The sequence below is a fragment of the Beta vulgaris genome, chromosome 2 (genome assembly GCF_026745355.1).
Source record: "Beta vulgaris subsp. vulgaris cultivar EL10 chromosome 2, EL10.2, whole genome shotgun sequence".
Classification (NCBI taxonomy): Eukaryota; Viridiplantae; Streptophyta; class Magnoliopsida; order Caryophyllales; family Amaranthaceae; genus Beta; species Beta vulgaris.
In genome coordinates, this window is record NC_079203.1 from 14058047 (window position 1) to 14111131 (window position 53085).

A 53085-nucleotide genomic window follows, 5' to 3' on the forward strand; every position below is an offset into this window, starting at 1 on the left:
AACTAAGGAAGAATTAGTGGCATATGATTACTTTGCATTAGCCGACTACGACACCACCTATGATGACGGGAAGGTGGTTAGGACTAAAGAGCCTTCAACCTGGCTTCCCCATACAAAGTACATCCTGGGAGATAGACCTTTGTCGGCTCTCCTTCTATCTCCGGCTTATGAAAATGGTAAGTGGTGTTGTCGGATTGCTCCGTCTGACGACTGTTATTTGCTTCATGTACATATGTATTCCCTTTTCTTTTTTTTTTAAAACCCTTTTGGTTCATTTCTTTTGCAGGCCTTGATCACCTTGACCTTGACGCTCTCGGCGTTGACAGTGAGCATCGGCCGCTAACACATTTGCCTGCTCCTCCCTCATCCGACTACTTAACCATGCACAACTCCACCAACGGGCGTCGAGGAGGGAACCGCCACGGCCCTCAGAACCTTCGGAGGAGGGGTCGCGGCGCGTCCACCAGTGTTCGCGTCCCAATTGTTGTCGCTACTTCAAATGCCCCTGCATCCCCCGCTGTTCCTTTGCGGTCTTCTGCCACTCGGACCGTCAACAGAGGTGCTATAAACAGAAGGCGCACCAGGGAGCCAACCGTTGATGACTCTGCTGCCAACAAAAGGCAAGCAGTTGAAGAGCCTGGCGCCTCTGCTGCTAATGAGGTGGTGCAGGTGGAGGATCTGGACCCGAATACTTCTGAAGGTATTCAGGGAGAGGGTGGCCTTGATGCCGGCCTGGGTAATGCTGGCGGCACTTCGCTGCTTTCTCGGTCCACCTCTTCTCTTCGAGAGAAACTGAGGGAGCTGATTGCTACTCCCAGTTTCCTTTCGAATCTCTCTCCTGGCATCTTTTATCGGTTCCGGGAGTGGATCGAGAAGAAAGAGGTGCCGCTAAGCGACGCGGTTGCTGCTGCTTTCGCTCCCCAGACCGTCACTCCTGGTAAGGTCTATCAGCCTAATTGGGACGTCAGGAAGGACGAATCTTTGTACTCTGACATCCCTGAAATCGGTGGCATCCTTACCTACCGTATTCTTAAGGGTATGCAGCTACCCTTAGATCGTCCTTCAGGCTCCCTGAAGACTCCAGCTGCTAGGTTGGCCCATGATCAGCTAGTGGTATGACTTAACTTTCCTCTTCTTTCTTTTTTTTTTTTTTTTTTTTTTTTTTTTTGCAATATACTGACGTCCCTTATTTTCATTCGTAGGCCAACAATGCTGCTATCGAGCTGATAGAGCAATACTTGGAGTACCAAAGGCTGACGGACACCTACAAGGCTTCCCTAGAGACCTGCCAAGGACTGTTGAAGGAGGCTGAGGAGAAGGTGGCACCCTTAGAGGATGAGGTGCTGACTCTAAGGGATAGGGCGGCCTTGTTGGAGGAGGCTGAGGAGAACGTCAAAGCTTTGACCAAGGCTGTTGAAACTGCCAACTCTGAGAAGGAGATGACGGTTTTGGATGCTTCTGCTGCTGAAGCACGGGGTGCCGCGAAGGCGGTTGCTGAGTTTAAAGGGTCCGATGACTATGTGGCGGAGCTCCACAAACGGTATGATGGCGGCTGGGCAGCTGCCATGAGGTGCGTCTGCAAAACCGTTCCTGGTTTCGAGTGAAACGTGATTGAAGATGCTCATGCTACCGGTCAACATCTTTCGCCGTTTGAGGGGGATCCGAACTTCGCAGACGAGGACGCTATTGCCGACGTCGACCCTTGCGACTCTGAAGCCCCCCCTTCTTGAAGTTTTTGGCGGCCATCTCTTAGCTCCTCTTGTTCTTCAAACAGTTTTTAATTTCTTACCTTTCATCCTATAAAGACTTCTTCATATTTGTAATATTGTAATTTGCCTTTTGTTGGCGTTTTTGGACAATTGCTACATTTAATTTCGCTAAGTACTTTTTATTTGGACTAAAAGCCTTTTCTTTTAAATTGGCCGCCACAGTATATCTTTTTGTAGTTGGCCGCTAAGCCAGTAGCTTTTAATCTATGAAGTACTTTTGTTTATTTATGCAGCTTGTCGTATTTCCTGCTTTTATTTTTCCTTGTTATTTCGCGTTCATAATGTTCGTCGTATCTGGCTTTGATTATGTCTTCAACTTAGGTGTAGGGTTTATCATCCGACTGCTAATACACTTAGCCTGTTGTATGGCTTTGTTTGTGTGCTAGGTCTGTCATATGACCGTTAACGCACTTAGCCTGTTATATGGCTTTGTTTTGTGTGCTAGGTCTGTCATATGACCGTTAACGCACTTAGCCTGTTATATGGCTTTATTTTGTGTGCTAGGTCTGTCATATGACCGTTAATGCACTTAGCCTGTTATATGGCTTTATTTTGTGTGCTAGGTCTGTCATATGACCGTTAATGCACTTAGCCTGTTATATGGCTTTATTTTGTGTGCTAGGTCTGTCATATGACCGTTAATGCACTTAGCCTGTTATATGGCTTTAGTTTGTGTTCCTCTTCTTATTATTATATTTTTTTTTTTTACATAGATGCTAACAAAGGGTATGATGCAATAACAAATAAGAGAATTTATCGGGACGCTAATGTAGGTCATATTATTTACGTAATTCAATCAGAGGCTCTTGGCCCATTACAATCATTGCCTACACATAATATTTTTTGAGAACGTCTGCGTTCCAGCAGCTCTTGAGCTCTTTTCCGTCCATATCTTTAAGGATGAAGGAACGGGGCCTATCTTCTGAGCGATTACGTACGGGCCTTCCCAGTTCGCAGTTAGCTTCCCTTCAGCATGCGCTTTACCAGTGGCGGCTGTTCTCCTGAGGACGAGATCATTGACCTCCAGCTGCCTTTCCCAGACTCTCTTGTTGTAGGCTTTACTGATTCTGTCCTTATAAGCAGCTGCTCTCAACTCCGCCATGAGCCTTATCTCAGGTAGGAAATCCAGACTTTCCTTGAGAGCCTGTTCATTCGCGTCTAGATCCTGATATTTCACCCGGTATGAGGGAGACCCACCTCGACCGGCAGCACTGCTTCTGCTCCGAAAAGCCAGTTTGAAAGGATTTTCTCCCGTCGCTCTTCTCTATTGTTTTGTTCGACCATAGGACGGCAGGCACCATATCTGCCCACTTTCCCTTAAATTCATCCAGCTTCTTCTTTAGGGCGTTTAGGATTTGTTTATTCGCGGCCTCCGCTTGGCCATTGCTTTGGGGTGGCACACAGCTGAGTATGCGAATTTTACTCTGTACTCTGTCAGGAAAGCTTGTATTGGACGACAGTCGAACTGGACGCCATGGTCGAAAACAATAGCCATGGGATCCCAAATCTTGTCATTATTTCTGCCAAATGAATCTCTTGACTTGGTGGGCTTTAATTTGAACTGTCGGCTCCTTCTATCCATTTGTGAAGTAATCTATGCCCACTATCAAGAACTTCCTTCCCCGTTGCCTTTGTAAACGGCCCCAGGATATCCATCCCCACTGCGCAAAGGGATGGGACAAAATATGGGCTGCAGATCATTGCGGTCTGTTGATGACGGGAGCAAATCTTTGACACTTATCACATTTTTGACATAGCTCTGAGCATCCGCAGCATGGTTGGCCAGTAGAACCCAGCCCTTAGTGCCTTTAACGCTAAAGCTTTTCCGCCGATATGATTTCCGCAAATACCCTCATGTATTTCTTCCAGTATCTTCTTCGCTTCCCATGCCGTTGCGCATTTTAGTAGAGGCAGGCTAAATGACTTTCTGTATAGCTCATCCCTGTATATGATGTACCAGTTTGCCTGTCGCCTTAATTTCTTCGCGGCGAAGGGATTGCTTGGGAGTACCCCTGTCAGTTTGTACGCCACCAGCTCACTGAACCATTCCCCTGCTGGTTTACCACGTTGACGGTCACAATCATTTCTAAAATGCTTTTGTCTTTTTGCATGTCTATGGTGACTGTCCTTTCAACGTTGAATGAATTGGAGCTGGCTAGCTTAGAAAGAGCATCTGCTTTTGCGTTCTCCGCTCGCGGTATGGCCTGCACTTCGAAACGCCGAAGCTGAGCTATCAACTCTTTTGCCTTCTGCACATACTTCGCCATGTTTACTCCTCTAACTTCAAAGTCCCCTTTTAGCTGGCCGCTAACCAATTGAGAGTCAGTCTTTAGTAGTACTTGCTGGGCACCAGCCGCCAAGCACATTCTTAGACCAGCTATGGCTGCTTCATATTCCGCTTCATTGTTTGATGCTGGGAAACCGAATCTGATAGCGTACTGGAAAGTGTTACCTTCCGGCTTGTCATTACTATCCGGCTCCTGAGCCGCTATCAGCGCGGATCCATCTACTTCCAATAGCCAACTTTCTTTCTGCTCTATCTTCTTCTTCTTCGTACGAGGCCTCTACCATGAAATCCGCCAAGGCCTGAGCTTTATGGCGGTTCTGGGTTGTATGAATATCATACTCAGATAGTCTACGGCCCATTTCAGAGACGACCCGACTATCCATCTTCTGAAGAGCTTTTTCCAGTGGTTGATTTGTGAGCACCTGGATGGGATGACAATCGAAGTATGGCCTGAGTTTCCTGGCTGCTATGATGACTGCCAAGGCCATCTTTCTACCAACTGGTAACGGCTTTCTGGGCCGTTAAGGATATGACTTATAAAGTATATGGGGCACTGTCGTTTCTCCTTCTCCACAATAGTACGGCCGCGACCGTCTTTGGCGACGCTGAAACTACAACTGCAGTACGTCCCCTGTCTCGGTCTTGTGATTGTAGGTAATTTTTTCAAGTGCTCTTTCACAGCCGCGAAGGCTTTGCTCTGGTCTTCCCCCCATTCGAACTTTTTGTTTCCCCTCAACAGAGCGAAGAAAGGCAAGGCCTTGTCGGCTGACTTGGAGATAAACGGGTAAGGACGCCATTCTTCCAGTTAACCTTTGGATGTCTTTCACCCCCTTAGGTTCTGGCAAGGTCATGATTGCTTGAATCTTTTCCGGATTCGCATCTATTCCCTTTTGCTGACAAGAAAACCAAGAAACTTCCCTGTCTTCACTCGGAACACACATTTTTTAGGATTAAGCTTCATCTAGTACCTTCTCAGCGTTCTAAACGTTTCAGCCAAGTCTTCTAACTGCTCGCGGTCAGATTTACTTTTGACGATGGAGTCGTCAACATAAGCTTCTATGTTTCTGCCTCTCTGATCCGCAAACACTTTATCGACCAACTTCTGGTAAGTGGCTCCGGCATTACGAAGCCCAAAAGGCATCGCCTTATAATTGTAAACTCCACAGTCTGTTATAAATGCCGTCTTCTTTCTATCTGCTCCGAGTAAGCTGATTTGATGATATCCTGAGAATGCATCCATAAAACTGAGAGAGCATGACCGCTAGTAGATCTACTAACTGGTCTATCCTAGGCAAAGGATAGCATCTTTTGGGCAAGCCCTATTGAGATCCGTGAAGTCCACACACATTCTCCATTGGCCGTTAGCTTTCTTTACCATAACGACATTAGCCAACCATTCTGGGTAGTCACATGGCTCGATAAATCCTGCCGCCAACAATTTATCTACCTCCTCTTTTATGGCTTTATTCTTGTCGGCCGAAAAATTTCTTTTCTTCTGCTTGATGGGACGGACGGCACTATCCACGTTTAAGCGATGGACAATTACAGAAGGGTCTATCCCTGGCATCTCATCAGCGGAGAACGCGAAGACGTCTGCATTCTCTCTTAAGAGTGCCACCAAATTGATCCTACCTCCGGATCTATATCTGTCCCTACAGCCACCGTCCTCCCGGATCTTCCGCCAGCATTTCATGCTGAGTTTCCCCATCAGGCTTTGGCCTTGGCGTATCCTCTGGCCTGGCCTCTAACTCCTCCATTGATATTTCCATCATCTCCTTATCTTTCTCCATTTCTTTCTCTTCTTGCTCATTCATCGCGGCCCTTCTTTGAGCCCTTCTTTGCTTTCTCCCGGGGGATTTCTTCTTCCACTGGCATCCTCCTAGCTGGCTGTTTAGGGTTGTCAAATAGCATGATTTGCTGCCTCCTGGTTCCCCTCAGCTTAGCTGTCGTCCCTTCATTGTGTGACGTACAGCATTGTCAGATGATAAGTGGAAACGATCCTTGGACATCATGTATCAGAGGCGTCCCACTATGGCGTTGTAGGCCCAGGAACGTCTACCACCAGAAATTCAGTCATGACATCCCGGACTTCATTGCCGTCTCCTACCGGACCGGGAGGCTCACCAAACCCTCCGGAGTTACAGACGCCCCGGTGAACCAATTACAGGATATCGGACAGGCTTCAAGTATTCTCGTCCTATCATCAATTTTTCGAATGTTGAGAGATACAGGATGTTAGCTGAGCTTCCACCATCCACCAGGATCCTATGGACCAAACAGTTCGAAATTCTTAAAGTGACCACCAATGGGTCTCATGAGGGAAAACCACATGCTCCGCATCTTTCAGTGTAAAGTCATTGCCGGCATGGCTGGCGGATGCCTCCACTTCATGCTCTCATTGAAATTGACTTGGTGCCTGAATTCTTTCAGGCTGGCTTTGGCCCCATTCACACTACCTCCATGAATAGGTCCGCCACTGATGACTGAATTTCACTGATCCTTGATTGAACGTTCTTGTTGACTGGTTTACCAGATCTCCTTCTTTCGTCTGTGCTTTATATTGGCTGAAATAGCTCTTCTTAACAATCTTCGATTATCTTTAAGTGACGACAATCTTCCGTGACATGGCCGTGATCCCCATGGAAATACACCATTTGCTTTTATCACGATTTTGTGGAACATAGGCTTAGGACGCTGCCATTTGTCGCTATCCTTGTTCTTCAAAAAGATCTGACTTCTTGAGGTAGTCAGTTGGGTGTACGCGTCAAATCTGTCCTTGCGCTCACCTCTCCCGAACATCTCTTTCACGATCCCTACGATCGCGGTCATACCTCTCACCATCCCTTTCTCGTTCATCCCCTTTTTACCATATGCGACTCTTGTCGTCTATCATCTCGGGCGCGATCAGATTCACGGCCCTTATCTTTCTTTTGCTTATCCTCTTTCCTCTCAGATTCACGGTTACCCACAGCTTTGTCAAACTCCTCCCCTCTGATATAATCATTTGCTTTACCCAGGACGGGACCCAGAGTGGTGTAAGATTTACGACCCAGATAATTTCGAAATGGTGACCCCTCCTTGAGGCCAGTCATCAAGCTAGCACCGCTACATCTTGTGTAAACGTGGAATTGAAATGGCTTAAACATTAAAGCGACCGATATAGTCCCTTAAACTTTCGTTGGCCCCCTGCTTGACAGATAACAGTTCTCCCGTAGTACGCTCGCGGCGTCTATTACTGACAAAGTGAGTACTGAATGTGGACGACAACTGGGAGAAGCTAGAAATGCTACCTGGCTTTAGACTTTTGAACCATGTCTGGGCTATGCCTGTCAATGTGGACGGGAAGACCTTGCACCATATGGCGTCCACTCAGTGTAAAGGAACATGTGGCCTTCATAAGCAGCCACGTGGTCATCTGGATCCGAAGTGCCATCAATACTTGGAGGTTGGCATCTTGATTCTCGTCATTGGATGATTCAAAATATCCATAGTGAAGGGGAGAGCTTAGGCTTAATGAGTAGGTGACCCCCATCGAATAGTTACTAGCGCCTGAGGCACTGTACTCACGACGGGAGCCACCCTGGCCTCTTCCTCTGAATGATAATTCTTCTGTCTCCAAATGTCTTCTTCATAGTTTGACTGATCATCCTTTTTTCCATCTCTCGTCCACTAGGGTTCAAAGATCGCATTTTTCGAAGAGGGGTCGTCCGCGTTCCTACCGGCCGTGGCCAGTGGTCGCTTACGTGCACCGCCAGCAGGTTGATTGGGTGTGCTTTTTGGGGTTGGCAGTCAACATTTGAATGAAAGAAGCTACAGTTTGCAGCTGTTCAGGTGAGAATTGACTTAGCTGAGCTAAATTGAGAGGTACATTACTATTTGGGTCTGTCCCTCGGGAGATTGGTAGTTGAATTGTGGGTTTCCCATCGCCCCAGTGATGACTGGCTGCGACGAGGTCTGGCCGACATCCTTATCCTTGGATCCTTGATTTGTGTTGTTTACGTCACCCATGGTTGTTTCTTTGCTAAGGTTGGGAGGCCCCTCCTTCTAGCGCCAAATTGTTTCGGTTTGAAACAGTTAGCGTCCTCGCAAGAGTCCGCCAAGTCTAGAGAGCTCACGTCCTTGCTGGAAAACTGCACAGGATGCAAACGTAAACTACCCTCGGGGTGGTTTTGAGGAAACCCCTCCGACGCTCAAGTCAGATATTTGGACCACTAGGATGTAGAGAGAGAAACAAGAGAGAGAGAGATAAGCTATTTTCAGTGTGTAAGAGAATGTACCTGCAGAATAGTACCATTGGGGTATTTATAGAAGTACTATTCCTCTGACAGGACGTATAATCCTTTGACACGTGTAGGGCTATGACGCATTTGACAGGTGGGAAGATTCCCTCTATTTTGTCTTGTTAGGCGTCCGCCAACACTGTCGGTCCTAGGGGATGAACTGGCTCGAACGGTACTTTTAATGATTTTATCGTACTCGCGTCCATAATCTTATTCACGGCCATAGATGAGAAGGCCGCTAATGAACTTGGGTTATACCCATATAGTATGATGTCTGTAACAGGTCCTATCTCATATAATATGAGATTGATGGATGCAACCAATATTATATATGAAACTATTTGAATTTATGCATGATCTAAGAATGTACATTTTAATAGAAAATTAATGCATTGATTTTGGTCTACCCCGTATTAAAAAAAAAAAATCCAAGATATGCCACTGGCTTTACACAACACAACAATTCTAACTCCAACGTTGTTTGCTATTTTCAATGTAGCTCTGATAACTCTTATATATGCAATGATTCCCTAATGTATTTTTCCTCCATGCACTAACCTACGCTTACTCAGCGCTAGAGGTGGCAAATGGATCATACGGGCTGGCTCATATTCGGGTCAATTTTGTGTTTGGATTGAGTCGGGTGCGAGTTTGATGAGCTGGCTCAACATTAGGTCAATTCCAATCATGTCGGGTTCGTGCAGATCGGGTCAGTTCGAGTAAAGCCGGCTTTCTTTTCTGGCAAATAAAAGAATACATAAATTAATGTTTGTCAAAGATATTTCCTTATTATTTTCGGGTCATTATTTTCGGTTCACTTTGGATCGGGTTATTTCGGGTTTCATTCTATTTTGGGTCGTGGTTAGAGATGTCAATGGGGTGGGTCTGGGTCGGGTCCACTTGGACCCAGACCCAGACCAATTTATTTTTCATAGACCCAGACTCGTCCCAGATCCGTTGGGTCTAGATTTTTCAGACCCAGACCCAGATCCGATGGGTCTAGCGGGTCCATGGGTCCTAACTGGGTCCTTCTTAGTTTTAAATTTTCATCACATTTTTGAATATATATAATTAAAAATTTCCGCCCTAATATATATAGGTCCTCTATCCATGCTGAAAGCATTCTATAAATAAAATTTTAAGAATTAACTCATAAAATTTTAAAATATTACAACTTACAAAGTTACAAGTCTTAGATGGAGTTACAACACTAACGAATTCACAAAATCACAACTCATAAAACCTTAGAGCTTAGGTAAAAACAAATTTCTATTATGTAAATGGGTCTGCGAGGTCGGTCTGGGTCTAGCATATGTGGACCCAGACCCAAACCCGACCCATGCTCTTCTGGACCCAGACCCATTGGGTCTAAAATTTCTAGACCCAAACTCTTGTAATGGGTTGGGTCCTAGCGGGTCTGGATCAGGTCCAGGACCCATTACCATCTCTAATCGTGGTCACTTTTCAAGTGAAAAACGGGTTTCAAGTCGAGTATTTTGAATCGAATCAATAGGTACCAATCTATTCTAATTTGCTGGCTATACTTAGTACTAATTAAGGTCCTTTTCTGTACTTTTTTTGTTTGAAGTAGTTGACACTTCAGTCTTTTTCATGAGCTTGAACCATTACACTCACTCTTTTGACATGAACAATTGGATCTTTACATTATAGCGGTTCTTATTCCTTATCATCAAAGCAATATAAAAATAATCTTAAGAAATTGTTTCGGCAATCAATCTCATCAACCAAAAATATAAAATAAGTCTAAAGAAACTATTTCGGCAATCGAAAGTGCAGTTCTAGTTCGATATTAGTATCACTATTTTTTTACACTCTAACATATGATATATCCTCAAGATATTTGACCTTGCAGTATGTATGGATTACATCTCTATGTAATAATTTCACATCTTTATATATCTTCAAGAACTCTAAATTTATGACATTAAAAGAATACAAAGTAAATGATTATTCCACTTCTTTTTTAAGGTTATTTTGACCAAACAGACTCAGAAATTCATACTTCTTCTTTTTTAAAACATTTTGACTTCTCCATATTTCATATTATTAGCTTTTCTTCTACTTCATCCGTTTCTAAATAAGTATAACATTTACATAGTGTTTATTATTCACAATTTAAACTTTAATTAGCTTTGGTGACTTACATTTTAGGAAAAACATAGTCATGTGAGATCTTATTAGATTCGTCTGAATGTGAATTTTTTTAATATCAACTTTTTATAATTTTACTTATTGATAATTGAATATAATAATGGTTAAAATAATACATTGGCAAACGTGAAAACAAAAAGTGTTCACTAATTAAAAGGCATTTGTGTTTTGCATGATTTTAGTTTGGGGCTTATCATTTGGGTCTTTAAGTTTTGACACCAGAACTTGTTTCTTTTTCAGAAAACCCAAAAGTGAAAAAGAAAGTAATCTTTTTATTTTTTTAACAGTGAAAGAAAGCATATCTTAGAAAGAAACATTTCTCTAGTGCATTTCTCCTCCATGCCCTCAGCTTTGCTTACTCAGCACTCAGCACTCAGCACTCAGCACTCAGCACTCAGCACTCAGCACTCAGCAGTGTCACGGTATATCTGTTCTTTATTTTGTTTTAAGTTAACACTTGAAGTCTTTTTCATGGGCTTGAACTTACAATCACTTTTTGCACATGAAAATTTGGATGTTAATATTATATGTCTTCTTATTCCCTTATCATCAACGCAAAAAAAAAAAATATATATCTAAGGAAATATTTTGACCATAGGAAGTGTAGTTCTGATTTGATATTAGTACCACTTTCTTTTACACTCTAACATCCTTGCTTATATATGCATGAATTTTGATCTCATAGTTTGTATGAATTGTCTTCATACCATTTTATATCTTTATATCCTTAAAGAACTTTAATTCATTACATCAAGAATATAACTTTAAATTTGTGAGTACATCTTTATGCTATCCAACGTCTTTATGCGATTCGACATCTTTATATCTTTAAGATCTTAAGGAATATGTATATTGTCACCCCTTCTTTTAACAAGGAGATAATGACAACTAAGCAGTACAATAACCATTAGGGAAAATTAGATCCAATTTCCCCGGCGTAGAACAAGCCACATGCAAATCAGTACGACTTTGAAAAAGCATATGAACAATATATATTCATAGGAAAACTCCTTACATCCCCATGAAAGAAGTGGCATCTTCAAATCACTAACTACCTAGCTCTTCACCTCCAACTTTATATATATTACTTATATGGTTTTTAGGATTTGAACTTACGAGTTTTTGAAATAGTGTGTACTTACCTTGTGTCACTTTTAAGAGTATTTCCAATGACAAGCAACAACCTTATGTGACTTGTCTTAGCCACATCATATTTACAAGTTACAAGCTATACCATTTTTAAGCTATAATGTTCTCCAATAGCAAGCAATAACTCCATGTAGCTTGAAGGGTTTCACTTGTCAATCAACATTTATTACTTCACAATGTTTATCGATATTAGCCAAAGATATTACATAATCTAATAATAAAAATTATGGGGATTTTGGCACAATTCATAAATTATTAGTAAAAAAATTATGACATAAATATATTTTATTTGATGGAATCATGAAATCAAAGTAATAATATAAGATTCGTGAATCTGCTTTAATTTAACCTTAATAAAAGGAGCTTCAAGCTAAGAATAAATAATTAAGATATCTTCTAAAAAAAAAATTAATTAAGTACGAAAAAGTTTAAATTAACCTAAACAAGTGCAATGCTGTATTTTTTTGAATAATTTTTTGGATTTAATGCGAAAAAAGTTCTTCAAAAAATTAGTTCATGCTAATTGTTAAGTATAATAAAATTTTATTTTTTTCCCATTATATCAGAGGGTCCTGAATACTTTGTAGCAACAATATTTTGTAGGAGGGAGTACATATACTAGGGATGACAACCCAGTCTGGATTCGACTCTAGTCTGCTCCGATTCAAAGGAAAAAATTCGAGTAGACTCCGACAAAAAAAATAATCCGACTCCGACTCCGTTTAAAAAGTCCGACTCCGAGTTGGAGGAGGGTCCAAGTCAAATCTCATAAAATAATCCAAATCTGACTTCGACTTTGAGTCAATTAATACTTTTTTCTTATTTATGTTACTGTATTATTTATGTATAACTTGACCTTGACTTTCAGCCAATTGTACTATATAAGATTTGCCCATTGAAGAAACAATTGTTAAAAGTAATAATAATATTTAGATTATTTGTACTATATAATTTCCATATGATTATTAGAATAAATTGTAATGATTAGATTATTTTATGGATGGATGTTCGAATTTTAAGTTTGATGTTGGGACTTTAAGTCGGATGTTCGGATTTTATGTCGGATGTTCGGATTTTACGTCGGATTGCATTCAGAGTCATATTTTCGAATTATAAGTCGGGTCAGATTCGGATTTTCGGAGTCGGATTCGGATTTTCGGAGTCGGATTGCGATGTCGGACTCGGATTTAAAATCCGACTTCTTATAAGGTCAAAGTCGGATTATACATAATCCGATCCAAGTCCGACCGGTTGCTATCCCTAACTTATACTTTATTTTTTTTCTGGTGAGACATACGTATAATCTTAATCTTAACAGCAACGTTTTAGTACTAGATTGATATATATATATATATAGAGTAATCATGAAGTGCCAACATAAAAGGACTGGTTCTGCGGATTCAATAAAAAATTCATGATTTCACCTGAAATTGAAGATTACTAATTTGTAGGAGTGATTAATAATTTTATACCTACTACAAACATTATTACAAAGAAAGCAGTAAAACTCAGAACTCAAAAGTAGGAGTAATTAAATATGTATTGGCTAACGGATATATATACCTAACTCAACTATATACACAAATTACTACATGAAGAATATGGGTGATTGTGATTGGGTCAAAGCGTATGGACCACGATAGATTTAGGATTTTGAATTTGGAGGATCCTAACTAAACTAACAAAATAAATAATGATCATAATGACACATGAGAAGTTTAGTTTAAACAATAAGAAAACCAGCCTTTATATTATTTGAATCATGTATTAGACAAACCTTCGTATGTATTGACATTTCAATGTTATCTCCATCTTTAGTAAATTCAACTGATTGATTTTTACCCTAATCAATTATATATATGCTCCTAAAGTTTTTAAGAATTTGATATTGTAATTTGGTTAATGTAAGTAGAGAAAAATCCAAAATTTTACATGGTAAAATTATTTTTAAGTATTAAATATTGGTCATACTTAATAATGCAATAACGTATAAAGTTAAACAGTTGAATTTATTTGATATAAAAGGAGAATAATTGTTACATCAGGAAAAAAAAAAAAGGTTAAACTTAGAGCTAAAATTAAGAAAGATGGAGTCTATTCAAAATAATGAAATGAAGATCTAATATAGAAAATAAAAAATATTAAAGGAGAAAAGAAAAAGAAGTATAAAAAGTAAAATAAAAGAACAATAAATATTGGTCATACTTAATATAGCAATAACGTATAAAGTTTAATAGAAATAAGGGTATCATTTCCAAAATTTTGCCTAGACAAGATATGCTTTATTGCAAGATGGAAGACCCGTTGATATGATCTTTAACCCAATAGGCGTACTTACACGAATGGATGTAGGACATATATTTGAATGTTGGATCTGATTAGCGGAAAATTTATTTGAAAACGAAAGGATAATAATTGTTACATCAGAAAAAAAAATGGTTAAACTTAAAGCTTAATTTAGAGAGATGGAGTCTATCCAAGATAATGAAATGAAGATCTAATATAGAAAATAAAAAATAGTAAAAGAGAAGTGAAAGAAATATAAAAAGTAAAATAAATGAACAATAAATATTTGTCATACTCATACTTAATATAGCAATAACATATAAAGTTAAATAGTTGAATTTATTTGAAAGCGAAAGGAGAATAATTGTTACATCAGAAGAAAAAAAATGGTTAAACTTAGAGCTAAAATTTAGAGAAATGGGGTCTATTCAAAATAATGAAATGAAGGTCTATTATAAAAAAATAAAATATAGTAAAAGAGATAAGAGAAAGAAGTATAAAAAGTAAAATAAATGAAAAAAAGACATGAACGAAAGAAGAAAGAAACCAAAAAGAAAAGAAATTGGTATAAAAAAATTGGTTAAACTTATAGCTAAAATTAAGAGAAATTGGTTAAAAAGAAAAGGAATTGGTATAGTATATATGAAATTCGAACCCCGCTTCCGGGAATACTGGATGAGGTTGAGTTAGAAAGATTGCCATTGAACCAAATTTGCATTGCTTTAAATAATTGCACGGATAATAGTTTTAAGATTGCCCCAACTTTAAAAAAAAAGGAAAATCGGTTTTTGTGTGGGGCTTGTGCCATCTAGTACTCTTAGTAGGTCCGCTCCCAATATAGACCTATTGCATTATATGTTGCCCATGTTGTGGGATCCTCCATCTCTCTTCTTTTGGTCCCTAAATTTTCCATAATTCTTCTTCATCGCAATCACCACTATCAATTGTTCAGGTCAAGAGAGGCTTATTTGTCTTATAGTTTGACTGCTTTATCTGTTTTTGGTTTCATTGCTTGCTGCTTTGTCTGGTTTGTCCACTTCTGTAATGTTTTTGGTTCTAAACTAAAGCGAATTATTGGAACCCTAAAACATTTGACATGTAGATGCTTATTGTTTGATCACTTACAATTTATTGGAACCCCATTGCCTCTTATCACTTATTGGGCCTAACAGGTAAGTAGCATGTTGTAGTAGGTTATATTTTATGTAATTTCATTAAATCACGTGAAGGTGGATTAAGGGATTGTTTGTGCTTTCACTGTACTAATCACTAGCTTGCAAACAATATTTATATTAGGAGCACACTGTTCCCAATACACTTTATTTCTACTCTGCCATATCATGTAGACAATAGCAGCAACCTTAGCTAGGAAAACTTGCTTCTGGAATTTAGTTTTCCTGTTGTTCTGTATCCATCTGAGCAGATGTTGTAAATCATCTGTTTGTGCCGAGCATTTCATGCATCCCTTAAGATATCTTAAACAAGCTAAGGTGAAGGGACACGTGAAGAAGAGATGTTGATGGTCTTTTTTATGTTGAGCACACAATACACATGAATCATTATTCCTTATACTAGAGTGAGGGTAGTATTACCTAAAAAGATCACTAGAAAAGGTGGGGAATGGTTCTCTAGTCTGTAATTTTGAAGTATATGCACTTGTAGTAGTGTGAGTCTTGTGCTTAGTGTCTATCAAAGGGTGAGGGGGTCCAACCTAGTTGGTTTGCCTCCCCTTTGATTGGACTTGGTTGTAAATTATGGTTTATATATATATAATACTCTCACTTGCTTAGCAAAAAAACAAAAGAATTGTTTGTGTTTGAGTTCTCTAAAAGCTTCCCGTTTTTTATGCCGAGCCTAATAAGTGCACGATAAGACTATTAAGTAGTGAATGTGGTCCACTTGCCTGATGATATGATCAATAGATACCTTAAGCCCATAAAAAATAGTGTGTGGTACTACACACATTATCAATTGACGAGTTTGACTAGGCGTCCAACTGTTTGAGGCTTTTATGGATTCAAACAGTGGGGATAGAGTCATTCTACTTGCAAAAGACTCAAACAGGGGGAATAAAGTCATTCTACTTACAAAGAAAAGTTGAGGAAATGAAAGGTAACACACGCGCGAGTGAATCAACGGAGGGCCAATTTCCTCCTTTAACAATTTCTCTCTCCAAACTCAACTCTGGTATCGACAACGGCACCCACCAGGGGGAAAAAGTGATGGATTTTCTGATGCGACTGCCGTGGCCGTACATACCAGATTAAGTTGCCAATGTCTTCTAATTTTACTTTTTTAATTTGTTATTTTTTTTTTACATGTATACACTGAACTTAACAGAAAATTGCACGCAAATAAAAATAATTAGTATTGAAATGGAATTCTAATTTAATTAACTAATACTAAAAAGAAAAAGAATAAGAATTTTTTCATACTTTTTTATTATGTGTTTTTTTTTTCTTTGTGCAACGAAGTTATGATGATGATTAATGAGGGTGAGAATTTGGGAATTAACTTGTTTCTAATGCTATGAGAACTTTTTCTATTTATGATTGCTTTCTTTTTAACTTTTGTGTTGGATTCTAGTTATATTTGGTTGAACTTGGGCTCTGTTCCGAAGCCTTGTTGTTGTTGTTTTTTGATGGGAAAGTCTTGTTATGTGGCTTGTGATGGTTAAAGATATTTCCTATTTCGATTGAAAAAAAGTGGGAAAAATAATGGTAATAATCTAGTGTAAGTACGGAATAATCTAACTCTAATAATAAGGTTGCACATGCTGTAACCAGCTTTGGTATATATCCATGACTATGGTAGTAAATGTACTGATAGGATATGTAAGGTAAATAGCTAATTGTAGATGTCATACTCCATATTTTTCAGAGTAATTTTTTTATAAATAAGAAAATATAAAGAATAAAGTTGAAAGTATTTTAATATTATTTACAAAAAAATATAGTTTGGATAAGCCTACAATTGTAATTTAACTCTACAACCTACTTTTTGTACCTAATCATATTTTAATTCGTTTTTTTTCAAATGAATAAAGTAAGAAATAAAAATTTAATTTGGAAACAAATCCTATAAATTCAGGTTTTTCATGCTATAAAAAAGAAAATAAAGAAAATAAAAAAATAAATCCCTAACTTTAATCATTCGTTTTCCTCAAAGGTTTTCTCACTCATCCTCTTTTGTAATAGACTTGTTTTTAAAAAGATTTATTAAATGCTAATTATATAATTATTAACTTACTTATATTTTGAATATTCATATTTTATTTGATGATAAGAGTGAGTATTAATTTTTATCTTGTTTGTAATATATGTATCTAATTTTATAAAGTTCTTACTGATATTACTATAATATATTTTGGATTTTGTGTATAATTAATTGAATAGCGTTATGCTATACATGTTGACTATTCCTTTCTTGGGAATTAAATCCTAAAGGGATATTCCATTTGGTACCATTGAATTTTTGGCTTTTCCATTTGGTACCACTGTTATTTTAAACTTCCACTTGATACCACTCTAATTTAATATTAATCTTTATCATACCATTTTTTTAAGTAAATTGTTAGTTAATGGTTGAATAAGAATACGATTTTGTTTGAGTTTGCATGTTTCTATATGCAGTTGCAAAAATTTAATAAATTAAGATTTTAGGGTGTCGTTTTTAACCCTTAAAGCTCTATTTTTCAGTCAAAATTTTCATAAAAATGATCATAATATTCTATGTCTTTTTGTTGTCAAATATGACCTCAACTTTGACCTTAACGACTAAAACAATTACTAAAACCTTAACGCAAATTAAAAATGTAAATTGAAGTAAAACTCTAGCCTATTCTAACTTAAATTAGCACTTTACTTAGTTGAATGCTACAATAGAGAATAAATTCAAATTATAGTGGTACCATGTAGAATATCTAAAAAATAGTGGTACCAAATGAAAAAGCCAAAAGTACAATGGTACCAAATGAAATATCCCAATCCTAAAACTAAAAAGAACCCTATTGTCATCTCATTGTGGGTTCAATAAGGAAACAAATCCCCAACTCTCTCGTCATTTCTCACCCAAAACTAAACCCCTAACTCAAAACTAATTTTCTCTCTGTCCCGTAAATACCATAACCCCAAGATTTCTCTCTCTTATCGCGACCCTCTCTCCTCTCTTGTGCTTTTCGTCGCCGGAGCCTCGCCAGTGATGCGTGGTTCTGTTTTTCTGTTGTTGCCACTGAAGTAGTTGTTGTTGCTACTCCCTCCTTTCTTTCGCTCTCCTCACAATTCGATCCCCTCCCCTATTTGTCCCTCCTCGACGCTGCTCTCGCGTCACCCGCGCTGCCTTGCCGTCGCCAGTGCTACTTTTGTGTTGTTGTCGTTTTTGTTCCAGTGGATACTGTTGATGGTGGTGTTGCGGTTGTCATCGACGTCTCCTCCCCCGCCCAATCTCTCGCTCCCGTTGCTGCTCGTGCTGCAAAGCAACTGTTGGTGGTTGTCGCACCACTTGTTCTAAGCTCTCTTGGAGGTACTAGATCTCTCCTTGTTCTTTTCCAGCTATTTTACTCTCTAGGTTGTCCCTTCTGATTTCCAATATTCAAAAACAATTAGTCCCATAAAATAACGTGCTTCGACAAAAGTTTTTTTTTTTTTTTTTTGGGAACAAAGTCAAAACTAATTTAAGCGATGACTTTGCCTTTACTTTTCGTAAACACTATTCATTTAATTGTCTCATTAACCAATTTACCCTCTTCTTTGCTCAATAACAACAATTACCTCACCTTATAGTTTGACCTAACAAAAAGTCTTATGAATTTCCTTATGAAATAACATGAAGTTAACATCAACAAATCAAGTAATCAAGACAAACAATCTAGACATATATACATAAGTGAACAGACACATGGACCTAATAATATCTAGTCTTCCGAATTTTTATTTGATATACAAATTATGCAAGATTTGAAGTAAATCATATCAATTAATAATGCTAAAATTAGTTTGGGATTGACATCATATCACAAGCATAAATCATTGTTTAATACTAAGATCATGACTAGTAATCGATGCGTTGCGTTTGATCAACACAATTTCTAGGTTCACCTTTGATCAACATAAAGAAGAAAGCACATTGATTGATAATCACAAAAAAAGTGAGGCTATAATTATTAATAGAATTGTACTATTGATTTGGTCTATATAAGAAGTGTTAGATCCATCTCAGCATATTGTTCAAAATATCAACTTTGAATAGGAAATTAAAGATATTAATGTTTAAGTACATACATTGATAATTGTGCTTAGAGAAATGTTTGAAGTAATATAATATGAAATGGATCGGAGACATGGATGAATTGTTTATCTTTGGTATTATAGATTGAAAATATATGATAATGTATAGCCATATGATCCTAACATTAGATCTATCTGGCAGATTATTAGATCATATGGGCCATGACCACAATATAACATTACATGCTCCCATCAAGAAGAATAAAAGAGAAACCACGCGCAAACCAGCATTCCTTATTTATTCTTCTCTCTTTACCTCACTTTTGAGAAAAGCTATGGTATTGGTTGCCCATGCCAAAAATGGGACAATAATTCTTTCTCATTGTGGTGCATGATGTTGATGACTTTTACATAAAATTAAAGTGATATGGATTATCCAATAAATACATTGACAAGATTGCTAATTGTACTATAACTCAAGCTATGTTTGTTATCTACAATGCTCAAGTTTTTGTTTTTTTTCCTCTTTGCTTTTTTCTCTATGCCGACCTTATTAGTAGCACCAAGATTTTTTTTACCAGATCATGGAATCAAAGTAAGAATATAACATTTGTGATTTTGTGTCATATTCACCTTAAGAAAACAAGTAAGTACAATAAAAAATTTAAATAAATTAACATGGACAAGTGCAATACTCTTCCTTTAGTAATATTTTTGGTTTTTAATGTGAAAAAGTTACGTCAAAGTATATTGTTATCAAAACTTTTTTTGTGTAATTCATTATCAAAAAGTCCTTTTACATTTTGGTGGTCAATTTATTATTGTGTAGCAATTACTACATCTACATACTTCACGTGCTTCTCCTAGTGCTTTAAAAATCTTTGACCTTTTGTGCAAAAGGAAAGAACAAATGTTGTAGCAAATGAGGAAAGCCTTATTGCTTTCCAACTTTTCTCTTTGCTCTTTCTTCTACCCTCCTTCCCCTTCTTTATGATACCACTCATCAATCATATCCACCTGGCACCAACATTGTATCTTTTGGCTTCTATATATATCTAACTACATGTTCGATGATATACCCACGCACAAAACAAACTCCACTCTTCCTTTAAATTTCTCTCTAAATTTCTAACTTCATTCCTTTCTTTCTCCTAAACACAACTTCCTACATTTCTCTATCCTAACTATGTCATCATCTCTAAGAAATATTGTCTCACTTTCTCCTTACCTTGCAAATTTCGCCTACGTCATATTATCGTTGATTTCCTCTTTTATCTTAGCACACTCCATTAATATACAAGGCCAAACTCTTGTCTCATGGAAAAACACCTTAAACACCACAACAAATACATTTGACTCATGGAACCTTTCAAACCAAAATCCTTGCAATTGGTTTGGTATTCAGTGCAATAAAAATGGACAAGTTGTTGAGGTGATTTTGCAATCGATTGATTTGCATGGTCCATTGCCTTCCACTTTACAACCTCTCTAAAATCTTACCACCCTTATTTTATCATCCACAAATCTCACCGGAAACATTCCGAAGGAGTGGGGAGCCATTGAATCCTTAACTTTGATTAATATAAGTAACAATAAAGTTCTAGGAAATATCCCTAATGAACTTTGTATGTTAATCAACTTAGAGATTCTTTCACTTGACTCCAATCATATTGAAGGTTCCATACCTTTGTGCATTGGAAACCTTAAAAACCTTTTCTCTCTTACACTTAGAAATAATTTTCTGTCTGGCAAGATCCCAAAAAGCATCGGTGCTTTAAGCAAGCTTCAATTGTTTCAAGCTGGTGGCAATCAAAATCTCACGGGAGAACTCCCATTCGAGATTGACAATTGTACTAACTTGGTGATGCTCGGACTTGCTTCTACGAGCATTTCAGGTAGCCTGCCATCATCTATAGGATACCTGAAGAAAATTCAAACAATTAATATATATAATTCTCTACTTTCTGATTCACTTCCACAAGAGCTTGGAAATTGCACTGAGTTGCAATATTTACATGTAGAAAGTAACTTGATCTCAGGTTCAATTCCAAAGAGCCTAGGACGACTTAAAAATCTTCTACATATGTTCTTGTGGAATAATAGCCTTGTGGGTACTATTCCGGACGAATTTGGGAATTGCTCGAACCTCGAAATTTTAGACATGGCGAGAAACTTCCTCTCAGGAAGCATACCAAAAAGTCTGGGAAAACTTTCAAGTCTGGAAGTACTCTCATTAAGTGGGAATCATTTATTTGGAATTATACCTCATGAGCTCACTCATTGTAGAGCTCTCACTCAATTGAGTATAGACCATAATAGTCTCTCAGGTGAGGTCCTAAAAAGATTTGGCAACTTAAAGAGCTTGATTTTTTTCTACGGGGGAAAAAAAGCTATATGGGAATTTAGAAAGTCTTGGTGAATGTGAGAACCTGCAAGTGATTTCTATACCCATGAAGATATATGGAATGAGGAATCTCACCATGTTGACTTTAACATCAAAAAATTTATCAGGGTTTTTACATCTTGAAATTGGAAACCTAGAAAATTTGTCATACTTGGAGATAAATTATGATAAATTGAGTGGTGATATTCCAGAGGAACTAGGAAAATTGAAGAAGTTGTATTTCCTTGATTTAAGTGAGAATCACATCGGAGGGAGCATTTCAGCTATGTTGTCTAGTTGCTCAAGCCTAGGATATTTCAACACTCGTATGAATGTGATCACAAGTCCCATACCTAATGAGTTGCCGAGGAGACTACAGTCACTAGGGAAAAAAATAGAAGGGCTGCGCAAGAAGGGCTGTGCTTTTATAAAAAAGCGCAGCCCTACAAAACAGAAGGGCTGCGCTTTTTTAAAAAAGCGCAGCCCTACTAAGTGAAGGGCTGCGCTTTTTAAAAAAGCGCAACCCTTCTGACTTAGTAGGGCTGCGCTTTTTATAACTAGCGCAACCCTTTGTTCAACTTTTTTTTTTGATTATTGAAGCGCGCATGTACAGTAGTAACCCATATACTCCAACTCTATTTTTCCCACTTTCCTCTTAGAGAATTACGAGCGAAAAAATCGAGTGCACCACCACCACCTTGCGAGCCCTAATTTGAGTGCACCACCACCACCCACATTGCTCCACCACTTTGCGCGACCCACTGCTGCCACACCAGTGCTGCACGCCATTGGCCATCGCCACTGCTGCGCGCCACCACATTGCTCCACACTTTGCGCGACACCTAACCTTCTGCTCCACCACCTTGCGCCACCACCACTACCCTTCTCTTCTCTTCTTTTTTTCTCTTCACCATTTGAGTGGTTAATTAGGTATGAATTAATTTTGTTTTTAAGTTACTTTTGTTTTTTAATTGAATTAAATGGTTAATGTGCAATGTGGGTTTTGTCAATTGTAGGAAGAAGAGGCTAAGGAAGGCAAGTAAAGTTCCAAGTATCTATCTTTGTCGTTGGTGTTAAGAGGTAACTACTTTAACATGTAGACAAAGTTGATAATTTATTGAATGTATATGTATTTTTTATAATGTATATATATTATTTGTTGATATGAGATTGTATGAAAACGCAATGTGATTTAGCTATATATATGAAATAACTAGTTGTTTGAATCATCATCATATATGCCTAGATACCCGTTCAAGACTTACTCATTAGGAGTAAGTCTTGAATAGTCCCCGTTTGGGACTGTTCTTGGACGTTTGATCTCACTTAGGTGGTGAATGTGTGTCTTCTTTTCAATTCTGAGGAAAATCTTGGCTTATCGTTTCTCTACATTGTTCTCTGGGTACATATGTAGATAAGCAATTATCTACATTGTGTACTTGGAGAACTGTAGGGAAATGCTGCCGGATTTTCCTTAGAATTGAAAAGTTGGCATATATTCACTAGTGAGATTAGACGTCCAAGGATGGGTTAGGTTGGAGTGATAAGGACCTTTGACTGCATGCATACAATTGAACATGACTATCTTAGCTCGTTGTATACGTGTGTGATTTGAATATGTGAGTGTGTGTACTTTAATAATGATTGATGCATTATAATGAATGTTGTGTTTAATTATTAGAGGTGGTCTTCTTGAATGAGATGGATCGTACTTGGATGTATGGTAGTCGTGAATCGATTGAGTTTGTGAATGGGGTCTCGGAATTCTGTAGAAGTGCATTAGAATATCAAACATCCTCTGGAGCAGTCGACTTTTATTGTCCTTGTTTGGATTGTAGAAATGTGAGCAAGGTTAGTAGTATACATGTGGTTAGGGAGCATGTCTTTCGCCGTGGGTTTAGGCCTCAATACCACGTATGGTTTGGCATGGTGAGCAAGGGAGGTATATGGGAAGCTCTGGAGTAAAGAATGATGTATGTGAAGAAAAAAAAGGATGATGATGAGTTAGGGGATGAGAATTTGGATGATGAATTTGGAGATGAGATAGGGATCGGGTAGACGAGATGATACACGAGGTTGAAGATCAGTCGTGTAGACGACCTCGTATTTTTGAGTCTATGTCTCAGGCTGCTGAAAAGCCGTTGTATCCAGGTTGTACAAAGTACACCAAACTTTCCGCGGTGGTAACACTGTTCAACATTAAGTCGAACGCTGGTTGGACGGACTCTAGTTTCACATCGTTGTTGGAAGTTTTAGCTGAGATGCTCCCTGATGGAAATGAACTGCCAAAGTCGTACTATTATGCGAAGAAGCTGATGTGTCCTTTGGGTTTAGAGTACGAGCGGATACATGCTTGTCCTAACGATTGTGTGCTTTATCGTAATGAGTATGAGCATTTACATGAGTGTCCACGTTGTGGATTGTCGAGGTACAAGCGTGAAGGAGCTGGAGGTAGTGAAGGACCACCAGCCAAGGTGTTGTGGTATCTACCCATAATACCTAGATTTAAGCGCATGTTCTCAATTAAAGGAGATGCGAAGAATTTGAGGTGGCATGCAGATCGTAGGAAGAAAGACGGTCTGCTCAAGCATCCGGCTGATTCGCCTGAGTGGAAAACTATCGACAGGGTGCATAAGTCATTTGGTAATGAGGATAGGAATCTGAGGCTTGGATTATGTACGGATGGCATGAACCCTTTTGGCAATCTCAGCTCGCAGCATAGTACATGGCCAGTAGTTTTAGTGGTTTACAACTTGCCTCCTTGGTTGTGCATGAAACGCAAGTACATGATGTTGTCGCTTCTTATATCGGGGCCCAAACAACCTGGAAATGACATAGATGTATACCTTCAGCCGCTTGTTGAAGATTTACAGAAGATGTGGAACGAAGGAGTGTTAGTATTTGATGCGTATGCTAATAAGATGTTCACTCTGCGTGCCATGCTTTTTTGTACTATGAACGATTATCCAGCTTATGGGAACTTATCTGGGTATAAGACTAAAGGAAAACAACCTTGCCCGATTTGTTTAGATGACATGAAATCTACACACCTTAAGGGCTGCAAACATGTGTATATGCGCACACGAAGGCTCCTCAGCCGCGACCATCCCTATCGGTTTAAGAAGAAGGCATTCGATGGGACGGTTGAAGAAGAAGTTGCTCATAGACCATTAACTGGTACTGAAGTTTATAATCAGGTGAAGGGCATTGAAACAGTCTTTGGTAAACCTGCTAGTGAGGTTGATCGACCTACAGGATTATGGAAAAAACAGTCCATTTTTTGGAAACTCCCATATTGGAAAGATCTAAAGGTCAGACATTGTTTGGATGTCATGCACATAGAGAAGAATGTTTGTGAAGCTATTATCGCGACACTTATGAATATTCCGGGCAAGACAAAAGATGTTAAGGCGTCACGACTTTACTTGGAAAAAGAGGGATTCGACCAGAGTTGTGGGCTCAGAAAAGGGACGGAAGGAAGAAGAAAAGAGGGGAGGAAAGGGTTGATGATGAAATCAGAAAAGTAAAAAGGTGGAGGATTCGGAGAAGAATTATTTGCCACCAGCTTGCTACACGATGTCGCGTGCAGAGAAACGGATTTTTTGCGAGTCATTGTATGGCATTAAGGTCCCTACTGGCTACTCATCGAATATGAAGCGCTTTGTTACCTTAAATGGTGAGTTGAAGTTATCGAGTATGAAATCGCACGATTGTCATGTCATGATGCAAGTATTCTTACCGATTGCAATTCGTGGGATACTTCCAAAGCATGTGAGGCACACCATTACAGAACTGTGTTCATTTTTTCATTAATCTGCAGCAAAGTCCTAGACCCGTCGACCCTCGATTCCTTGCAGTCCAGAGTAGTTGAAACTCTATGCAAATTTGAGATGTATTTCCCCCCGCATTCTTTGACATTATGGTCCATCTCATTGTCCATCTAGTTCGAGAAATTAAGCTGTGTGGTCCAGTGTTTTTGAGGTGGTGCTATCCTTTTGAGAGATATATGGGAACTTTGAAGGATAAAGTTCGGAATCCTGCACAACCAGAAGGTAGTATAATTCAAGGGATTGTGGGTAAGAGATCAGTAATTTTGTGGCTGAGTATTTTGCTAGTGTTGATCCTGTTGGACTTCCGACATCCCGACACGAGGGCAGACTTGAGGGCAAGGGTACAATTGGTTCAAAATTGATCACACCTTCCTAGAAAAGCGTAAACAAGCTCACTTATTTGTATTGCATCACGTACCAGATGTCCATCCTTATTTAAGTGAACATATGGAGGAATTACGTGTTAGCAATCCTGGAAAAGGAGTGAGGGCATTGACGCAAATGCATAACAAGACTTTCATTGATTGGTTTCATAAACGAGTACTCAATGATTTGGATGAAAGTGTTCCTGAAACAGTCAAGTGGTTAGCATTTGGTCCTCGTGAAGCTGTACGCTCTTATGAGGGTTATGATATTAATGGGTATACTTTTGGACTGAACGTCAAGATCTAAGTCAAGATCGCAACAAAATAGTGGTGTTTCACTTGTGGCGTCGTCTACACAATATGCAAGCTCGAAAGATAAGTCGCTGTACATGCTGAAAGCAACTATTATGGGCGAATACAAGAAATATGGGAGCTGGACTACTGTACTTTTAATATTTGCCTCTTGTGTTGCACGTGGGTTGACAATAATCGACGTTGTGTAAGAAAGATGATCCTTGCGGTTTCACTCTGTTGACCTTAGTCGTCTACGTGAAACTGAGGAGCCATTTGTAATTGCATCACAAGTCAAGCAAGTATTTTTTATAACTGATCCTGCTGATCATAAGTGGTCAATTGTTGTACCTGGTTAAAGGAGTATCCTCGGTATTGTTGATGTTGATAATGAGGAAGTGGCTCGGATCCCGCTCAGGTCTTAATGGGACAAGCACTTGAGAGTAAGGGGGAAGGGTAAGGGGAATCCCTACCCTCAAAGTGCTTCTAGTGAAGATTGAACCCCAACTTTGAGGTTGGAAGAGACCAAGTACTATGGTACCTCAATTCAAGAATATGCTTCCAACATAAAGTATACTATATAGAATTACATATGCAGAAACATAGAACGTACTAATTGGGTAAATCACCCAATTAGCAACATATATACATTCATATTTAATGGAAACACATTAATTAATCTTTATCTATAGTCCTACGCTTTATATATGTACACCTCAAACCACGATGCAACGAAATAGAGGAGTTTCATTAGTTTGTTTAATTGATCCTTATGGGATACTTCTATAACTAGCACTTGCAGAAAGTATAGAATGATCTTGCACAAGCCCCTCAGGTTTCGCACTATTATCATTAGCATGCTGAATGAGCATTAGCATAGCCACTACATCCTTCATGGTAGGGCGGTCTTCAACTCGTGTCGAAACACAATACAAGGAGACATTGCGAGTTTCTTGCATCTCAAGAAGTATATTAGGTTCAGCAAATATTCCTTTGATCTTTTCGTCAACAATTTCTACAGGATCACCTTTTCTTCATATATGATCTTGTACCCATTGCACAAGGTTTGACCCTTCAAGAAAATCGTCTAATGGATGCTTTCCTGTTAAAGTCTCGAGAATGAGCACTCCAAAACTATATACGTCACTCTTCTCCGTGGTTCTTGGCATTAAGGCAAGTTCTATACAACCAAAAAAATGCAGAACAATTAATAATCACACAAAAAAAATATTATAGCTACGTTTGCAATATATACATGAATAGAAGTACATGCATCAAATGATTGAAAATAAAGAGCATACCAGGTGCCATGTATCCATATGACCCAACTATGTGGCGTCTCTGATTCATTTCCAAATTGGAAGTTGCAACAACTAGCCCAAAGTCAACCAAATAGGGCTCATGTTCAGGTCCCCATAATACATTCAAGCTCTTGATATCCCTATGTATTATTGGAGGATCACAATCATGATCCAAATAAGCAAGTGCGTGAGCCACCCCAAGAACAATGTTGTATCGGATTTTCCATTCTTCCCCTGGATGTCTCGTCTCAGCACCATGAAGGAGCAAGTTTAAGCTTCCATTTGGTATGTAATCAAAGAGCAAGAGCTGCAGACTCCTATTATATGCCCACCCAAGAAGCCTAACTATATTCCTGTGGCGGATATGACCTTGGATTTGAATTTCTGAGCTGGATGCTTCTCCTTCTTGTGTTCTTAACATTTTTTTTACAGCTATTGTCTCCTGGTTTGGCAAACATATCCTATATACAACTCCTGAACTCCCAAGTCCAATCACATTTGCCGAGTTCAAGTTATTCATTACATATTCAAGTGAGAGGTCTATATTTTGGTAAAGCACAAGATTCCAAGTATCCTCCTCAATCAAATTTGGACCAGCCATTAATCTAGCATGAAATTTCATGTAGATAATGAGTGCCAATAGTATCAAAACCACGGTGATGCAAATGAACATTGAAGCCATCACCTTCATAGTGGAACTAACATGGTGGACATGTTGGTCAGCTGGATGCACTAGCTCGTTAGATGGTAAAAGATTTTTATTTCCAGCAAGATTACTTGGAGGGAGCTTGTGAAAGAAAAGGGTGTCGGGAACTCTCCCAGAGAAATTATTAAATGAGACATCTAACTCGACAAGGTTCGTTAGACTTGTAAAAACATCTAACTTACCACTAAGTTGGTTATGAGAAACATCCACTACTGCTAGCTTGCCTAAGCCAGATAATTGAAATGGAAGGTGACCTGACAAAAGGTTGAAGCTAAGGTTTAAAGAGATTTCCAAAGAAGAGAGTTGACCGAGTTTCTCTGGAATCTCGCCTGTGAAGTGGTTGTTTCCCAAGTCCAACAACAATAACTTATTGAAATATTTTATTTTGTGAGGAATTTCACCATAAATTCTATTATTGCTCACAATAAGTTTTGTCAAATTTTTTAAAGAGAAAATTGATGTTGGTAGCATACCTACAACTTTATTGCTTGATATGTCTAGCAACTTACTAGTGGAAAAAAGCAGAAGGGCTGCGCTGAAAATGGCATGTAGGGCTGCGCTTTTTGACAGCAGCCCTTTCCATAGCAGCCCTTCACTTTTCAAGTAGGACTGCGCTAGTCAGGCGCAACCCTTCAAAAAGAAGGGTTGCACTTTTTAGTAAAAACCGCAGCCCTTCAAGATCAGAAGGGCTGCGCTTTTTACTAAAAAGCACAACCCTTCCTTTTGAAGGGTTGCGCCTGACTAGCGCAGCCCTACTTGAAAAGTGAAGGGCTGCTTTGGAAAGGGCTGCTGTCAAAAAGCGCAGCCCTACATGCCATTTTCAGCGCAGCCCTTCTGCTTTTTTCCACTAGTGAGTTGCTAGACATATCAAGCAATAAAGTTGAAGGTATGCTACCAACATCAATTTTCTCTTTAAAAAATTTGACAAAACTTATTGTGAGCAATAATAGAATTTATGGTAAAATTCCTCACAAAATAAAATATTGCAATAAGTTATTGTTGTTGGACTTGGGAAACAACCACTTCACAGGCGAGATTCCAAGGAACTCGGTCAACTCTCTTCTTTGGAAATCTTTTTAAACCCTAGCTTCAACCTATTGTCAGGTCACCTTCCATTTCAATTATCTGGCTTAGGCAAGCTAGCAGTAGTGGATGTTTCTCATAACCAACTTAGTGGTAAGTTAAATGTTTTTACAAGTCTAACGAGCCTTGTCGAGTTAGATGTCTCTTTTAATAATTACTCTGGGAGAGTTCCCGACACCCTTTTCTTTCACAAGTTCCCTCCAAGTAATCTTGCTGGAAATAAAAATCTTTTACCATCTAACAAGCTAGTGCATCCAGCTGACCAACATGTGCACCATGTTAGTTCCACTATGAAGGTGATGGCTTCAATGTTCATTTGCATCACCGTGGTTTTGATACTATTGGCACTCATTATCTACATGAAATTTCATGCTAGATTAATGGCTGGTCCAAATTTGATTGAGGAGGATACTTGGAATCTTGTGCTTTACCAAAATATAGACCTCTCACTTGAATATGTAATGAATAACTTGAACTCGGCAAATGTGATTGGACTTGGGAGTTCAGGAGTTGTATATAGGATATGTTTGCCAAACCAGGAGAAAATAGCTGTAAAAAAAATGTTAAGAACACAAGAAGGAGAAGCATCCAGCTCAGAAATTCAAATCCAAGGTCATATCCGCCACAGGAATATAGTTAGGCTTCTTGGGTGGGCATGTAATAGGAGTCTGCAGCTCCTGCTCTTTGATTACATACCAAATGGAAGCTTAAACTTGCTCCTTCATGGTGCTGAGACGAGACATCCAGGGGAAGAATGGAAAATTCGATATAACATTGTTCTTGGGGTGGCTCATGCACTTGCTTATTTGCATCATGATTGTGATCCTCCAATAATACATAGAGATATCAAGAGCTTGAATGTATTATTGGGACCTGAACATGAGCCCTATTTGGCTGACTTTGGGCTAGCTGTTGCAACTTCCAATTTGAAAATTAATTAGAGATGCACATAGTTGGGTCATATGGATACATGGCACCTGGTATGCTCTTTATTTTCAATCATTTGATGCAAGTACTTCTATTCATGTATATATTGCAACGTAGCTATAATATTTTTTTGTGTGATTATTAATTGTTCTGCATTTTTTTGGTGGTATAGAACTTGCCTTAACGCCAAGAACCACGGAGAAGAGTGACGTGTATAGTTTTGGAGTGCTCATTCTCGAGACTTTAACAGGAAAGCATCCAGTAGACGATTTTCTTGAAGGGTCAAACCTTGTGCAATGGGTACAAGATCATATATGAAGAAAAGGTGATACTGTAGAAATTGTTGACGAAAAAATCAAATGAATATTTGCTGATCCTAATATACTTCTTGAGATGCAAGAAACTCTCAATGTCTCCTTGTATTGTGTTTTGACACGAGTTGAAGACCGCCCTACCAGGAAGGATGTAGTGGCTATGCTAATGCTCATTCAGCATGCTAATGATGATAGTGCGGAACCTAAGGGGCTTGTGCAAGATCATTTTATACTTTCTGGAAGTGCTAGTTATAGAAGTATCCTATAAGGATCAATTAAACAAACTAATGAAACTCTATTTCGTTGTATCCTGGTTTGAGGTGTACATATATAAAACGTAGGACTATAGATAAAGATTAATTAATGTGTTTCCATTAAATATGAATGTATATATGTTGCTAATTGGGTGATTTACCCAATTAGTACGTTCTAAGTTTCTGCATATGTAATTCTATATAGTATACTTTATGTTGGAAGCATATTCTTGAATTGAGGTACCATAGTACTTGGTCTCTTCCAAACTCAAAGTTGGGGTTCAATCTTCACTAGAAGCACTTTGAGGGTAGGGATTCCCCTTACCCTTCCCCCTTACTCTCAAGTGCTTGTCCCATTAAGACCTGAGCGGGATCCGAGCCACTTCTTCTTACCAAAAAAAAAAAAAAAAATCCTTGAATTGAGGTAGTATTACAAGAACAATAGTTTATAGGTACGGCAATTGATTAACGATTTATTATACGGGTGCTTCAAAATAATTCCATAAGGTTGCACATATAGAGCAGGTTTTGAATAAAAACTAGTTATTAGGCCCGGTCAATGCCCCGCGTAAGAAAAAATTTCTTTTATTAATATAATGCTTTATGTTAATAACACTAAATACAATGTAGTCTAGTGGTTAAGACTTTAGTATATGTATTTGAGGTCTCGAGATTAAACCCTATACTACGCAATTTCTAAATCCATGTAATGTACATGGATTACATGAACTAAAACTTTCTAGGGAGAGCGCCACGTGACACCATTTCTTGTTTATGCACGTCTTTTAATATATTTACTAGTTATTAGGCCCGGGCTATTCCCCAGGTAAGAAAAAAAATCATTTATTAATATAATACTCTATGATAATAAAACTAAATATAATTTAGTCTAGTGGTTAAGACTTTAATATATGTACTTGTTCTCGAGATCAAACCCTATACTATGCAATTTCTAAATTTTTTTTATTGTACATGGATTACATGAACTAAAACTCCCTAGGGAGAGCGTCACGTGACACCGTTTATTGTTTATGCATGCCTTTTAATATATTTATATAGATAGATATAGACAAAGCATCTTAATATAGTATATAATTAACCTTAAGTAACACTTAAAATTTGTTACTTAAAGTGCTTAAAAGTTTTATGGTACAATAGATAATAGGTAATATTTAAGTGAGTTCTACATATGCCTCAAACGCACTTATAAGATTTTAGTGGCTTAAAGACGAGTCTACATATTAAGGACCTATTTACAAGTACAGTAAAAGTTTTGAATTTTTAAGCTATGCTAAAAAAGAAAAAAAAGTTGCTGGTAGACTGTACATTTTATTACTTTGACATGGAATCTAATAAAAAGATCAATTATCATATATGAAACATTGAATTTTATCGAATATCCATACAAAATAGTAGTCATTAGCCCTTCTAAATGCAAAGTCACTAATAATAGTATCTACATAAAATGTGACATTCAACCTTTTTTTTACATTTACAATTTTAAGTAATATTCCTATAATTTCATATGTTAAAAAACTTGCTTTCTATTGGCGAAACTTGGGCCAAAAATGAATAAGCTAAGTTTTGATAGTTTCTTTTTTTTGGCAATTCAAAGTTGTTATTGACTATCAAAAAAAAATATGGTAAAGATACAACCAATCACAATGAACTAAATCTCAGCAGAACAGGCTCTGCCTGAGATAACAGCCCAAGTACATCAAAAACAAAACAAAGCAACAAAGGGATTAATAGACTAACAGTTGTCTATCTTCCTCTTTACATAAGCAAGCTACCCTGAAAATAATATCTTTAACCACCTGATTACAATCCAAGCATTTGCCATTGAAAATTTTATTGTTTCTTTGACCCCACACAGCATATATAGACTCACTGAAGCTCGTTGTGTAGATCTTTGCCTGCCTAGTGCTTTCTCTAGCTTTAGCAGCAGCTATAGCACATTCCTGCTCAAATGTCCTGCCTGAGCTTGTAGCACAGATGATTTGACACACCTTTCTCCAAATACTTGCAGAGTATTCACACACAAAGAATAAGTGGTGGACACTTTCCTCTTCTCTATCACATAAGCTACAATTTGCTCTGCAAGGCACATTCCACTTGATAAGCCTGTCAGTGGTGGCCAATCTATTTTGGATAGCAAGCCAAACAATAAACTTGCTCTTTGGAGAGGCATGATTGTTGCAGATAAGTCTTTTCCAGGGAACATGTTGCTGATTGCCCTGAAGAAGCTTGTAAGCTTGCTTAATACTGAATTTGCCATCTTTACACACCTCATTCCATCCTCCGACCATTTGCAAAGTCTCTCTTGTGTCTATAATTTTTCGAAGCAGCCAGGAAGTATTAGCAGTAATACTTACTGTGTTGTATGTGAGCCTCTTAATATAATACTCATGCACCCATTTCACCCACAATCTATCAGACTTATAAGCAATAGCCCACAAAAGTTTGAGCATTGCAGCCTTGTTCCAAAGGGACATGTTAACCAAATTCCAGCCACCACATGTTTTAGGATCATAAAATTTGCTCCAGGCTATTGGAGCTTTCTTAGAGTCTATAGTATTGCCAGTCCAGAAAAATCTTCTGCAAATTCCTTCCACTTCCTTAATTACTTTTTTTGGCAAAGGAAATATATGGCCCCAATAGTTCTGCATACTACTAAGGATACTCCTCACCAATTGAAGTCTCCCAGCATAGGAAAGGAGTTTAGCAATCCACCCTTGAGCTCTATTAGTGATTCTCTCAACAAGTGGTTTACATTGAGAATAGGTGAGCTTTTTTGGACTTAAAGTGATCCCTAGATACTTGAAAGGTAAAGTACCAGCTTGCATGTTACTCACTTCAATTAAACCAGCAGCTTCTTCATTATTTACCCCAGCTAAGTAAATGTTACTTTTTTCAGGACTGAAGTGCAAGCCAGAAGCAGTAGAAAACTTTGCAAGAGCACTACAAATCTTAGAAACTGAGCTGTGATCTGCTCTACAAAATAGTAGAAGATCATCAGCAAACATCAAGTGTGTTAAATGAACTCTTTCACACTTTGGGTGAAAATTAAAATCAGGGTTATGCCTTAGCTCTCCCAAACACCTACTCAAGTATTCCATGCTAAGAGCAAACAAATAAGGGGATAATGGATCCCCTTGCCTCAGCCCCTTCTTAGCACTGAATGGTGGGGAAGGCTTACCATTAATCAAAAGAGAATAACTCACTGTGCTCACACAAGCCATGATCCAATTAACAAAAGTACTAGGAAACCCAACTCATTCAACATGCTATATAAAAAGGGCCATTCCACTGAATCATAGGCCTTTTTAATATCCACTTTCAAACAGCACCTAGGAGAAACACTTCTTCTACTGTAGCCTCTTATAAGTTCAGTGGCTAATAATATGTTTTCAGATATGTGCCTATCAGGCATGAAACCTGATTGAGATGTGTCAATAACTTCACCAATGACTTCTTGCAATCTTTTTGTAATAATCTTAGAGATTATTTTGTACATTATAGTACAACAAGCTATAGGCCTAAAGTCCTTAGCTCTTGTAGCATGATCTGTTTTTGGGATCAAGGTGATGATTGTGGCATTGATAGGCTTATGTAACCTTTCCTTCTCAAAAAATTCTGCTACTGCTCTGTACATATCTTCTTTAATGATATTCCAGCTTTTCTTATAAAAGAAAGAGTTGAATCCATCAATTCCAGGGGCCTTAGAGTCATTGATGTTGTTCAAGGCAGCATCAATCTCATGTGTGGTAATAGGCACCAGCAACCTTCTCCTTGCATCTAAGCTTAAGCTAGCTCCAGCTCTAACAGTTTGCAGATCAACAGCTTGGATTGTAGGAGCAGCAGTTCCAAGAAGGCTTCTATAAAAATCTACTATCTCTTCTTGAATCTCCTCAGGCTTTGTTAACAACACACCCTGCTCATTATATAGTATACTAATATTGTTTCTTGCTTTCCTCACTTTTGCAGCAGTAAAGAAGAGCTTTGAATTAGTATCACCATGACTTATCCAGGCAATTCTTGATTTTTGTTTCATTATACTATCATCAACCTTACTCCAGTGTCTGTATTGATTGTATAGTGCTCTTTCTTCCAGTTGAAGCTGAATATTGTGCTGAAGATCACTGTGAGCTTGAATGCAACTAAGCCTTTGCCTATAATCTTCCACTTTTTGTCTAGCATTTGAGTAAGCTCGTTTATGAAGCCCCTTCATAGCCTCCTTAACTGCTTTCAATCTCTTCCAAGTTGTCTGAAGATAGTAACTTCCAGAGGTAGCATGCCAAGCTTCATTGACAATATCTAAGAACTGCTCATGATCTGCTAATATGTTATGAAATTTAAAGGGTCTTCCCCCTTCACTTCCACTGTTCCCAAAGTCCAGCATCAATGGTGAGTGATCAGATATTCCACTGGGAAGATATTGCACTTGGACATCAGGATACTTACACATCCACTCCTCATTCACAAATGCCTTATCTATTCTACTTGACACTCTATCATCTCCAATACTATTGTTTGTCCAAGAGTAGAATAAACCATTGCTTGGGGCTTCCATTACTTGCCCTCTCATTATGAAATCATTTAAATCATGTGTTTCATAATTTGTAATTTGAGCTCCATTAACTCTATCCCTGACATGAGTTACTGCATTATAGTCTCCTATAAGAATAAGAGGGTCATGATATTCAGCAGTATGATTCAACAATTCTCTCCATAGTGCTTTCCTATCCTGAACAGTATGTAAACCATAAACAGCTGCAATATGAAATTTCACACTTCCAATCAGATTTTCAACTGTCATTACAATGCCCTGTTCAGACTTAGACAGGACCTGAACTTTGACTTCACCTGGCCTCCATCCAAACCATATTCTACCCCTAGGAGAATAATCATTGTTATCTTCCCACTGCCAATCAATCCCAAACCTTTTCCTAATTTTATCCACATTGTTTCTCCTCACTCTTGTCTCAAACATAGCAATACAACTAATGTGAGCCTTATTTAAGAAGTTTTTAACTTCTTTTTGTTTGAGAGGGTCATTGAGCCCTCTCACATTCCATGTTGTGAGTATCATCAAGAAAAATAAGGGTTAGGCCCCTTAGCACCCCCAGGAACTCCTGAGTTATGACCTCCATGAGAGAAATACACAGCCTTACTGGATTGAAAAGCTGCTTGTTTCCCTTTATCTTTAGTTTTCCTAGTTACAACCTTCCAAGCTCCTTCTTCTTCCTGCTGATCATCCTTAGCTTGCTGTATAGGAGTAGCTACAGGTGTTATCTCACTACTTAGATCTACTACAATACTAGGATCACCAACATTCTTTTGGGGAACACTAGGATCTACTAGCACTGTAGGATCACCAATAGGAGCTGGTTGTTCTGTAGCTTTCTCTTTCTCATGAGACTTAGGCACCCACTTCTGCACAGGCTTAGGATGAATTTTAGGCTTGCTTCCCCCAGTTTCACAATTATGTCCCACCTTTAGACATTTCTTACAGTAAGGTGGTAGCCAATCATAGCTAACTTTCTGAGTGAAAGTAGCACCATTGGGTTCTTCTATTTGTATCTCAGTTGGAAGCGTTTTAGTGACATCCATTTCAATGAGTATCCTAGCAAAGGATACTCTAAGGGCTTTAGAAGTACATTCATCAGCATACACAGGTCTCCCCAGCAAACTTCCTATCCTACTGAGAGAATCCCCACTCCAGTAATGAAGAGGCAGATTAGGAAGTTTAACCCATAAGGGGATAATTCTCAATACTTCATTGTGAAAATTAAAACTAGGATCCCACTGCTTCACTATGATTGGTTTACCATAGAACAAATGTGGTCCAGCACACAAAATTGCATCTCTATCAACCCTAAAATCAAGTTTCACCACAAAATATCCCTCCTCATGTTTGAATATTTTGGGATCACTATTCACATTCCAATGAGATCGAATATACGCCGTCATAGCAGTAATAGTGGGAGATTGACCAATAACATACACAATTATTGAGTTAATCCATATGTCACTCAGCTTAGACACCTCTGTCTTATCCAGCTTTGCAACTGGAACTCCATTCATGACCATTGGTGCAATAAATTTAAGACCCATACCTTTATCAGAAATTCGACTCTGAGTTGTAAATGTTTTCCATTTAATCATAGCTTCATTTTCTACAGCTTCGTGTTCTACCACTGGTGAGCTCTCCTTCAATGGTGATTTTCCAGGGTTTTCACGAGTTACTGTTCCATCAATTTCTGTCACCTCCAGTGCTGGAATATCCACTTTTGATGTACTAGGGTGTTGCTTAAGAGATTCCGGTTCCGGCGTACTCGGATTCGGCGTCGTCGCCTTCTTCTTCCTCCCCATAGCTTCAGGGAGGTGCACGTTAGCTATTCACCTAAACGTGCGCCTATAGAGGTTTTAGGGAGGATTTAAAATTTTAAGTTTTGATAGTTAGGTTTATGTAAATCACCTTACCATGATAACTTTTTACCCAAAAAAGATGACATTGTAAATTATAAGGGTCGCTTTTATATTGTAAGGGTTAATCATAAAAAGACGATTTTATATGAGAATTTGTAAAGTTTTGGATACTCAAACATTAGCTTAAAAGTTGAGTTCTTAACCATTATGCTACAAGATTTTATCCCTACCCGCCTTAACTAAGCTCCTCTCCTACATATGGTGGAAATAACATTTAATTGATACGGGGATGTAGGAGATTGGAGGGGGGGAAATAGGGTGAAAGAATCAATCGATAAGAATAAGATTGGAAATATCAAATTAGATTTTGATTATTTTAGAAGGGAGTTGAATATATGATCCAGAATTTTCCTAACAAAAAAAAATTAAAAAGAATTGAATTGTGGATGGTCGATCCTCGAAAGATTTCAAGACATACCAACCAAAGTGGCTAATACCATTACTTCTCGAAAATTCAAGAACCTAAGCCAAGTGGGGAAACTCATTCTGATAAATAACATTCTTATAGCCTATATGCCTCCCACATCATGGCTATATTTCAATTACCAAAAATACATTATTCTCAACCAAGTCTCTTCACTCATCTTAAAATTTTGGTGGGCTTCGAGCCAGGATAGAAAGCCAATATACTGGAGGAAACAATCAGTTTTAGAAAAACACAAATCTTGTAGGGGCTTGGGACTCAGGAACCTTCACTCCTTGAGCAGGCGTTACTTTTTAAACAAGCATGGCATATGGTTACGAAACAAAGCTTACCATTAGCAAGATCTTCAAAGCCAAATATTCTGAAAAGTGGTTTAGTAAAAGCTTGAGAGAAAATCCCAAGAGTTTGCACCTAGGGAAGTAGAAGCATTATGAAATTTGTCATGGATATGTCGAAAGGAGTGAGTAGACTGATAGGGTATGGGAAATCAAGTGAAATTTTGGAGGATAGCTGGGTAACTTCACAATCTAAGATTCGATTCAAGGAGAACTCAATGAGTCTCTACCTTGACAACCCAAAATGGCCAGAAGATCTAATAACAGTTGATAGGAACTGGGATGAAGCAAAGATACATGCATGGTCTGACCAACGAACAACTAAGGATATCCTGGCAACACATATCCCTGAGATTTCGGGTCCACACAAAGAATGGGCAGTATGATGTTAAATTAGGATATTTGGCTCACAAGGAAGCGTAGGAGCAGAACAATGGATGTTCTAAATTCTGGATTAAGTTTTGGAAGAAAAAAAATTGGCAAAAATGGAAGTATATCTATTGGAAGCTATTTCATGGTGCATTAGCCACTAGAGTAAATCTTAGAAAAAGGAAAATCCTAAGTGAAAGACCTTGCCCTTTCACTTAGGATTGTCAAGGACTGGACGGGTTTCTAACCCCAGGACTGGACGGGTTTAGGGCCGTCTCAGTTGTACTTCAGATTAATTATATAGCGAAAGGGGGACTGTCTGGTAGGTAATTAATCTCGTCAAAGGATTTATAAAAACTTTGAAAATAAAGTATTGAAATTTATTTTTGATTTCGAAAAATAGTTTATTTTTGAAAATTTGAACAGATGTTGAAAGCAATTAAAAAGAAACGCAGATATGAACAATAACTTACTTTGATTGAACTTGAATGAACTTTCATGTTATGATTTTGTATAGAGTTTTTCTCCCCTACTTATATGCTAAAAGTGATGTTTATGGCGCTCTTAATTAGGAGACATTTTGTACTAACTCTCTCCATCTAGTTGTGGATTGCTCTTTTGTGTTGGATTGTAGGTTTTAGGGAGCTATTACCTACTTTATACCTGTTATATGACCGCACACTGGATTAAAGAGGTTGGACGCTGAGTTTCAAGATCTCGAGGATGCTTTCTAGGACTTTAAGCAAAAGAAGATCCAAGAAACGAGTGAAGGCTGACCGGCCCGATAGGATCGGGCGAAAAAGCAAGACAAGTGATTCTGTTGCGGGCCCGATCGGGCGATTGAAGCCCAGTCGTAATTTGGTGTTCCGCCCGATTGGGCGACATGGCTCGACGTCAGGCGCCCCTGGCCAATTGATGCGTATTTGCTGTGCCCGTAGGCCGCCTGATGTCATCGGGCGGGTCAGCCCGATTTCATCGGGGGCCTTTGATTTTAGACCTGTTTCTCCTGCGTTGGAGCCCGACTCTATCGGGCAACTTTGGCCCGATCGGGCGACAGTACGCACGCGCTTTTTGATGAATACGGGGCTGATTTTTGAGACTTTTGGCTATGAATTTTAGAGCTTGTATAAATAGAAAAATTAGGATTATTAGAACACATCTTGGTTTTTATTATTAGTTTTCTCTAGAGAGTGTTTGACGAACCTTAATTTAGTGCTTTATGATTTTAATTCAAGATCAAACCTTTTTTCTTATTCACAAGTTCAATATAATTCGGTAATCTTTCTTTATTGCTTTTTCTATTGTTAGTTAGATTCTTTTCTTAGTTATTTGCAATGTTTCAAAGTATGAGTCTTCATATGACTTTTGTTATCGTTTTCATGATTATGAGTGACTAGTTTTATTTCTAGGATTGTGGGGATCTATATGTATGCAATGAGGGATTGGTAGATTAGTTTGGTTGCTGTCTTGTATTTCAATTGTTTCCTATGGTTGAATCTTCATGCTAGAATTATAAGTTAGGCCAGATTTATATTTCTATTGTTGGTATACTGAATCTGCTTCGAGAGGAGAGATACCGTATATGCTTTCAATTATTAGGCAAAGTGACCCTTGACCATGCGAGAGCGGTTGGGTGATCTTTGAGGGAGGTAATGTTCGAAAAAAATTACATGTGCCCTAGACAATTTAACTTACTAGGTGATTATTGTCCGTCCCTGATTTTCTGAATTGTATGCATAATGATCCATGATTCTAGTACTTTATTAATCGATTTATACCTTCTTATTTAGTACTGTTATTTTCTTAGTTTAGTAACACAACTCTATTCATCTGATTTTGTTAGTGTAATATTAGAGTTCAGATATAATGATATGACTTCTCCCTGTGGATTCGATCCTGACTTCCCTGAATACTAGTTTGTGGACCTTAGGTTATTTTTGATTAAGTGATACGACTTTAGCGTATCAAATTTTGGCGTCGTTGCCGGAGAGACGGTTTATTTTTATTTTTGTCTGAATTATAGTATTAAATTAATCTCTACTCTGAAGAACACCTGTTCTTTGGAGCATCTCACGTTTGTTTTAGTGTTTTTGGTGTATGAGCAGGAAATTGAAATCCCCAAATCTCATCCCGCTCGATCCGGAGATTGAAAATATTGCTCGTAGACTCAGAAAGAAAGCTAAACAAACAAAGCTGTATGCAGGGACACCCTCCCAAAAGATACCTTCTCTACCATCTTCCCCACACCAAGAATCCCCGCCTCACCTCTTACTCTCAACATGGGTGAGAATGTTACACGAACCTTCAGAGACTACGCACAACCATCTCCTGATAATGTGCCTACTAGGGTACGGATGCCCACTATCGCCGCTACTAATTTTAAGATCAAGTCTCATGTTTTGAATATGGTTCAAAATAATCAGTTCGCTGGGTTACTATCTGAAGACCCAAATCAGCACCTGCAGAGATTCTTACAGTGTTGTACTACTCAGAAACAAGCTGGTGTTACTCCTGATGAGATGAAACTCCTCCTATTTGGTTTCTCTCTGTGCGATAAAGCTCTATTCTGGTATAATAAGTTGCCTTCCACCATCACCACCTGACCAGAACTTTCCAAGATTTTTCTTATCAAGTGGCACCCTTACCAAAAGACTGCCTGTTGAACCCTAGTTTTGATGATGACAAAGAAACAAAGATGCAAACTAAGTAGTGAACTAATGAGTTATTTAAGTGTATGATTTTTAAGGTATCAATGAAAGGAACTAGGAGAATACGAAGTCAAGGAAGAAGTCAAGAGAGGATTTCAAAGGCTAAGTAAAGATGTTTCTAGAAGTTGATACTGGAGCAAGCATTGGATCAAGAAGAATAAAAGCAAGGCGTTTTATTTTCTAGTTCCATTGTAAAGGAACAAAGTAAGGATGGTAAGGAACATTGACAGTTTTATTTGAGAATGAGAGTTTGTTCCTTTCTAAGGAACAAACTAAGTGGCACTAAACGAATCTGTTATAGGAACTTAACTTATAAAAGTAACTAGACTTAGGCGTGCAGTTGTATAACGGTACAATTATGAAATTGAGTAAGTGATGCCTAAATAATAGGAAATCAGTTTATATCTAAATGAAAATCGGTTTTAATAGAAAATCTTTTTAAGGAAAAGATTTTGTTTTTCGGAAAAAGATAAGAAAATAATTATCCGGTTTTATAAAGAGTTGGTTTAAAAGATATTATTTTCTTAAAGATTAAAAATTCAGTTTTAATAAATCTGTTTTTATGTTTAACTGATTTTCGGATAAAACTCAAGAAACTCCAAAACTTTAGGAGTTGTGGCTGAAATATATCCACGTTCAAAATGAGATCATGGGATCATGGGACATGATGAGAAACGTGTTCCTTAGGGGAAGGAACATCATGGGTTAATGGACTTAACATGAACTCGATTTTAACTACCACGTTCTTTGTGATTGTCACTATAAATATTGAAGTCTAAATAAGTTCCAAAGTATGTCTGACTAAGTAATTAAGTGACTTTAACTAATTAAGTGTCAGTGCCCTTCATTCTCTCATAATAGTCATTTGTTCTTTGCTTTCTTACTCTAATTCCACTAAGCTTATTTTGATCAATTGTATTTTGGTTTTTGGGTAAGGGAACTTTGAGTGAAGTTCTGTAAGAGAGAAGCTTTGAGTATAGCTTGTAAGAGTGAGAAAACTTCGAGTGAAGTTGAGAGGAACTACTGTTAAGGGAACAGTGGCTCGGAACTTGAGTTTAGGAACTCAAGGTGTGGCTCGAGTTAGAATTAGGTTGTAACAAAGTTGTTTGGCCTAATTAGTGAAAGAGTTGAGTTTAAAATCCCTAGTGGTCGAGGTTGTTTCTTCTTGTTGGGCCCAAGAAGTTTTTCCTCGTAAAAATCCTATGTGTTCCTCTAGCTTGTTTATTCGATAAGTTTAAATTTCCGCAAAAAGTTACGTTTATTTCTACACCTACAATTCACCCCCCCTCTTGTAGTGTTCCTAGGGAAATAACAATTGATATCAGAGCTAGAAATCACGTAAGATAGGAAACCCTATTGAGAAAAAGATCCAAGCAACAATGAATACCACCGAGAAACTTGAAGAAGGTTACTCCACTCAAAGGCCTCCTATGTTCAATGGGAAGTACTACAACTACTGGAAGAACCGCATGGAGATATTCATCAAAGCTGAAAATTACAGGTATGGAGAGTCATTGAAGTTGGTGATTTCGAAGTCACAACTACAAATGACAAAAATGAGGTAACTCTAAACCCCTCTCTGATTATGACAAATCTGATTTTGAAAAGATGGAAGTAAATGCCATGGCTATTAAACTGTTGCATTGTGGACTTGGACCCCATGGACATAATAGGATCATGGGATGCAAATCCGCAAAGCAGATATGGGATTTACTAGAAAGAACCCATGAAGGAACTAATGAAGTCAAAATATCCAAAATTGATTTACTTATGAATCAATATGAATTGTTCTGCATGAAATCTAAGGAAAGCATTCGAGATATGTTTACTCGTTTTACTAACATTATTAATGAGTTGGCTTCTCTTGGAAAGTTTATTTCATCTGAGGAATAGGTTCGAAAGGTTCTTAGGAGTCTTCCTAAGGACAGATGGATGGCCAAGGTCACTGCTATACAAGAAACAAAAGACTTCACTAAGTTCAACTTAGAAAAGCTGGCAGGGTCACTTATGACTCATGAGCTTCACCTTGATACTGAGTATGGTGAAAGCTCAAAAACAAAATCAATTGCTCTCAAAGCAGATGATGAAGATGATTCGGATTCAGAAGAAGAAAAAGCAGCCCTCATGGTTCGAAAATTTCGAAAGATGTACAGGAACATGAAGAATGGGAACTTCAAAGGTAGAACTAAGAAATTTTCTAACAAAGCTGCTTGTCATAAATGTGGTAGTACATATCACTTCATCAAGGAATGTCCTCTTTGGGAAAATGACAAAACCAAAGAAAGGAAAAAGGAACGCTTTGCTGAAAGGAACAAAGAATCAAAGACACCTTTCTCTAAGGCAAATGTGCGCAAAGCTATGATAGCTGCTTGGGGAGATTCAGAGATGGAAGAAGAAGAGGAACAACAAACTGAAGAAACAGCAAACCTTTGCCTCATGGCAAATACTAACGAAAAAGAAGATGAAGAAAAAGTTGAGGTAAGTCAACATGGGCTTAAGTCAGACTTAAATTGTAAAACTAGGCCTGAAATATATGATCTTCTTTATGATGCAATTTTTGAATGTAGAGATGAACGTGAAAAACGTAAACAAACTGAACAAGCCTTAAAGGTCTACAAGGAACACATAGAATGACTTAAGAAAATGAGAACAGATGTTGAAACAAGATTCTTTGATTTATTTGATAAAAACTTAAAAATCAAAGAATGTTATGAAAGTTTGAAAATGAAAATTATCTAATCAATTTAGAGATTTCACACTTGAAGGAGTTTGTCCCTGTTATGAGTTCCTTTGATATAAGATCAACTCCTTTGAAAAGATACAGATCTGATATTGAAAACTTGAATAAAGACACTAGTAGAATAAATGCTATTTGCTGCGGTGATATTGCTGCGGTTTTACACATACGCAGCAATATATCAAGTAAAAAGAAAAGAAAAATATAAAATAAACATATTGCTGCGGTTTCGATCGAAAACCGCAGCAATATGGTGTCAACAGAATTTTTTTTGACTATTTGACCAAATATATTGCTGCGATTTCGTTCGAAAACCGCAGCAATATATTAAAATAATATAAATAATATTAGTTTACTCTATTGCTGCGGTTTCTTATAAAAACTGCAACAATAGGGTCATTTCACAAACTTCCTCACGCTCTCTATCTCTCCTTCATTTAGATCTCATTTCTCTCTCTTCAAGTCTTCACCCATCAGCCTTCCTCTTTAGATCTCATTTCTCTCTCTTCACCTATCAGCCTTCCTCTCCTCTCTCCTTTCTCCTCTCTCATCTCTACTCACGGTCGTCTTCTTCCAGTCTACTCACAGTCGCCTTCTTTCGGACTTTGGGTCTACTCACAGTCCTTCTTGGGTTGCGTCGGTCGTTCGTGCGTCATTTCGGCCAGAAAACAACTCGAATCCTTCGTGGTTGCCGTCGGTTTGTTCGTTGCTCGCCGGAAAATAACTTGAATCCTTCGTGGTTGCCGTCGGTTTGTTCGTCGCTCGCCGGAAAATAAATTTTTTGTGTGGTGTTGTCTTCTACTTGTTTCATTTGGTTTCATCTCGGCCAGGTTCAATTCGTGAGTGTGGTACTGTGGTTTGTTATTCTTGGTCCTTCTACTCGGCAGTAGTCTCGATCAGGCGGCAGTCATTCCCTTTTTTTTTAATTCCTCTTTTATTTGTAATTCCTTTTTTTATTTATGTTTGTTTAATTTTCTGGTAATTTCACCAGATCTAGAAATTATTTGTTATTTCATATAATTTCATAATCTGTTTTTTTATGTTTTAGTTATTTTTTTGAATTATAAGTTATTTATTCATTTATATTTTTTGTAAATATTTTCTGGAAATAGAAATTTTAGAGTTTGTTGTTGGTTATAAGATGTCATTTCATCTTTGGTTTGGCTGTGAACTTGGTGGATAGTGGATGAATTAATTGCTTAGTTTCAATATTTCAAATTTGATTCTGAAATAGAAAAAAAAAAGAAATTTTTTTTAGCTGTACTGGTAATATTGCTGCGGTTTTTCCTTAAAATCCGCAGCAATATCCTTTAGTATTATGATATAAAATACAAATATTGTTGTGGTTTCATCCAAAAACCGCAGCAATATTATTAATACCTATTGCTGCCCCCATAATTGCTGCGCGCCCGAAACCGCAACAACATGGCACTTTTTAACCGCAGCAAATAGCATTTATTCTACTAGTGAGAGAAAAATGTTTTAAAGGAACAGATATGTAGTCTTAAAAAGGAACGGGTTGTCGCAAGGAACAGAGACAAAATTATGGCAGTTCCTAAGTGGATTGAGAAACCATAGACCAAGAGGAAAGAAGGTCTTAGTTTTGAAAACTACAAAAAAGGAACAAGACAAAGAAATATGTTGATCTACCTAGTGATAAATTTTGTATGTATTGTGGAAAGGTAGGTCATTACATAAATCAATGTCAACTAAAATTTGAGATGGTTGGCAAGAATGTGAAAATAAGTAAGAAAAAATGGATTGTCAAAACAAGTCCTAGTCAAGAACAGGAACCCACGAAAGATGGGGTTCCTACAATTAACAATTAGTTGATTTTTGCAGGTTGGAGTAAGGGGGAACAACACATGGTATCTCGATAGTGGTTCTTCCAAGCACATGACAGGAGACAAAACTAAGTTTCTCTCACTCACAACCTATGAAGGTGGAAGTGTAACATTTGGTGACAATAAGAAAGGTAACATAGTTGCCATGGGTAAGGTTGGTAAGTCATCACTACACTCCATTGAAAATGTATTTTTAGTTGAAGGTCTAAAACATAATCTATTAAGTATTTCTCAATTCTGTGACAAGGGAAATACTGTAAAATTTGATAAAGAAAAGTGCTTAATCATCAACATTAAAACTAAGAAGGTTATCTTGGAAGGAACAAGGAAAGGGAACACATACATTGTGGATCTTGACCTTGTTCCTCAAATCAATTTAACTTGTCTTAGTGTTATTGAAGATGATTCGCTTCTTTGGCACAAGTGTCTTGGACATGCTAGCTTTTCATTACTTGAGAAACTTAGATCAAAAGATCTTGTTTTTGGATTACCATCCATAAAATTTCATATTGATCAAGTTTGTGATGCATGTGCACGAGGTAAGCAAGTAAGATCCTCTTTCAAATCTAAAACGATTGTAAGTACCACTAAACCATTAGAATTAATTCATATGGACTTATGTGGACCCATGAGAATTCAAAGCAGAAGTGGAAAGAGGTATGTACTTGTTATTGTAGATGACTACTCTAGGTATACTTGGCTTATTTTTCTCACTAGTAAAGATGAGTCTTATGATGAGTTTCTTATCTTTGCAAAGAGAATTCAAAATTTGAGTGGTCACAGATTAATGCATATTAGATCCGATCATGGTAAAGAATTTGAAAATTATAAATTTGATGACTTGATGAGTAGAGATCATGACCTAGATCACAATTTTTCTGCACCTATGACACTACAACAAAATGGTGTTGTAGAAAGGAAAAATAAGACTTTGGAGGAAATGGCTAGTACTATGTTAATAGCTAGTGAACTTCCAAGGAACTTTTGGGCTGAGGCTATTAACATTGCTTGTCACATAAAAAATCGTGCCATGATAAGACCTATCATTAATAAAACTCCTTATGAACTTTATTTTGGAAAGAAATCAGATATCACCAATTTTAGAACATTTGGCTACAAGTGTTATGTGCATAATAATGGAAAAGATAATCTTGGAAAATTTGATGCAAGGAGTGATGAAGCAATATTTTTAGGATACTCTTCACATAGTAAAGGTTATAGAGTATATAACAAGAGAACTATGTGCGTTGAAGAAAGCATTCATGTAATCTTTGATGAATCTCACAAATACAATCCAAGCATACAGGTTGATGACTATGAGATTGGGTTGGTACAACCAAGTGAGAAAAATGCAGATTCATAAGAAGAAGAAGAAGTTAAAGAGGAAAGGAACGAGGAAATAGGAAACAACAACATCGATGACGTTCCTGTTCCTCAAGGAGGAGAAGATTTTCCTGTTCCTCAAAATGAAGGAACAGAGTCCACCGAGGCTAACAGAGGAACAACTGATCAGAGTTCCTTATCTACTCAAGGAACTCATGAGGAACAATATGTTCCTATAAGAGAGTTTCAACCAAAACCTTGGAGACAACAAAAGTCACATCCAATGGAACTCATAATCAGCGACATATCCAAAGGTACGCAAACTAGATCTCAGTTAAGAAACTTTTGTGCATTTCATGCGTTCCTATCAATGATGGAACCAAGAAATCATGAAGAAGCCTTAACTGACTCTGATTGGATTACTGCTATGCAAGTTGAATTAAATGAGTTTGAAAGAAACAAGGTATGTCATCTAGTTCCCTCATCTAAACAACAAAAAGTAATTGGCTTAAAGTGGGTGTTTAGAAACAAACTAGATGAATATGGAACCATTGTCAGGAACAAAGCTAGACTTGTAGTAAAAGGTTATAATCAACAAGAACGAATAGATTATGAAGAAACCTTTGCTCCTGTAGCTAGATTAGGAACGAATAGATTATGAACGCTGTTTGTTTTATGTACACTAAGGTGTCCACATGAGTTTGAAAGATGCAAGTTGGCTCTAATTGTTCATCTCCTAAGAATGCAACCTTTTGGTATTTGAACCATGTTTTCAGCTTTCATAACTACAAACATATGTCGACAAGGAAATCCAATGGAATCGAGTTTCATACAACAACAAAACATCATATGTTGCTTTATATTGTACACACAATATATTTCATATTTTTACTTATGCAATCACTCAGCCAGTAGGTGTATGTTTGATGGACCGTCACAGTGGCCCAAGCATCTTTTCGTCTTAACCACAATGTCTCTTGACTCAAACTCTAGTTCCTTACAAAATAATTCATATGCATTTCTTGTTTAAATCTGTGCTGCATGTCTCGAGACGCCTTGGATGATAGGAAAGGTGTGTGTGTGGAAATATACTCATCTTTATCTTCATCAAAACAGATATGTTCCAGTATTTGATCATACAACTGAACAAACATGTAGAACATTATTTTCTTGGTGAAGGCGGTCTTTAAGGTGTTGTTCATTGACTCGCATCATTGTGTGCTTCTTATCCTTACAATACACAGACGTTCAAATTGTACTTTCCAGTAGTGTACAACAAAAAGAAGGATAGAGGAACGTCAAATTACAAAAGAAACAAAAATATAAATAATGTTTGGTGATGACCAAAATAAAGGGACTTAACCCATAAGTTTTCACTAGAGCTTAATTACTTACCGGCAGAAAAATCCCCATGCATAAAAGCCCCGACCTATTTTGTTTGTCTCTGTACAAATACTTTGTCCACTGATGCTCAGTAACCTCATAAAAAGTCATCAATTCTCCCCATGCTTGTTCGTAGTCGTTTATAGTCCTATATCCATCCACACATTTCATGAAACCACTACAGAAACACTTGGTATGGCCTTTGATGTTTCTCATCAAGTGCGACAAACATAACTTGTGACGAGCATCTGGGAATACAACTTTGATAGTATTCTCCATTCCCCTATCCCCATCAGTGATAACAGTGTATGGAGCATTATTTCCACCAACCTCTAATAATTGTTGAAGCACCCACGTATAAGTCTGTTCCTTTTCATTTACAATCAATGCAATGGCAAATGGGACAACCCTCCTATGGTGGTTCACCCCAACGATGACAACAAATGGCTTCTTATATGCATTGACTTTGTAAGTTGTGTCGAATGCAACTACTATCCTTGTAATCGTTACGACATACTCCATCACACCATAACATCTTGTCAATCCCACCTTGCTCATCATGAGTGTACCTCAGACAAAAGTGGGGTCCGAGGATTAATTCTCTAATAAATAGACAATAACAGTTTTGGCGTCTCCATCATGTATCTCTTCTTTTTTTTTTAATATTTCACACATATTGTACAAATCACTAGTAAGAATCCTACTTTCCTAATCCCATCAGCTTGTTAGGCTGAATTACTCATAGTGATGGAAGGACGTACTATAGAGTTGATTAAAGACTCAATCTGTATTTTATCGGCTTCAGTGACCTCTCTTTGGCTCCTTCAATTTTTTAAAACAAAATACGGTTTTTTCACCAAATGCCCTAAGTTTTCACGAAATTCACCGGGTACCCTCGCACTTTTGAAAATATACGGGGTACCCCTCAATTTCAGAACAATACATCCAAATACCCTTAATGACTAACGGCGGTTAACTCCGTTAGCCACCATTAGTCATTAACTGTTATTTTGTTGTTTGTAACCTTAATTAACCATTAACCTTAACCCTAATCCTAACCCTACCCATAACCTTAACCCTAACCCTAACCCTAACCACCAATTCACCACCCATCCCCACCACCCCAACAGCCAACCGCCCTCCCCACCACCCCAGTAGCCAACCGCCCTCCCCACCACCCCAGCAGCATCCCCCACTCCCGCAGCCCCTCTCCCACGCAGCCCCCTCCCCTACCCCTGTCGATTTCCACAGCCTTCTCACCACCCCAGCAGCATCCCCCCACCCCCACAGCCCCCTTCCACGCAGCCCCTCCCCTCCCCTGCCCCCGTCGATTTCCACAGCCTTCCCCCCACCCCACCGACTTTCGCAGCAAACGCCCCCACCCCGCCAATTTTCGCAGCCCACGACAGGTGGATGAACCGACTTCCGCAATCCGCAACCAATATCTGCAGCGTGAGTAGAGGAGAGAAAGAAGAAAGTTGCAGCATGAGTAGATGATCGAGAAAATCGACGATGGTCGGGGGAAAGGAATAAAATTGGACAAGGGGTGGGGGGAAATCGAGTGGGGGTTGCGAGGGGATGGGGTTATGTAGGGTGGGGGAGGGGCTATGGTTGGGGAGCAGTGGTGGTGGAGGTTTGCGAGGGGCTGGGGGAGGGGGTGTGGGAGTGTTGTGGTTGGGGGCAGTGGTGGGGGAGGAGGCAGGGGTGGTGGAGTGGTGGGAGGGTGGGTGGTGGGAGGGTGGGTAGTGGGGTGGTGGGAGGGTGGGGGAGTGGGTGGTGGAAGAGTGGGTTAGGGTTAGGGTTAGGATTAGGGATAAGAGTTATTATTAGGGTTAGGATTAGGAATTAATTAGGGTATAAAGTTGAAAATTAGGGTTAATGACTAACGGTGCTTAACATCGTTAGTCATTAAGGGCATTTGAGTGTATTATTGTGAAACTGAGGGGTACCCCATGTATTTTGAAAAGTGCGAGGGTACCTCGTGAATTTCGTGAAAACTCGGGGGTATTTGGTGAAAAAACCGAACAAAATAACATTTTTGTAGTGAAATGAGCAACTGAAGTGAAAAAAGAATGTAATATAACCTATTTGTTTATGTTCACTTGGACATTTTAAGTACCTAATGAAAGGGGCTTGGTTCATTTGAACAAGTTCATGATTTTGCTCTTCTATAAACCGTGTCACTTGCCATGGGTTAGAGTTGGGATCACGTTTGAAAGTGATCAACGCTCTACAACCTCATCACATGATAGGTCTATGTTTGCGCTTCCTGTCCTTTCTCTCCAAGTAACTCACTAATCGGAATCCCTCTCGATTACACTAAACCAATTGAGATGTAATGTGTCCGTTCACTTTGCTCCTGATTGGATTCTTGCAATGTACACCAAAATCTTTCACTTTGGAGTACATATTATAAAACTGAAGACAATTGTGACGGCTCTTGAAAAAAAAGTTTTTTCATGTCATCTATTGTAAACTCTTCTAAATCCTTGCTAATTTGATCCCAAACTTCAAGGTCGAAGAATATGGCTGTATTTTCCTCCATGTTAGATTCTGAATCAGAGTCCTTATCACTCTCATACCTATCTCCAACGTCACTTTCCTGCGATTATATTTGATGATTGCGTATATGCCAAATGGGTTACAGATTTGGAATTAAGATCGTATTTGACAAACGTCCAAACATCTTGATCTTCTATACAATTACACAAGTACATAAAGACGTACCTCACCAGAATTATTGTCTTTGACGTTATGTTCTTTGTTTCCATCCATGAATGGGTCGAAGTTAATTAGAGTATGTCATTGCTCCTCAATTATTTTAGGGTTCGTTGCACATAACATAACAAAATTAATAGAGTTTAAAGTACGTCATTGAAGTCATATGAATTTTGGGTGAAATTAACCACATGATGTTGTATTTACATTAAAATTAACAATTTTGAGGACTAATATGTGACATACCGTAGTCCTATGTGCATCCTACACTAGAACTCTAGTTGTGATAAGCTTTCGTCATTTGATGTATCCATGATGTATATAACTAAACATGATCACAATCTGTACAAAGGGTTTATCATGTATATGATATCATCATCCAATTTATAAATGTTTATGAGAGAGAAGCCTCCAAGAACTAGGTATAGAATGTAGGTGAAGACTATATAAAAGTAACAATTGAACGTGATGAACAACATCTGGTTACATATGGCACAAGTTCAATTTATTCATAACACGAATCAAAAAAGTGTTATTTGAACTACAAAAAATTGAAACATACCTTGAAAGATTGAGAGGCCAAATTCAATATGGTAAATACGTTTAAATTAATTTAGTCTTGTGACACGAAATCATTTTTAATTCATTAACCAAAATAAGTTGGATCCTTAAAGTTCAGTTCTGAATTTTACGTGGGAGGTGGTTTTAATATATCTAAATAATTCACCCTAATTTCTACCTTTTAAGAAAAACATAATAAAAGGGAAGTTGCTATATGAAAAAGGCCTCGCAATCTTTTAAAAATATTATTGCTTTTCGATTTTTTAGTGTATTAATAACTGTTTATAATTATTTCGTCGTAAGACTATTATTTAATTTTGGTTAATGGGGGAAATTGGGTGCAAAATTGTGGATATTAGGGAAAAAGGTCACAAATAGAGGTTTATTAAAAACATGCGTGCAACTCACGTGACCTGGTCAACGTCGAAGATCTGAGTCAACTCCTGAACTCCGGTCCTAAGTAGTCTATTACAAACAAAATAATTTAGTAGGTAGTTTTTGACAATATTTTTTATTAGGTAGTTATTTCAAAAAAAAAAAGGAATTTATAAAATAGGTTTTTGCAAAACAATCCTTTATTTTTTATGCATAGACCGTAATATTAGAGTACTAGTGTTATCTGCAAGCTACGTGTATGAAATTGTTATTAAGATTAGATTAGTTGAGTCAGTACATATAAAGATGATTTGTAAAACATAATTTATTTACAAAATTATGATGAACTCAATTTGGTCTCCTACTTAATTATGTGGGGAGTGTACATAACTTGTTTTATGACGTATACACTAGTACATATGCACGCTAGACGCTATGCATGCGAAAGTATTTTAAATTTTAAATTAGTTGGTAATTTTTTTATTCTTTTTATTTTTTATTGTTTAAATTATGGAGTTAGTAGCTTGTGTTTCTTTTTCTGATTAATTTTGAAAATAATGAAGGCGTCAGTTGATTGTATATTCTCCTTTTTTTTCATAATATTTGTTGTCCCAAACCTCATCCAAAGAATTTGGCCATGCCAAATAATAGATAAAATATGTTATTTTTAATATGGTATATGTAAAGCGCATTATTTTATTTTGACTTACAACATGTACTTTCATAGTAGGGCAGCTTTATATTATTACAAAAGCATACAATAACAAAAAGGACCACATAATAGAAGTGTGATGTAAATGGCTACATAAAAGTCTAAAAAATGTTAAACCCAAATTACCTTTGGTCATCATATTTGTTACACAATTAATATTTAAGGAAATCTTAAAAGTAGAATATGCATAAGGGAAGATCATTACACTATCTTATGTGATTAGACCCTATAGGTTGCTCTTACACAACCTACTGCACCATTAAGCTTTCATTGCATTGTATTAATTATTATTTTTAATCAATGTTTTTTGAGTCCCACAAATTGATTTAAAGGGTTGCATATATATTATTTGGTATGTCAATATTTTGTTAAAATTTAATTTTATTTATTGTAAAAAAATAAAAGGCAGATAATTGTGAAATTGTGCATTTTGGAAAAAGAGTAAAACTCCCTCAACACATGTGTTAGTTGAAAGATTTAAT

The 53085-nt window shown here is 37.8% G+C and overlaps 2 protein-coding genes across 3 annotated transcripts; one reads left to right on the forward strand and one right to left on the reverse strand.

Moving 5' to 3' along the window:
- Positions 1 to 17986: 17986 nt before the first annotated feature.
- On the forward strand, positions 17987 to 43676 carry LOC125494717 (uncharacterized). Of its 2 annotated transcripts, none has more exons than XR_007270988.2 (3): positions 17987 to 18464; positions 22568 to 22631; positions 30227 to 30847. XR_007270988.2 is itself a non-coding variant. In XM_057392507.1 (3 exons), the coding sequence occupies exon 3, from the start codon at positions 42883 to 42885 to the stop codon at positions 43582 to 43584; it is 702 nt and encodes a 233-aa protein (XP_057248490.1). In that variant the 5' UTR covers positions 17987 to 18464; positions 22568 to 22631; positions 40328 to 42882; the 3' UTR covers positions 43585 to 43676. The 2 variants fall into 2 exon arrangements, 1 of the variants encoding a protein (XP_057248490.1); XM_057392507.1 differs by lacking the exon at positions 30227 to 30847 and adding an exon at positions 40328 to 43676.
- LOC104887379 (uncharacterized) lies at positions 35714 to 36997 on the reverse strand. The gene has a single exon (XM_010671996.2). The coding sequence runs from the start codon at positions 36995 to 36997 to the stop codon at positions 35714 to 35716; it is 1284 nt and encodes a 427-aa protein (XP_010670298.2).
- Positions 43677 to 53085: the final 9409 nt, after the last annotated feature.

Bases quoted from the DNA above. Each gene is read 5' to 3' on its own strand.
- LOC104887379 (XM_010671996.2), bottom strand. From the start codon at position 36,997: ATGGGGAGGAAGAAGAAGGCGACGACGCCGAATCCGAGTACGCCGGAA.
- LOC125494717 (XM_057392507.1), top strand. From the start codon at position 42,883: ATGGCCAAGGTCACTGCTATACAAGAAACAAAAGACTTCACTAAGTTC.